The sequence below is a fragment of the Pongo abelii genome, chromosome 1, assembly GCF_028885655.2.
Source record: "Pongo abelii isolate AG06213 chromosome 1, NHGRI_mPonAbe1-v2.0_pri, whole genome shotgun sequence".
Classification (NCBI taxonomy): Eukaryota; Metazoa; Chordata; class Mammalia; order Primates; family Hominidae; genus Pongo; species Pongo abelii.
In genome coordinates, this window is record NC_071985.2 from 89440213 (window position 1) to 89511748 (window position 71536).

General features: G+C 42.4%; 2 protein-coding genes and 1 pseudogene across 2 annotated transcripts in view; 2 read left to right on the plus strand and 1 right to left on the minus strand.

Annotated features, from left to right (window-relative positions):
- Positions 1 to 21463: 21463 nt before the first annotated feature.
- Positions 21464 to 30791, plus strand: LOC100448969 (intelectin-1). Its single transcript, XM_054548520.1, has 8 exons — positions 21464 to 21481; positions 21818 to 21881; positions 23197 to 23295; positions 24531 to 24778; positions 25535 to 25693; positions 26315 to 26435; positions 27610 to 27713; positions 30515 to 30791. Exons 1-8 carry the CDS (start codon positions 21464 to 21466, stop codon positions 30665 to 30667), a joined length of 966 nt encoding a protein of 321 aa, XP_054404495.1. The 3' UTR covers positions 30668 to 30791.
- Positions 30792 to 36015: 5224 nt separating this feature from the next.
- LOC100436838 (heterogeneous nuclear ribonucleoprotein A1-like) lies at positions 36016 to 36928 on the minus strand (annotated as a pseudogene).
- A 13641-nt stretch (positions 36929 to 50569) lies between these two features.
- Positions 50570 to 71536, plus strand: part of LOC100449334 (intelectin-1) — a 24406-nt gene continuing 3439 nt past the window's right edge. The window contains 8 exon segments of the mRNA XM_054548535.1: positions 50570 to 50589; positions 65980 to 66112; positions 66580 to 66643; positions 67930 to 67983; positions 67986 to 68027; positions 69255 to 69502; positions 70260 to 70418; positions 70864 to 70984. Coding sequence (XP_054404510.1) covers positions 50570 to 50589; positions 65980 to 66112; positions 66580 to 66643; positions 67930 to 67983; positions 67986 to 68027; positions 69255 to 69502; positions 70260 to 70418; positions 70864 to 70984 — 841 coding nt within the window.

Genomic DNA, 71536 nt, shown 5'->3' on the forward strand with positions numbered 1-71536 from the left:
GGTTGTTCTGATAAAAAAAGGAATGATCAGCTTGAGCTTGCAAAAATGTAGGAGAGTCTGTAAACCACTGAACTTAATGTTAATGTGACTTTAGACAACAATGTTTTTATATTTTAGGAAGATTGAAGCTAACAATATATTAAGACAATGATCTCTTTATAATTTACAATAAAATAAAGTGAAAGTTTGTATTTTATATTGTTTAAAACATAAGAAGATTTTATTTGAAAAGACTTTTAAAAAAATATGAAAGCTTTCTTTTAGGGTAAGAATTATGTAATTATGTTGCCCAAGTAATACAGTGATGGAAATAAGACAATCTTTTATCTTTCTTTTCTTCAGTTGAATGCTAATTGGCAATAGTTTTTTGCTTGGCTAGCAGCTTAAATACTGTTTGGGAGAAGTGGGATATTTATTAGGGGTTGCAGGGAATAAATGAAATCACCTTAGTAGAGGATGCTGCTATACCTTTATCAGTGTCCACTGACATTGGTTTGAAAGTGGAAATCTTTTGTGTAAAGGCCTGGGGATTTTTTTGCCTATATCTTAAGTATATCTCTGGGCTGGCAGCCCCTTAATATACTCAGAAAAGTAAAATATAGGTTACAAGATACTTTAAAAATTTATTTTGACTAGTGAGTTTGTTTCTAGTTGATTCACCTAATTAGAGATGTTACAAATCATTTTATATGATTGAACATATGTGAATGTTGTTTTCCTGAAGAAACAACATTCTTCAGGATTCTAAGTTTCATTATAAGCATTCTAATTTGGGCCCCATTGAAGTTTTTCTTTGTCTAGCCCTTCTAAACTAAGCTCTTTAGAACTCACTCACAAGTTGTATGAATTTTGACAGACTTTTATTTTATCTTCTGATTTATTCCATGTGCAGTGGATTTGAATAGCAGATTTTTTTTTATAGGTCTGCTGATGTGATGTTGGTCACTACTTGCAGCTTGCAATTGGTTGATAAATTCAACGTATGTTTCTGTGGCACTCTGTTTAACTGTTATAAAGGAACCCTGGGATTGTCCCATGGGTATCCTTTTCTATGCCTGTATTGCTAGCTGCAAGCATTGTGGAAATAGATGGCTGTTTATTTGAGCTTGAGCCTGAGCTCAAGCAAAAGGCCCTGTTCCCAACAGCATATCAAACTGTATCAGGATATTATTATCCAAATTTTGCAAGGGCTGCTGCATGGATAGATCACTGTACTCACTCCACCACACAGTATATTCTGAAGCTGAAACCAAAACTTTTATTAAAGTTTTCCAATCATGCGGAGTCATCTTATAGCCATTTCCCAGAGCCCCAATCATCCCCTGGGTAAAGGGTGAATATACACCATTTTCACGGATACTTTTCTTTATCTCTTTAAAAACAGTAAAAGGCAAACTCTTATGCCGTCTCCTATTGTTTTGAACAATGACAGGGAATGCGCCAAAAAGTGCCTAAGAGTCTCCCTTTTTAAGTCCCTCCTGGAGGCACCCCTCTACTAGGGAAGTTTGATGAGGAGTCGTCACTGAGAATGCATTCGCTTGATCATATATGCCAGGCCTCTGAGCCCAAGCTAAGCCATCATATCCCCTGTGACCTGCACGTATACATCCAGATGGCCTGAAGCAACTGAAGATCCACAAAAGAAGTGAAAATAGGCTAAACTGATGACATTCCACCATTGTGATTTGTTCCTGCCCCACCCTAGCTGATATGATATATTCTCCCCCACCCTTAAGAAGGTACTTTGTAATATTCGCCCCGCCTTGGGAATGTACTTTGTACACCTATCCCAAACCTATAAGAACTAATGATAATCCCACCACCCTTTGCTGACTCTCTTTTCAGATTCAGCCCACCTGCACCCAGGTGATTAAAAAGCTTTATTGCTCACAAAAGCCTGTTTGGTTGTCTCTTCACACGGACGCACGTGACAATACAGATGTTCACTGACAGGGGGACTTATCCAAGAACCGTCCCTTGGGTGGCCTCCAATCTCCTCCAGAGGGATGGGAGGCACTGTTGCCTGAACAGGGCCAATAGATGCGGATTTTTTTAGGGGTGGAGGAAAGGAGGGCAATGGCTTTTCTATTGGGGGAGGAAAAAGCTCCGGTCTGTCATCATCACTAGAAAGTGTCTTCCTTATGCCCTACAGAAGGGAATGAAGTAGGGAGAGGAGCCCCTCCCTGTTGTTCTGGTTCCTGTTTTCCTTTAAATCTCCTGAATTCCCTTCAGGTGGAGCTAATGGGCAGTCTGGCTCACCACAATCTGGCATATAAAGAGGGTACAATGCAGAGCGTACCACAGCTCAGGTGGTCAAAATGGTAACCTTAGTAAAATGGCCCTGCTTAAATCCTCTTTTCAGGCAGTGATCCACCTGCTCCCATAACTCTAAGTCTAATGTTCCTTGATCAGGGAACCAAGGGCATTCCTGCTGAATAAAAAGCATAAGCTGATGCAAATCTTCAGACTCTAAGGTGCAGTGGATAGTCTTAAGTAATTGTTGCACCATTTTAAAAAATACTTTCTGCTCTTTGGTCAATTCCTGACCCATGATAACCCAACCCCTGGTATTATATGCATCAGTCCCATCCTCCTGAAATGGGTTGGGACTGTCCCTTACTGGTATTCCCTGAAGATTGATGAGTTTTCATACTCCACGTGTAATTTCAACGCAGTTATGTCAGGGTCACCACTTGCAGCTTGTAGCTACAGTGAACGCCGAGAATGAAGTACTCAGAGAATTCCAGCTGAGCAGGGCAGGGAGTAGCTCTTCTGAGAGAGTGACACTCTAAGATCTGTCTGCCAAGTATTTATTGAGAGGGCAACAAGCCCTCTCTAAATTGTAGTTCTAATTGTAATTGTAATCTAAATTGTAATTGTACAAGAACTACAATTTAGACAACCATGAGACATCCACTAGGTAACAATTTGCAGTTGGGTCATGAGGCACATACGGCCTTGTTTATTACATCTAAAATCACTCAGACCACATTCTCAGGAGGCTGTTTTTAGTGCTCCTTATCACGCAACTCGTTATCACGCAGCTCCTTGTCACACATTCTGTTCCTTGCTCTGTTTTCAGGGTCAAGGAATTTCAGTCTCATGCTCAAACAACATGCACACAGTGCTTCAGTATTTTTCCATGTCTCGACCTCAAATGCCTTGTATAGAAGCTTGAATATGTGGCCATGTATCCCCCACAAGGTGCAAAAGATTGGCAATGAACTCCTTCATCTAGACATTTTGCTACATTTGTTTTCTCTCTCTCTCTCTCTCACTACGGTTTGTTGAAGAACTTAGAAATGAGTTGCAAGTGTAACACTTTTTTTTTTTTTTTTTAGAGTCTCTCTCTGTCACCCAGGCTGGAGTGCATTGGTGCCATCTCAGCTCACTGCAACTTCTGCCTCCTGGGTTCAAGCAAGTCTTCTGCCTCAGTCTCCCAAATAGCTGGGATTACAGGAGCCCACCACCATGCCTGACTAATTTTTTGTTTTTTTAGTGGAGACAGGGTTTCACCATATTGGCCAGGCTGGTCCTGAACTCCCAACCTCAGGTGATCTGCCCACCTTGGCTTCCCAAACTGTTGGGATTACAGGCGTGAGCCACTTCGCCTGGCCTGTGACACTTTACCTTTAATTATTTCAACATTAATCTCCTACTCAATACAAATATAATTCAAGAAATTTTACATTAATAAAATACTAGTACTTAAGAGTAGCTCATATTAAATTTCACTAATTATTCCAATAATGTTCTTTATAGTTTTTTGTTTGATCCAGAATCCAACCAGGGATTATGCACTGCACTTGTTTGTCATGTGTACCTAGGCTCCTTTAATCTAGTGTAGTAACTGAGATTATTTTTGGTCTTTAATGATGTTATCATTTTTGAAGAGTCTGGGGGGGGTCAGCTATTTTGTGGAATGTTCCTTAACTTGGGTTTGTCTGGCTGCTTCCTTCAGGTTATTAGTTCCAGGCTAAACATCTCTGGCAGGAATATATGTTGTTGCTGTTATGTTCTTCTCAGAGTGTCTAGCGGATAGAAAATGTCAGCTTGTCCCAACCCTGGTATGGTAGGGCCTTACCTAGCACACGCTCTATACTAGAAGAAGAAGGGCTGCCTGGTTAAGGAGAAAAGGTGTGTGCATTATACAGAGAAGTCTTGGGGCAGTAATTGAAGTTTCAAATTCTTTGCTTTTCTTTTTTTTTAAGCAGTTCTCCCTGCCAATGGTGTCAGCAGCACAAAAAGATTGACTTAGCAATGTCATTTGAGCATCAGCAACCTTTTGTGCATCCATAGGTTTGTTTATACAAATAGTACCCCCCTATTCACAGTTTTGTTTTCTATAATTTCTTTTTTTTCTTTTTTCTTTTTTTTTTTTTTTTGAGACGGAGTCTTACTCTGTTCCCCAGGTGAGTGCAATGGCACCATCTTGGCTCACTGAAACCTCCACCTCCCGGGTTCAAGTCATTCTCCTGCCTCAGCCTCCCAAGTAGTTGGGACTAGAGGCACCTGCCACCACACCCTGCTAATTTTTGTAGTTTTAGTAGAGAGGGGGTTTCACCATGTTGGCCAGGCTGGTCTCAAACTCCTGACCTCAAGTGATATGCCCCCACTTTGGCACCCCAAAGTGCTGGGATTACAGGCATGAGCCACCATGCCTGGCCTTGTTTTCTATAATTTCAATTACCTGAGGTCAACCATGGTCTGAAAATAGGTGAGTACAGCGCAAGCAGGTAATGAGAGAGAGAGAGAGAGAAACCACATTTATATAACTTTCATTACAATATGTTGTTATAATTGATCTATTTTATTATTAGCTTTTGCTGATAATCTCTTACAGTGCCTAATTTATTTTTTATTTTTATTTTTAATTTTATTATTTTTTTTGATACAGGGTCTCACTCTGTTGCTGGAGTGCAGTGGTGTGATTTTGGCTCACTGCAACCTTTACCTACTGGGCTCAGGCAATCCTCCTGCCTCAGCCTCCTAAGTAGCTGGGACTGCAGGTGCAAGGCAGCATGTCAGGCTAATTTTGTTTAGTTTTTGTAGCAATGAGTTCTGACTGTGTTCCTCAGGTTGGTTTCAGACTCCTTGGCTCAAACAATCTGCCCACCTTGGCCTCTCAAAGTGCTGGGATTTCAGGTATAGAGTCACTGTGCCTGGCCTCCGTGCCTAATTTATAAATTAAACTTTATCATTGGTATGTGTGTATAGGAAAATCACACTACATATAGGGTTGGTACTATCACTGGTTTTGGGTATCCATTAGGGTCTTGGAACATATACCCTGAAGATAAGGGGGAATCACTGTATTTCTTCTTTTTCTAAAATAAGAGATAAGAATAAAATTATGATATTGGCTGGCATGGTGGCTCATATCTGTAATCCTAGTACTTTGGGGGACCAAGTGGGAGGACTGCTTGAGCCCAGGAGTTTGAAATGAGCCTGGGCAATATAGTGAGACCTCATCTCTACAAAAACCTAAAAACACTAGCCAGGCATGGTGGTGTGTGCCTATAGTCCCAGCTACTTGGAAGGTTGAAGTGAGAGGATTGCTTGAGCTCAGGATGTTGAGGCTGCAGTGAACTGTGATTGCACCACTGCACTCCAGCCTCAGCAACGGAGTGAGGCTCTGTCTCAAGCTCAAAAAAAATTATGATATTCACTTCAGCAGAAGATTAAGATGTATAACAATGTACAATTGCTTCACACTTTTGTCTAGTTTTTCATAAAATTTTGACTGGAAATATTGTCAATATGGGGTTCCTTTGAGATTATTTTTTCTTGTGGTCAAGAATTTTAGATCTCTCTGTCTCTCTCTCTCTCTGTCTCACACACACACACACACAAAATTCACTGAAGCAGAAAGGAATTTATTTTAGAATCTCAGAACTATTCTAGAATCAATGGAAAGTGGGAAGGTTGGCATGGCATCCTAGGCTTGGAAAATGGGCTGGAACTCAAAGGAGGGAGAACTTCAGGGAACACAACTGTGGTTGGTTGCAGCTCCAATCTTGTCAGGATGCTGCTGCTGGCTCTGTGTCTGTCAGGCTCTCTGAGGCTGCTCTGGGCTGCTGATGCTGCCACTACTGTGGTCATTACCAAACTGACTCTCTGACTTTGCTTCTCTCTCTCAAGATTTAGAATTCTGGGCTACAACACTGACTAGCCAAGCCTAGTCATCATCAGCCAAGCCTAGGTCATCAGCCTGCATCATGGACTGTCCAGAGGGGTGCAAGGGAGAATCGGGACCTTCAACTTCCTTAGTTAGAGATGGGGCTCTGCCTCCCTCCAAGTCTTACATGATACAGGGTGTGAGAGAGATTCCTCTAAAAGAAGAACAGTGTTCTGGTGTGGGGTAGCCAGAAAAAGCAAAAAGGTCCACTCTACTCAGGCTCCAAAGGAGAAGGGTGCAGGCTTTTCCATGAAAAAAGTAATTCTTCTAATTAATAGTATCTCCAGATAAAGGATCTCTGGCTCTGGGAAAACTGCAAATGAATAGTGAACATAAAACATGTGCCATCTCACTATTCTACCAGTAAGTGGGAATTAAAACGGGAAGATGCCCTGAGAGGATTTTGAGCAGGGGATGGGTGTAGCCAGAATGCTCTTTCCAAGGGAGAGCCCCTTCATTCAAAGTCAAACTTTAATGCAGCATATAACCTACTTGAAATGTCTCAACTTGTAAGTGATGTGGATTACAAAATAAGAAAATGCTGAAGTAATGGAATTTTTATTTCTAATTTAATTAATTATTTTTTTTCTGCCAAAGGTTTTATTTTTTATTTTTATTTTTAATTTTTATTTTACATTCAGGGGTACATGAGCAGATTTCATGTGTAGGTATATTGCATGTTGTGGAGGTTTGGTGTACAGATTACTTTGTTACCCAGGTAATAAGTATAGTACCGGATAGGTAGTTTTTTGATCCTCACTCTTCTCCCACCCTCCATCCTCCAGTAGGCCGTGGTGTCTTGTTTTTCCCTTCTTTGTGTCCATGTGTGCTTAGTATTTAGCTCCCATTTATAAGTGACAAAATGTGGTATTTGGTTTTCTGTTGCAGTGTTAGTTTGCTTAGGACAATGGCCTCCAGTTCCATCTATGTTGCTTCAAAGGACATGATCTTGTTCCTTTTTATGGGCTGCATAGTATTCCATGGTATGTATGAGCCACATTTTCTTTATGCAGTCTGCTGTTGATGGGCATTTAGGTTAATTCTATGTCTTTGCTATTGTGAATAGTGCTGCAATGAACATACGTGTGCATGGGTCTTTAGTAGTACCATTGATTTTCCTTTGGGCATGTACCCGATAATAGAATTGCTGGGTCGAATGGTAGTTCTGTTTTAAGTTCTTTGAGAAATTGCCAAATTGCTTTCCACAGTGGCTGAACTAATTTACATTCCCACCAGCAGCATATAAGCATTTGCTTTTCTCCACAACCTCAACCACATCTACTATTTTTTAACTTCTTAATAATAGCCATTCTGACTGGTGTGAGATGGTATCTCATCGTGGTTTTGATTTGCATTTCTTTAGTGATTAGTGATATTGAGCATTTTTTCATATGTTTGTTGGCCACATGTATGTCTTCTTTTGAAAAGTGCCTGTTTATATCCTTGCCCTTTTTTTTTTTGAAGTTAAGAGAGATTTTATTCTTTGAAAGAGAAGAACTACATTTGAATTCCAGTGTAGCTTAGTAAATATCAAGTCACTACCTTCAACTGCACCCCAGATTTCTGTTTTTTTTTTTTAATTATACTTTAAGTTCCAGGGTACGTGTGCACAATGTGCAGGTTTGTTACATATGTAAACATGTGCCATGTTGATGTGCTGCACCCATTAACTTGTCATTTACATTAGGTATTTCTTCTAATGCTATCCCTCCCACCTCCCCCCACCCCATGACAGGCCCCGGTGTGTGATGTTCCCCACCCTGTGTCCAAGTGTTCTCATTGTTCAATTCCACCTATGAGTGAGAACATGTGGTGTTTGGTTTTCTGTCCTTGTGATAGTTTGCTGAGAATGATGGTTTCCAGCTTCATCCATGTCCCTACAAATGACATGAACTCATCCTTTTTTAAGGCTGCACAGTATTTCATGGTGTATATGTGCCACATTTTCTTAATCCAGTCTATCATTGATGGACATTTGGCTTGGTTCCAAGTCTTTGCTGTTGTGAATAGTGCCACAATGAACATACATGTGCATGTGTCTTTATAGCAGCATGATTTATAATCCTTTGGGTATATATCCAGTAATGGGATGGTGGGTTCAAATGGTATTTCTAGTTCTAGATCTTTAAGGAACTGCCACACTCTCTTCCACAATGGTTGAACTAGTTTACAGTCCCACCAACAGTGTGAAAGCATTCCTGTTTCTCCACATCCTCTCCAGCACCTGTTGTTTCCCGACTTTTTAATGATCACCATTCTAACTGGTGTGTGATGGTATGTCATTGTGGTTTTGATTTGCATCCGTCTGATGGCCAGTGATGGTGAGCATTTTTTCATGTGTCTGTTGGCTGCATAAATGTCTTCTTTTGAGAAGTGTCTGTTCATATCCTTAGCCCACTTTTTGATGAGGTTGTTTGACTTTTTTTTGTAAATTTTTTAAGTTCTTTGTAGATTCTGGATATTAGCCCTTTGTCAGATGGATAGATTGTAAAAATTTTCTCCCATTCTGTAGGTTGCCTGTTCATTCTGATGGTAGTTTCTTTTGCTGTGCAGTTCTTTAGTTTAATTAGATCCCATTTGTCAATTTTGGCTTTTGTTGCCATTGCTTTTGGTGTTTTGGTCATGAAGTCCTTGCCCATGCCTATGTCCTGAATGGTATTGCCTAGGTTTTCTTCTAGGGTTTTTATGGTTTTAGGTCTAACATTTAAGTCTTTAATCCGTCTTAAATTAATTTTTGTATAAGGTGTAAGGAAGGGTTCCAGTTTCAGCTTTCTACATATGGCTAGCCAGTTTTCCCAGCACCATTTCTTAAATAGGGAATCATTTCCCCATTTCTTGTTTTTGTCAAGTTTGTCAAAGATCAGATGGTTGTAGATTTGTGATATTATTTCTGAGGGCTCTGTTCTGTTCCATTGGTCTATATCTCTGTTTTGGTACCAGTACCATGCTTTTTTGGTTACTGTAGCCTTGTAGGGCAGTTTGAAGTCAAGTAGTGTGATGTCTCCAGCTTTATTCTTTTGGCTTAGGATTGTCTTGGCAATGCAGGCTCTTTTTTGTTCCATATGAACTTTAAAGTAGTTTTTTCCAGTTCTGTGAAGAAAGTCATTTGTAGCTTGATGGGGATGGCATTGAATCTATAAATTACCTTGGGCAGTATGGCCATTTTCACAATTGATTCTTCCTATCCATGAGCATGGAATGTTCCTCCAATTTGTTTGTGTCCTCTTTTATTTCATTGAGCAGTGGTTTGTAGTTCTCCTTGAAGAGGTCCTTCACATCCCTTGTAAGTTGGATTTGTAGGTATTTTATTCTCTTTGAAGCAATTGTGAATGGGAGTTCACTCATGATTTGGCTCTCTGTTTGTCTGTTATTGATGTATAGGAATGCTTGTGATTTTTGCACATTGATGTTGTATCCTGAGATTTTGCTGAAGTTGCTTATCAGCTTAAGGAGATTTTGGGCTGAGACAGTGGGGTTTTCTAGATATACAATCATGTCATCTGTAAACAGAGACAACTTGACTTCCTCTTTTCCTAATTGAATACCCTTTATTTCTTTCTCTTGCCTGATTGCCCTGGCCAGAACTTCCAACACTATGTTGAATAGGAGTGGTGAGAGTGGGCATCCCTGTCTTGTGCCAGTTTTCAAGGGGAATGCTTCCAGTTTTTGCCCATTCAGTATGACATTGGCTGTGGTTTGTCATAGATAGCTCTGATTATTTTGAGATATGTCCCATCAATACCTAGTTTATTGATTGTTTTTAGGATGAACGGCTGTTGAATTTTGTCAAAGGCCTTTTCTTCATCTATTGAGATAATCATGTGGTTTTTGTCTTTGGTTCTATTTATATGATGGATTACATTTATTGATTTGCATATGTTTAACCTGCCTTGCATCCCAAGGATGAAGCCAGCTTGATCATGGTGGATAAGTTTTTTGATGTGCTGCTGGATTCAGTTTGCCAGTATTTTATTGAGGATTTTTGCATCAATGTTCATCAGGGATATTGGTCTAAAATTCTCTTTTTTTATTGTGTCTCTGCCAGGCTTTGGTGTCAGGATGATGCTGGCCTCATAAAATGAGTCAGGGAGGATTCCCTCTTTTTCTATTGATTAGAATAGTTTCAGAAGGAATGGTACCAGCTCCTCTTTGTGCCTCTGGTAGAATTTCGCTGTGAATCCATCTTTTCCTGGACTTTTTTTGGTTCGTAGGCTATTAATTATTGCCTCAATTTCAGAGCCTGTTATTGGTCTATTCAGGGATTCAACTTCTTCCTGGTTTAGTCTTGGGAGGGTGTATGTGTCCAGGAATTTATCCATTTCTTCTAGATTTTCTAGTTTATTTGCATAGAGGTGTTTATAGTATTCTCAGATGGTAGTTTGTATTTCTGTGGGCTCAGTGGTGATATCCCCTTTATCATTTTTTGTTGCATCTATTTGATTCTTCTCTCTTTTCTTCTTTATTCATCTTGCTAGCAGTCTATCAATTTGGTTCATCTTTTCAAAAAACCAGCTCCTGGACTCATTGATTTTTTTGAAGGGTTTTTTGTGTCTCCATCTCCTTCAGTTCTGCTGTGATCTTAGTTATTTCTTGCCTTCTGCTAGCTTTTGAATGTGTTTGCTCTCGCCTCTCTAGTCCTTTTAATTGTGATGTTAGAGTGTCAATTTTAGGTCTTTCCTGCTTTCTCTTGTGGGCATTTAGTGCTATAAATTTCCCTCTACACATTGCTTTAAATGTGTCCCAGAGATTCTGGAATGTTGTGTCTTTGTTCTTATTGGTTTCAAAGAACATCTTCATTTCTGCCTTCATTTCGTTATGTACCCAGTAGTCATTCAGGAGCAGGTTGTTCAGTTCCCATGTAGTTGAGCAGTTTTGGGTGAGTTTCTTAATCCTGAGTTCTAGTTTGATTGCACTGTGGTCTGAGAGACAGTTTGCTATAATTTCTGTTCTTTTATATTTGCTGAGGAGTGCTTTACTTCCAACTATGTGGTCAATTTTGGAATAAGTGCAATGTGGTGCTGAGAAGAATGTATATTCTGTTGATTTGTGGTGGAGAGTTCTGTAGATGTCTATTAGGTCCACTTGGTGCAAGGCTGAGTTCAATTCTTGGATATCCTTGTTAACTTTCTGTTTTGTTGATCTGTCTAATGTTGACAGTGGGATGTTAAAGTCTCCCAATATTATTGTGTGGGAGTCTAAGTCTCTTTGTAGGTCTCTAAGGGCTTGCTTTATGAATCTGGGTGCTCCTGTATTGGGTGCATATGTATTTAGGAGTTAGCTCTTCTTGTTGAATTGATCCTTTTACCATTATGTAATGGTCTTCTTTGTCTCTTTTGATCTTTGTTGGTTTAAAGTCTGTTTTACCAAAGACTAGGATTGCAACCCCTGCCTTTTTTTGTTTTCCATTTGCTTGGTAGATCTTCCTCCATCCCTTTATTTTGAGCATATGTGTGTCTCTGCACATGAGATGGGTCTCCTGAATACAGCACACTGATGGGTCTTGACTCTTTATCCAATTTGCCAGTCTGTGTGTTTTAACTGGAGCATTTAGCCCATTTACATTTAAGGTTAATATTGTTATGTGTGAATTTGCTCCTGTCATTGTGATGTTAGCTGGTTATTTTGCTTATTAGTTGATGTAGTTTCTTCCTAGCATCGATGGTCTTTACAATTTGGCATGTTTTTGCAGTGCCTGGTACCGGTTATTCCTTTCCATGGTTAGTGCTTCCTTCAGGAGTTCTTGTAAGGCAGGCCTGGTGGTGACAAAATCTCTCAGCATTTGCTTGTCTGTAAAGGATTTCATTTCTCCTTCACTTATGAAGCTTAGTTTGGCTGGACATGAAATTCTGGGTTGAAAATTCTCTTCTTTAAGAATGTTGAATATTGGCCCCCACTGTCTTCTGGCTTGTAGAGATTCTGCCAAGAGATCCGTTGTTAGTCTGATGGGCTTCCCTTTGTGGGTAACACAACCTTTCTCTCTAGCTGCCCTTAACATCTTTTCCTTCATTTCAACTTTGATGAATCTGACAATTATGTGTCTTGGAGTTGCTCTTCTCGAAGAGTATCTTTGTGGTGTTCTCTGTATTTCCTGAATTTGAATTTTGGCCTGCCTTGCTAGATTGGGGAAGTTCTCCTGGATAATATACTGAAGAGTATTTTCCAGCTTGGTTCCATTCTCCCCATCACTTTCAGGTGCACCAATCAGATGCATATTTGGTCTCTTCTCATAGTCCCATATTTCTTGGAGGCTTTGTTTATTTCTTTTTACTCTTTTTTCTCTAAACTTGTCTTCTTGGTTCATTTAATTAATTTGATCTTCAATCACTGATACCCTTTCTTCCACTTGATCAAATCAGCTACTGATGCTTGTGCATGCATTACATAGTTCTTGTGCCATGGTTTTCAGCTCCATCAGCTCATTTAATGTCTTCTCTACACTGTTTACTGTAGTTAGCCATTCATCTAATCTTTTTTCAAGGTTTTTAGCTTCTTTGCAATGGGTTTGAACATCCTCCTTTAGCTTGGAGAAGTTTGTTATTTCTGATCTTCTGAAGACTTCTTCTCTCAAGTCATCAAAGTCATTCTCCATCCAGCTTTGTTCTGTTGCTGGTGAGGAGCTGTGATCCTTTGGAGGAGAAGAGGCACTGTGATTTTTAGAATTTTCAGCTTTTCTGCTCTGGTTTCTCCCCATCTTTGTGGTTTTATCTACCTTTGGTCTTTGATGATGGTGACGTACAGATGGGGTTTTGGTGTGGATGTCCTTTCTGTTTGTTAGTTTTCCTTCTAACAGTCAGGACTCACAGCTGCAGGTCTGTTGGAGTTTCCTGGAGGTCCACTCCAGACCCTGTTTGCCTAGGTATCACCAGCAGAGGCTGCATAACAGCAAATATTGCAGAACAGCAAATGTTGCTGCCTGATCCTTCCTCTGGAAGCTTTGTCTCAGAGGGGCACCTGTCTGTATGAGGTGTCAGTTGGCCCCTACTGGGAGGTGTCTCCCAGTTAATCTACTCGGGGGTCAGGGACCCACTTGAGGAGGCAGTCTGTCTGTTCTCAGATCTCAAACTCCATCCTGGGAGAACCGCTACTCTCTTCAAAGCTGTCAGATAGGGACGTTTAAGTCTGCAGAAGTTTCTGCTGCCTTTTATTCAGCTATGCCCTGCCCCCAGAGGTGGAGTCTACAGAGGCAGGCAGGCCTCCTTGAGCTGCAGTGGGCTCCACCCAGTTCGATCTTCCAGGCTGCTTTGTTTACCTACTCAAGACTCAGCAATTGTGGACGCCCCTCCCTTAGCCTCACTGCCACCTTGCAGTTTGATATCAGACTGCTGTGCTAGCAGTGAGCAAGGCTCTGTGGGTGTGGGACCCTCTGAGCCAGGGGCAGGATATAATCTCCTGGTGTGCCATTTGCTAAGACCATTGGAAAAGCACAGTATTAGGATGGTAGTGTCCTGATTTTCCAGGTACCATCTGTCACAGCTTCCCTTGGCTAGGAAAGGAAAATACCCTACCCCTTGCGCTTCCTGGGTGAGGCAATGCTCCACCCTGCTCCATGGGCTGCACCCACTGTCCGACAAGCCCTAGTGAGATGAACCCGGTACCTCAGTTGGAAATGCAGAAATCACCGATCTTCTGCTTCACTCACACTGGGAGCTGTAGACTGGAGGTATTCCTATTCAGCTATCTTGGTGACTCCCACCCCTTGCCCACTTTTTAATGGGGTTGTTTTTTTCTCATAAAATTGTTTAAGTTCCTTATAGATTCTGGCTATTAGACCTTTGTCAGATATATAGCTTGCAAATATCTGTGGGTTGTCTGTATACTCTGTTGATAGTTTCTCTTGCTGTGCAGAAGCTCTTTATTAAATACTGTAATTAGATCCCATTTGCCAGTTTTTGTTTTTGTTGCAATTGGTTTTGGTGTCTTCATCATGAAATCTTTGCCAGGACCTATGTCTAGAATGGTATTTCCTAGGTTTCTTTCTAGGGTTTTATGGTTTTGGGTTTTACATTTAATCTTTAGATGATCCATCTTTAGTTGATTTTTGTATATGGTGTGAGAAAGTGGTCCAGTTTTAATCTTTTGCATATGGCTATCAAGTTGTCCCAGCACCATTTATTGAATAGGGAGTCCTTTACCCTTTGCTGGTTTTTGTCAACTTTGTCAAAGATTAGATGGTTGTAGGTGTGCGGCTTTATTTCTGGGCTTTCTATTCTGATCCATTTGTCTATGTGTCTGTTTTTGTATCAGTACCTGGCTGTTTTAGTTACTGTAACATTTCACTATAGTTTGAAGTCTGGTAATGTGATGGCTCCAGCTGTGTTCTTTTTGCTTAGGATTGCTTTGGCTATTTGGGCTCTTTTTTCATTCCATATGAATTAAATTAAATTAAACTAATTAATTTCTTTGAGACAGAATCTCCCTCTGTCACCTAGGCTGGAGTGCAGTGGTGTTATCTTGGCTTATTGCAACCTCCATCTTCTGGGCTCAAGTGATCCTCCTACCTGAGTAGCTGAGATTACAGGCATGTGCCACCACATCTGGCTAAGTATTTTGAGTAGAGATGGGGTTTTATCATGTTGCCCAGGCTGGTCCCAAACTCCACCTCCTGGGCTCAAGCAATCCTCCTACCTCAGTCTCTTGAGTAGCTGGGATTACAGGCATGCGCCACCACACCCAGCTAAGTTTTGTATTTTAGTATTTTGTATTCTGACCTCAAGTGATCTGCCCACCTCAGCCTCCCAGTGTCCTGGGATTACAGGCATGAGCCACTGCACCCAGCCAAGAATGTCATCAGTAGTTTGATAGGAATAGCAATGATTGTGTAAATTGCTTTGGGCAGTATGGCCATTTTAACAATATTGATTCTTCCTATCCATGAGCATGGAATGTTTTTCCATTTGTTTGTATTGTCTCTGATTTCTTTGAGCAGTGCTTTGTAATTCTCATTGTAGAAATCTTTCACCACCCTGATTGGTTATATTCTTAGGTATTTTATTCTTTTTGTGGTAATTGTGAATGGGATTGCATTCTTGATTTGGCACTTAGCTTGGACATTGTTGGTGTATAGAAATGTTACTGATTTTTGTACATTTATTTTGAATCTTGAAACCTTGCTGGAGTTGTTTATGAGATCTAGGAGATTTTGGGCAGAGACTGTGGGGTTTTCTAGGTATAGAATTATATCATTTGCAGAGACAGTTTGACTTCCTCTTTTCCTATTTGGATGCCTTTTATTTCTTTGTCTTGCCTGATTGCTCTGGCTATGACTTCCAGCACTATGTTGAATAGGAGTGGTGGGAGTGGGCATCCTTGTCTTGTTCTGGTTGTCAAGGGGAATGCTTCCAGCTTTTGCCCATTCCATATGATGTTTGCTGTGGGTTTGTCATATATGGCTGTTATTATTTTGAGGTATGTTCCTTCAATGCCTAGTTTGTTGAGAGCTTTTAACATGAAAGTGTGTTGGGATTTTGTTTTTTAAATTTGGTTCTAGCAGTCTCCTAGAATACCAAACACTTTCATTTAATCATTTAATCTCTAGTAGACCCTGGTTATAGATCCACTTGAGGTCTATTTTTGGAGTTGTAAACATTTTATCATTCTGTCTTTCAATAAATATCTTCTGAATCCTCTCATAAGCAATGCAGTATGTAAGTATACCTTAGTATGTAGCAGAAGGGCTTATGTAAAACAAGGGGGCTTTTGCACAGGCCAAATAGGAAAGTAAAAAATCCATAAAGAATGAAATATGGGTGCTACACACACCTGTTGATTGAGTTTGGGGCTTCCCAGCTGAGGTGAGCTGCTGATGGCAGTGGTAGTAAAGAGAAATCCAGGTTTTTGAGATAATCTTTCTTAATGATAATCACACCTTTCACATATTCATGTACATTCTCATTTTGCTCTTGTCAGTTCACTTCTCACAACAGTCCTGTGAGGTAGAGCTTGTTACTCACATTTTTATTATTATTATTTTTTGAGATGGAGCCTTGCTGTGTTGTCCAGGCTGGAGTGCAGTGGTGAGTTCTTGGCTTACTGCAACCTCTGCCTCCTGGTTTCAAGCAATTCTCCTGCCTCAGCCTCCCAAGTAGCTAGGATTACAGGTGCGCACCACCATGGCCAGGTAATTTTTATATTATTTGGTAGAGATGGGGTTTCACCATGTTGGCCAGGCTGGTCTTGAACTCTTGACCTCAAGTGATCTGCCTGTCTTTGCCTCCCAAAGTGCTGGGATTGCAGCACTTGTTTTCACATTTTACTGACATGAAAACTGAAGTCCAGAGGGATGAAGTGGTTTGCCCAATGTCACATGTCTAGTACATGATCTTGGATTGGAGCTCAAGTCTGTGGGCTTGCAGGAAGTTCTCATTCCAGAGTACCAACTCTATGCTAATGTCAGAGCTAGCATTTTTTCACCAAATCTAAGGTGTCATTAATAAAGTGCACCATTGTTTTATGTACCACTTGAGATGAAATACAAACTATGATATGCCATTGAATGAAGGATGCACTGAATATCAGAGCTATTAAAGTGTTAGACATAGTTTTATAGGAAGCATAAATTTAATTTGGACTGGGCACAGTGGTTCACATTTACAATCCCAGCACTTTGGGAGAATGAGGTGGGAGGATCACTTGAGCCCAGGAGTTAGAGACCAGCCTGGGCAACATAGTGAGACCCAATTTCTACAAAAACTTAGAAAATTATCCGGGTGTGGTGGCATGTGCCTGTAGTCTCAGCTACTCAGGAGGCAGAGGTGGGAGTATCGCTTGAGCCCGGGAGGTCAAGGCTGCAATTAGCCATGATTGTACCACAGCACTCCAGCCTGGGTGACAGAGCAAGACCATGTCTCAAAAAAAAAAAAAAAAAAAAAATCGAATATTTGTCTTGGACCTAGATACAGTCTATTTCCTTTTGTTAATATATTCGAAAATATACAGTTCAATATTTTCTCTCCACAAGTAAATAAAGTATTAGCTTAACAAATAGGGTGCCTCATAAATCTTTTCTTAAGAACTGCTGTGAGAAACGTGTAAACAATGAAAAGGTTATGTTATCGTGTTAAGATAATAATGGGCATAAGGGATGTGGCAACACTGAGGAGGAAGTGATCCATTCCATTATTGCGGGAGAAGAGGCATGAGTGACATTTATGCTCAGGAAATTGAGGAATGACACTGGGAGAGAAATGGCAAAGCAGGTATTGAAGCATCAGAGGAAGTTTGTCCTGGATCAGTGATTCCAAAATATAGTCTGGGGGCCAGTTCTACTCTACAATGACCCCCCACCACAAGAGTGTTTTCATTGGTTTGTAGCAAAATGAGAAAAGTAAGAAAAAATATTATTTTTCATGAAACTAAATTTATTCAAGCTGAAAATTTGTATTTATTTTGAGACTATGTCTTTCCTGTGCTGTCATTGATATATATATATATTTGTGAAATCAGTTTTATTTCTATATATAAGCATCAAGCAATTAGAAAATAAAATTTCAAAAATACAGTATTTATAATAGCATCAAAAACGTCAAACACTGCCAGCGTGGTGGCTCATGCCTGTAATCCCAGCACTTTGGAAGGCCAGGGGTGTGAGGATTGCTTGAGCCCAGGAGTTTGAGACCAGCTAGGGCAACATAGTGAGATCTGATCTCTACAAAAAATAAAACAATTAGTTGGCCATGGTGATATGTACCTGTGTTCCCAGTTACTTAGGAGGCTGAGGTTTGAGAATCACTTGCCTGGGTGACAGAGTGAGACTTTGTCTAAAAAAAAAAAAAAAAAAGTCAAATAGTAAGGAGCAAATAACAAACGATGCACAAAATCCCTATAAGGAAGCTGTAAGATATGAAAAAGAAATAAAACACAAATAAATGAAGAAACAGGCCACGCTCAATATTTTAAAGACATAAATTATTTCTAAAATGATCTATAGATTCAATGTAATTCCAATAAAATCCTGAAGGGTGTGTGTATGTATGTGTGTGTGTGTGTGTGTGTAGAGGCAAACAACCAAGAATAGCCAAAAAAGAAGAACAAAGTGAGAAGCCTTGCTCTACTGGATATCAAGACATTTTATAAATCTAAAATACTTGGGCCAAGCATGATGGCTCACGTCTGTAATCCCAGCACTTTGGAAGGCTGAGTTGGGTGGATCACAAGGTCAGGAGTTCGAGACCAATCTGACCAACACGATGAAATCCCATCTCTAATAAAAATACAAAAATTAATTGGGGTGGTAGCACACACCTGTAATCCCAGCTACTCAGGAGGCTGAGGCAGGAGAATTGCTTGAACCCGGGAGGCGGAGGTTGCAGTGAGCCGAGATCGCACCATTGCTCTCCAGCCTGGGCAACAGAGAGTGGCTCCATCTCAAAAAAAAAAAAAAAAAGAAAAAAAAGTCTAAAATATTTGGAACAATGTGGTATGGACACAAGACGTGCTGATTTCCATCTCAGGCCAGTGATTACTTTTTGGGAAGGCAGAGATCTGTTATCTGGAAGCAGCATATGGGAAGGTTCTGGGTGATGCCAAAGTTTCTTGGCTAGGATGATAATTACACATCCTATTTGGCTTTTTTGTAATTCATTAAACTGCATATTTAATGTCGTATCTTTTTCTGTATGTGTAATTTTACAATAAAGCTTCTCCAAGTCACTTGGAGATGTAGACGTGGGGCTGGAGTGAGTTGGTGGGGAGGGGCTTTCTTCCGCACTCTTCTATCTTCACACACATCCATGCTGTCATATACGTACCTATACTCTCAGCACTTTGGGAGACTGAGGCAGGAGGATTGCTTGTGCCCAGGAGTTTGAGACCAGCCTGGCCAACATGGTGAGAACCCATCTCTACAAAAAATACAAAAATTAGCAGGGTGTGGTGGTGTGTGCCTGTAGTCCCAGGTACTTGGGAGGCTGAGGTGGGAGGATCACCTGAGCCTGGGAGGTTGAGGCTGCAGTAAGCTGAGATTGTGCCACTGCACTCCATCCAGCCTGGGCAACAGAGTGAGACCCTGTCTCAACATAAATAAATAAATAAAATAAAATAAAATAAAGAGAAGCTGCTGTCAAGCAAGCCTGGATCTTGCCCTCTTTCTTGATTTTCTGTTTCATGAGGTAATAGATTTACTTTTTAGAAAAGCCACTTTGAGATGGGGTTTCTATTAGTTACAGCTAAAAAGAACCAGACTAAACTAAATGAATGTCCAGGGCAGTGGGGTTTGGAGGAAGTTGTGTGGGGAACAGATTCAAGAGAAAGTAAGGGTAGAATCAATGGGATGCAATCACTGATTGGATGACGATGGTTAGAAGCGGTAATGTCCCTAAAATAGATGTACCGTTTTCCCAGTCTGTTAGATGGCATCATGTACCACTAATGATGATGCATAATGATATTAAAGATGTTAAAATACAAAAAAAAGTCTTAGAATCAACTAAAGACATTACAAGAACTATAAATTTTCTTTTTTTTTATTTTTGCAAATATGTTACTGTTTTATTAAGCCATTAAGTTTTCAGGTGGTTAGTTACACACAGTAATGAACAACTGAGGGGATGTTTAATTTTTTTCACTAGATCTTGAGCCCTTGTTGTTAACTTTACATACACGTATTTACTATTGTAAACTGTAAACTTAGAGACCTCTTTTTCATTTTTATTTATTTATTTTAGATGGAGTTTTGCTCTTATTTCCCAGGCTGGAGTGTAATGGTGTGATCTCAGCTCACTGCAACCTCTGCCTCCTGGGTTCAAGAAATTCTCCTGCCTCAGTCTCCCAAGTAGCTGGGATTACAGGTGCCTGCCACCATGCCCAGATAATTTAATATTTTTAGTAGGGACAGGGTTTCGCCATGTTGATGAGTCTGGTCTTGAACTCCTGACCTCAAGTTATCCACCTGCCTCGGCCTCCCAAAGTGCGGGGGTTACAGTTGTAAGCCATCGTGCCTGGTGAGACCTCTATTTCTGAGAGGTTGTTGTTTGGAAATATGAAAGCTGAGTATGTTCATTTTGTTACCTATACTGATGAGTTAATTCAGTTTCTAATAGATTTAATTTTATTTAATTAATTATTTTCTGCATACACAGGGCAAATAGCTTCTAACAGATTTTAAATTTACAAAAGTATAACTTTTTTTGCAGGTTTTCTTCTTGGGTGCTATTTTATTTTCTTCTATCAATATGTGAGTATTTTGTGGAAATCAGTACTTTGAACCAACAAATAGGAAATATTAGCTTAACAAAAAAGATATTCACAATCTTTGTAAGAAAAGGTTGCAGTATTATTAATGCTATAATGACATTATGTATTAGGTGTATGATATCACTGGGGAAGAACTGAGTAATTCTATTATAGCTGCAGGGTAGCATTTGAGAACTTCATGACATAGGAGCAGGAATAAGACAGGAGGTTCGAAGCATCAGAGAGGTTTTGTATTGATTCAGTTTCAAATGAAGTCTGTAGTAAATTTTCCCTCGTTTGTGGCAAAATGACAAAATTAAAGACAAAGTAGTGAGTCTTTGTGTGAAACTAAATTATTCAAACTAAAGATTTATATATTTTTTAAAATTTTTTTATTCATTTTTTGTGTGTTTTATATCTCTTTCCCCTCCATTCCTTTTTATCACATTATTCAGAAATGATCACTTTCCCATCTTGTTAAAATTTTCTTTTTCTATTTCTGTGAATTGATAATTATGGCCAATGTTCGATTTAATTTTATTTATTTATTTATTTAGAGATACAGTCTTGCCCTGTTACCTAAGCTGGAGTACAGTGGTATGATCATAATTCACTGAATCCTCTATCTCCGGGGCTCAAGCAATCATCCCGCCTTGCCTCAGTGCCAGCTGAGACTACAGGCAAGTGCCACCATGCCATGCTCATTTTTTTATTTTTATTTGTATTTTTAGTAGAGAAGAGGTTGCCCTATGTTGCCCAGGCTGGTCTCAAATGCCTGTGTTCGAAGTGATCTTCCTGCCTTGGCCTCCCAAAGTATTGGGATTTGAGCCAGCGTGCCAAGCCAACAGATGCTTAATTTAGAGAAAGTTTTTATTTTACAAGAAAGAAAGGCACAAAACTCCAAAATCAACGCCAACTCTTGTTAGTCTCTTCGTTTACTTGTTTTGTTTTCATGGACCTTGACACAGGTTCATGAAACCCCCAGATCTGGGAACAACGCTAGCAGGTGTTATTTAGGATTGGTTTTTTCTTTAGAACCTGTTAATTCCACTGTATAAATAACCTCCCTGAGATAACCAGAAGCCTCCCCTGCACTGGGCATTGTGCCAGGGGAGGATGAGGCTGGAAACCTGGGTTTGTCCCTGATAGGCTTTCTCCATAAAGCTTTCAGCCTCTCATCCCACATCAGGAGTGTTTTTGGAGAAAGCTGCACTCTGTTGAGCTCCAGGTTGCAGTGGAGGGAGTGAAGGAGCTCTCTGTACCCAAGGAAAGTGCAGCTGAGACTCAGACAAGGTCTGTGAGTTGAGGGAACCCTGTTTTCAGCTTAGGTCTGCTTTTGGTCTCAGAGATGTGTGAAGTTTAAACAAAAGGCAAGGGGTTTTGGAGTCTTTGTAGGACTGCACAGGGGTGGGGCAGGGATGTAGAGAAAAATGATGGCCAAGATGGTGACCTTCATCTTGCTTGCTTTAGATTGCAGTGAACCAAGTCAGCTTCCTACTGTTTCTCATTGCGGCCACCAGAGGGTGGAGTACAGGTGAGTCACGCTGCTAGGGAGAGCAGTTCCTTCAGCTGGATGGCTTCCAGGATCCTGGTCTCTCCCAGGACACAGAGCATGTCTTTGAGATGCACAGAGGCTGGCTTGCATGTAGACTGAGTGCTGATTTCTGGTCTCTGGTGGGATCTGGTCTGTGGCAGTGAGGGTGTTGCTTGAGGCATGTCCTGGGTCCAGGATCTAAGCTTTTGTGTGGCCCTGAGGGGGCTGTGGTAAGAACTGTGTCACCTCCCAGCCACTGCCCACTCCTGTGGCCTTGGCTGTGGGATTTCCACGGGAACTACATGGTCTGCTTTGTGCCTGGAGAATGTTCTCTCCACAGTCTTCCTCTCTACAACAAGAATAACAATGACATTTTAAAATTTGTATTTTTCTTCACTGTTTTAATTTTTTTTTTTTTAAAAGAAAAGGCTGTTTCAAAATATCTTCTTACTTCATCCTGGCAAAAGCACTGTTTATTAACTGTGTTTTAGGTATGAGGAAACTGAGGTCAGTCACCTCTGACCTCAAAGCTTTCCCCTAGACTGTTCGAATAGTTTGCAGACTTTTTGGAGTAGAGATTAGTCTCACCACTCCCTACTTCAAACCCCATGTTTCAGCCATATTAAGCAGCTTGTAGTTCTACAGCTGGACTATGCTGTATTTTTTTTTTTCTCTAGGCCTTTGGATATGCTGTTTTCCCTGCCTTGGATTCTCTTCCTACTGATAAATCATGTTTATTCTCTCAGAATAAGCTAAGATGTCACCCGGAGTGGAAGGTCTTCTGTGACTAAGACATGAGACAACCCCTCTTGCCTCCTTCTGCCAGGCAACTGCCCTGTTCGCTGTCTGGCCTTTCCATTCTCCATTCTTACCTCAGAGTCTTTCTTTTGTTCTCTTGAGTTTGTCTTTCTTCTACCATTTATTCTCAATACAATTTTCTGTTGAATTGTCAGCAATTCCCTCTAGAGCCAAGCTCTTGCTGGGGAAGTTTAATGTCTTTGATTACTCAGTGCTTAGGGCAGGACCCAGCACAAGGACAGGTCTTGTGGCGGGAGGCATGCTTTAAGCCTGTGCTGGCTGTCGGGTCGGATGGGCTGAATGGATATGATGCTGATGGGCTGAGTGGATGTGACACTGATGGGCAGAGTGGATGTGACACTGATGGGCTGAGTGGATATGACACTGGCTGTCTCAGGCCTTACCACCTGGGCAGCAAGGTTCTGCTATAGTGGTGGAATGAGTGTGGGACTGGCGATAGGAGAGGGTAGGTTTTGTGTCAAACCAGGAATGAGAATAAATCCTGTGTATTCCCTAGATGAGGCTAATACTTACTCCAAGGAATGGACCTGTTCTTCATCTTCATCTCTGCCCAGAAGCTGCAAGGAAATCAAAGAAAAGTGCCCTAGTGCATTTGGTGAGTGATGAAACATTCAAACAGAGCTCAGTCAGGGTATCAGGATTATGTCTTCTGGGAGTCTTTTTGTCTTTTAGTTAAAAAAAATTATAGTAAAGTATATGTATACATATTACAATTTGCATAAGATTTGCCATTTTAAGCACATTTAATAAATGTGCAATCCAGTGGCATTAATTACCTTCAAGGTTGTGCAACCATCACTGCTATCCATATGCAGAACTTTTTCATTACCCCAAACAGAAACTCTGTACTTAATAACATGGAGGGGCCAGGTGCGGTGGCTCACACCTGTAAAGTGCTCACCCGGCACTTTACGAGGCTGAGGCAGGTGTATCACTTGAGGCCAGGAGTTCAAGACCATCCTGGCCAACATGGTGAGACCTTGTCTTTACTGAAATACAAAAATTAGTCAGGTGTGGAGTGCACATTTGTAATTCCAGCTACTTGGGAGGCTGAGGTGGGAGGATCGCTTGAACTCAGGAGGCAGAGGTTGCAATGAGCCGAGATGGTGCCACTGCACTGCAGCCTGGGCAACAGAGTTTGGCTCCATCTCAAACACAAAAACAAAACAAAACAAAACAAAAAATAACAGAGTTATTAAGCAATAACTCCCTTCCCTTAGTCTCTGGTAGCTGCACTCTACTTTCTGTCTCTATGAATTTGCCTAGTGTAGTTACCTCATGTAATTGGAGTCATATGGTATTTGTCCTTTGGTGTCTGGCTTATTTCACTTAGCACAGTGTTTTGAGGGTTTGTCCATGTTGTAGCATGGGTATTTCATTCCCTTTTATCCACTGTAGATACATATATGCACACACACCATTTTTGTTTATTCATTCACCTGTTGGTGAATATTTGAATTGTTTCTTCTATTTGGCTCTTGTGACTAATGCTGCAATAAACACTGGTTTAAAGGCATCAGCTTGAGGCCCTGTTTTCAATTCTTTTGGGGATAGACCTGCAGTGGAATTGCTGGGTCATACAATAATTCCATGTTTAACTTTATGAAAAATGTCACTGGGATTTTATACAATTCTATGTTCTGCCTCAGTTATAGGAGCATGATCTTCTGAACTCAGGGAGGCCCCAGTACCCCTGGGAGCACTTAGTGATGTGACTCAGGACAGGAGCCTTTAGGCCATGTTTCTGGTTCCTAGGGCCTTTGTTGTCATGGGGCTGAGATGAACCCTCAGCTCTCAGACAGGGAGGCTCTGGGCTGGTTCTCTCTACAGATGGCCTGTATTTTCTCCGTACTGAGAATGGTGTTATCTACCAGACCTTCTGTGACATGATCTCTGGGGGTGGCGGCTGGACCCTGGTGGCCAGCGTGCACGAGAATGACATGCGTGGGAAGTGCACAGTGGGCGATCGCTGGTCCAGTCAGCAGGGCAGCAAAGCAGACTACCCAGAGGGGGATGGCAACTGGGCCAACTACAACACCTTTGGATCTGCAGAGGCGGCCACAAGTGATGACTACAAGGTTGGTGCCACTTCTTAACCACTTGGGTGAGGGTGAGGAGTGGAGTGTGGCTGGCCACCAGCCTGCAGGAGGGAGGGTTGGAAGGTGGGGATGTAGGGAAGTGCTGGAGAAGAAGAGACAAATATTTGCACCTTTTTTTTTTTCTTGAGATGAAGTCTCACTCTGTTGCCCAGGTTGGAGTGCAGTGGTATGATCTTGGCTCACAGCAACCACTGCCTCCTGGGTTCAAGTGGTCCTCTGCCTCAAAAGTAGCTGGGATTACAAGCATCCACTACCACAGTCGGCTAATTTTTGTACTTTTAGTAGAGACGGGGTTTCACCATGTTGGCCAGGCTCGTCTCGAACTCCTGACCTCAAATGATCTGCCCACCTCGGTCTCCCAAAGTGCTGGGATTACAGGCATGAACCACCACACCCAGCCAACTTACACTTTGAATCACAACTTCCTCCTAACAAGGCTGTTAGGGCCCTGGGTGTGGTGGGATCATCTGCTGGGAGTGGGGTGTCTGAGTATTGTTGACCATCTGCTCACCTGGAGTCCAGAGCTCTCAGTCCAGCTGATGTTGCATGTGTGGACCTTCTGTCTCCTGCCCTGGGTGTGGTGGGATCATCTGCTGGGAGTGGGGTGTCTGAGTATTGTTGGCCATCTGCTCACCTGGAGTCCAGAGCTCTCAGTCCAGCTGAGGCTGCATGTGTGGACCTCCTGTCTCCTTAGACCTCCTGGCCCAGTCAGGCTCAGTGTCTGTTGCTTTCCAGAACCCCGGCTACTACGACATCCGGGCCAAGGACCTGGGCATCTGGCACGTGCCCAACAAGTCCCCTATGCAGCATTGGAGAAACAGCTCCCTTCTGAGGTACCGCACGGACACTGGCTTCCTCCAGACACTGGGACATAATCTGTTTGGCATCTACCAGGTACAGAGGGCTGCTGGCTGGGACTGGTTTTCATGGGTGTACAGAGAAGCAGGTGTTAGAGGTTGGGCAGGAATCATTTTCTAATGGGCCTGTCTCCCATGTTCTTCTAACCTAGATTTGCTGATGGCTTCTGTTGCTTCTCTTAGGAATTCTGAGCCAGGCAAGAGAAAAGACCTATGGGAGGGGTGGGGGGCTGGGGGAGGGATAGCATTCAGAGAAATACTTAATGTAAATGATGAGTTAATGGGTGCAGCAAACCAACATGGCACATGTATACCTATGTAACAAATCTGCACATTGTGCACATCTACCCTAGAACTTAGAGTATAATAATAACAATAAAAAAAGAAAGACCCATGGGAGAGGACAGCTGGGGCAGGAACAGTGTGGATGGGTCAGGGAGAAGGAGACAGAGAATGAAGTGGTCTAGGCTGCCGCAGAAGCACACTCCTGAGTAACTGGCAGCTGTAACAGGGAAAGATTCTTATTTTGACTGGTTTTGAAGTAATCTCAGTTACTGAGAAAGCATTGTTTCCCCTCTATGAATGGCAGCATCCCAGGAGATGCTGGTAATGGCAAGTCTAGTGTCTTTACTTCATGACCTTTTTTTGTTCTTTGTAGAAATTCCCAGTGAAATATGGAGCAGGACAGTGTATTACTGACAATGGCCCGGCAATCCCTTTGGTCTATGATTTTGGCGATGCCCAGAAAACAGCATCTTATTACTCACCCTATGGCCAGCGTGAGTCTTTAATGATCCTCTGAACTCCTAGTAGGAAAGGAAATACATTCAACTATGCTAGGTAACAGTTGCGCATCCGACTGAAGCCTGGTTTTCTTCTGTAATGTTCCCTATATTGCCCCACTTGATTTGCGTGGCTGCCTTTGAGATCTGAACTTTATTAACCTCATTTTAGGAAACTGAAGCACTGAGAGGTTTAGAAACTTGCAAAGAGCACAAGGCATATGTGGAAGAATCAGCAATTGGGGTGAGGAAATTTGGCTCCAGACTTTTTTTTTTTTGAGACGGCGTTTCACTCTTGTTGCCCAGGCTGGAATGCAATGGTGCAGTCTCAGCTCACTGCAACCTGTGCCTCCCAGGTTCAAATGATTCTCCTGTCTCAGCCTACCAAGTAGCTGGGATTACAGGTGCCCACCACCATGCCCAGCTGATTTTTGTATTTTTAGTAGAGATGTGATTTCACCATGTTGGCCAGTCTGGTCTCCAACTCCTGATTTTTGGCGATCTGCCCGCTTTGGCCTCCCAAAGTGCTGGGATTACAGGCATGAGCTACCGTGCCTGGTTAGGCTCCAGACTCCAGACTCTTTATTCCTAACAACTCACTCTCAGCCCTGCAGAAGCTTGTTAGGACCAGGCCAGGTCCATGTGCACAGAACAACCAATAAAATGGAGGAACTTTTTTTTTCTATTGTGAGTTTATTTTGTGTGAAGCCAAAGTTGGTAGCATAGTATGCTTCGCAGAGGCTGAGCATATATTATAGAACTCAAAGCTGTTATTATTTACATTTGGGAGTTGAGATTTTAAAATAAAGGAGAAAAGAAAAATGTAAACAGGAACAGAGTGAATACATCTGTTAATTTCTGCAACTCAGTCTTTGGAAATGTTTAGTGGTGATCTTCCTGCAGAGTTGAATTTCTCTTCACAAGCCTCTGGCAGATGAGGAACCCTCTCTGAGGACCAGCTCTTCATCTCTGGGGTTGGGAAAAGGTCCCTCTTAGCTAAGTTTGAGGCCAGGATGTACCAGCAATTGGCCACAGTGGTGCTGGGCTCCACCAGTACAGCTGGAGTGTTGGGCTGTAGCCTAAGATTTGGCATCGAGAATCTCAGGGCTGGCCTAACGGAAGCAATTTCTAGCATCTTCCTTGAATGCTGTTTTCTGCCTCTTGTTTTCAGGGGAATTCACTGCGGGATTTGTTCAGTTCAGGGTATTTAATAACGAGAGAGCAGCCAACGCCTTGTGTGCTGGAATGAGGGTCACCGGATGTAACACTGAGCACGTGAGTCTCTGTGGGGACCACAAGGACCTGTGAGTAAGGTCGAGTTTGTCAGTGTGTGTTGGTATGTGTGTGTGTGTTGAGTGTGGTATGACTGGGGTGTGTGTGTATGTGTGTGGGAGTGTGACCTTCTCTTGCTCGTTGCTGGGCTTCAGGGGCCAGTGCTGTGGGACCCTTTGTCCAGGGATACACATCCTGTCCCTTTGAGGACCAAAATCAAGGGGTGAGGCTTCAAAAGAACCATTGCTCGGTGCTCAGCCTTTGTGAGAAAGCACTCAATCACTTGGAGCTGGGGTGAGGCTTGTGTGCTGAAACATTCAGTAGGAGTCTTTAGAGCTGAGATTCCTTGAGAAACACAGGTGTTGTTTTCCTTCATCTGAGGTTTATATTTCAGAGAAAACCTGGGCCTCCCCAACCCTAACCATGGTTTGCCTAGATATACACTGCACTGGGGAGCTGCTGGGACAGTCCTGGACATCATCTTCTAGAAACTTCACTCAGGCCATCCCTCGTGTGGTTGAAATGTTAAGGCTCAGGAATCCCGAATGGTGGGATTGATAAATTCCAAAGATTATAAATGGAATACCAGTTGTATTAATCCATTCTCTCACTGTTATAAAGAAATATCGGCCAGACATGGTGGCTCACACCTGTAATCCCAGTACTCTGGGAGGCAAGGCAGGTGGATCTTTTGAGTTCAGGAGTTTGAGACCAGCCTGGGAAACATGGCGAAGCCTTATCTCTACAAAAAATACAAAAATTAGCTGAGTGTGCTGGCGCATGCCTGTGGTCTCAGCTACTTGGGAGGCTGATGTGGGAGGATCTGCTTAAGCCTGGGAGGTGGAGATTATAATGAGCCAAGATCACACCACTGCACTCCACTCCAGCCTGGGTGACAGAGCGAGACCCTGTCTCAAAAAAAAAGAAAAAGAAATATCTGAGACTGGGTAATTTATAGAGAAATGAGGTTTAGTTGGCTCATGGTTCTGCAGGCTGTAGTATACGTATAGTGGCTTCTGCTTCTAGGGAAGCCTCAGGAACCTTCCAATCATGGCAGAAGGCAAAGATGGAGTGAGGTGTCTCCCATGGCAGGAGCAGGAGCAAAGGCAGGGGAGGTGCTACACACTTTTTTTTTTTTTCTTGAGACAGAGTTTTGCTCTTGTTGCCCACGCTGAAGTGCAGTAGCATGATCTAGGCTCGCCGCAACCTCTGCCTCCCAGATTCAAGCGATTCTCCTGCCTCAGCCTCCCAAGTAGCTGGGTTTACAGGCATGAGCCACCACACTGGGCTAATTTTGTACTTTTAGTAGAGATGGGGTTTCTCCATTTTGGTCAGGCTGGTCTCGAACTCCTGACCTCAAGTGATCTGCCTGCCTCAGCCTCCCATAATGCTAGGATTACAGGCATGAACCTCCATGCCCAGCTGGTGCTACACACTTTTACATGTCCAGATCTCATGAGAAGTCACTCACTATCATGAGGACAGCATCAAGGGGCTGGTGCTAAAATCATTCATGTGAAACCACCCCCATGATCCAATCAGCTCCCACAAGGCCCCACCCCCAACACTGGGGATTACAATTCGACATGAGATTTTTTGGGGACCCAGGTCCAAAACATGTCACCAGGTAATACAGAGGGTGGGCAGGGAAGTCTAGAATAACATGGTTCTCAATTTGGGTGAGTGAGTGTCATTTATAAAGTCAGAGTGTCTGGATGATGAATAGGTTCTGGGTCAATGAGGGATTTACTTAACCCTGTTTTGGTCATTTGGAGCTTGAGGTTCCTGTGTAGAGATCCAAGCTGGATTTTGAGGTCTTCAGCACAAGAAGCATCTCGACAGGAGATGGAGATTTTGGGGCCATCAGTGAATTTTTAGTAATTGAGGCCACAGTGGTCATGCACTTTATAAGGGAGAGGGAGATGGGTCCTCCACTAGGGAGCAGCACTTAGAGGATTTATGAAAGAAGAGAACAGGCAGGGGCTCTGAGCATGAATATTCAGAAAAGTTGAAAGAAAGTCAAGAGAATAATGTCATTAAAGCTAAAAGAAGAGAGTTTTTTTTTTTTCTTTTGAGACAGGGTCTTACTCTGTTGCCCAGGTTGTAGTGCAATGGCACGATCTAGGCTCATTGCAACCTCCACCTCCCAGGTTCAAGCAATTCTCCTGCCTCAGCTTCCTGAGTAGTCAGACTACAGGTGCCTGCCATCACGCCCTGCTAAGTTTTTTTTTGAGACGGAGTCTCATTCTGTCACCCAGGCTGGAGTGCAGTGGCACAATCTCAGCTCACAGCAAGCTCTGCCTCCCAGGTTGATGTCATTCTCCTGTCTCAGCCTCCTGAGTAGCTGGGACTACAGGTACCCGCCACCACACCCGGCTAATTTTCTTTTGTATTTTCAGTAGAGACGGGGCTTCACTGTGTTAGCCAGGATGGTCTCGATCTCCTGACCTTGTGATCCGCCCACCTTGGCCTCCCAAAATGCTGGGATTACAGGTGTGAGCCACCGCACCTGGCCCACACCCGGCTAATTTTTGTATTTTTTGTGGAGATGGGGTTTTGCCATGTTGGCCAGGATGGTCTTGAACTCCTGGCCTTAAGTGATCCACCTTCTTCAGCCTCCCAAACTGCTGGGATTATAGGTGTGAGCCAAGGAAGAGAGAGAGGTTTTTACGGGAAGGATAGATCAACCTTGTCAATGGAGAGACTGATGAGGACCAAAGAAATCACTGGATTCAGCTGTTAAGATGGCATTGGCCTCACTGGCAGATCTCTCATTACCACCTCTTCCTCTCTTTGTTTCCCAGCACTGCATTGGTGGAGGAGGATGCTTTCCAGAGTCTAGTCCCCGGCAGTGTGGAGATTTTTCTGGTTTTGATTGGAGTGGATATGGAACTCATGTTGGTTACAGCAGCAGCCGTGAGATAACGGAGGCAGCTGTGCTTCTATTCTATCGTTGAGAGCTTTGTGGGAGGGAACCCAGAACTCTCCTCCCAACCATGAGATCCCAAGGATGGAGAACAACTTACCCAGTAGCTAGAATGTTAATGGCAGAAGAGAAAATAATAAATCATATTGACTCAAGTCTTGGTGTTTCTGTAAATTCCTTTCGTGTAGGGGTGAAGCACTATAGGAAATTTCAAAAGCATGTGTATTGTTTGGCTGACTGTACTTCAACTGTGTGTGTGCTTGGACTGTTAGGGCTCAGGAATCCTGATAGAGAAACATGCCATCTCTACTTCCCTTTCAGATAGCCCTTAAAATAGCCAGAGGCATACAGGGCAAGGGGAAAGGAAGCATTTTATCCTAACCCTTCCTAACTCACCCACATGGACTGATCAATTTGTATCCTCAACCTGAAGACCCGAAAGGAGAAAAGAGTCCATTTTTTTGGGGGGTGCCCCAAAGAAGAAGGAGATATACTCAATATCTATATCTAGTATGTTCTAACCTTAGTGACTGGGCGCTCTCCTTAGGGAAGAATGGGCTGGCATGTTATGATGATGGTGACTATCCTTGTGTAGTGGCTTAACCATTCCTGGGCTCCCATCTGCAGGTGCTCATTCAGAAGGAGACATGTGGCCAAATCATCCCCAGTGGGTTATTGGTACAGATAGGATGGGGATGCATCAGTTCTTACCCATGACTAAATATTAGGCATTATATTGTGTTTCCTCTACAATGCAAATTGGTTTATGACAAGCCCTTCCAATTCTTCGCCACTCTAAGTGTCAATTACTTCTCACTGGCTAGAAAATGAAGTTTAAAGTTCTTAGGCCTTAGAGGAATTAGAAGAGGAAGGGGAAGAGGGGAAAGAGGAAGGGGAAGAAGAAGGGAAAGGGGAAGGGGAAGAAGAAGGGAAAGAAGAAGGGGAAGAAGTTTGCTTAGAAAATGTTTGGGAGGGGCGGGGTGCAGTGGCTCATGCCTATAATCCCAGCATTTTGGGAGGCTGAGGTGGGCAGATCATGAGGTCAGGAGATCAAGACCATCCTGGCCAACATGGTGAAACCCCATCTCTACTAAAAATACAAAAATTAGCTGTGCATGGGGGCATGTGCCTGTAATCCCAGCCATTCGGGAGGCTGAGGCAGGAGAATGGCTTGAACCTGGGAGGCGGAGGTTGCAGTGAGCCGAGATCACATCACTGCACTCCAGCCCGGCAATAGAGCTAGACTCCATCTCAAAAAAAAAAAAAAAAAAAAAAAAAAAAAAAAAAAAAAAATCTGGGATGGTTATGTTTGTTGTTTAAACTAGATCTATTTGGACGTGTGTTAGAAATTGTTAGTATTCTCTCTACAGCCTTTCTTTCTTTAGTTCTTTCTACCTTCTTAATAACTCATTTTCTGTCATCTGTTCTTTCCTGCCTTCTGTCTTACCCCTTGTCCCCATTCTCTATCCTGAAACACAGATATCTCTGTCCCTCTTCACTCTCAGATGTCCTTCTTCCAACTAGAGGAGACAAACCTGAGTACGTTTTTATCTCTGGTTGGAGTTCCCCTGTATGTGACTCATCTTTTGTGTGCCAGACACTGTTGGCTGGGAGTGCACAGACCAGTGGTGAGAGAGAGAGGTGAATAGTTTTTCTCTTTTATATATTCCTTTATGAATTAATTCCAACAATATTCATTGAGTGTGTACTAGTTCCTGGGCTAAGTGCTGGGGATACGGTGATAGAGAAGTGATAGAGAAGACAGATGAACCCAATTCTAAAGCTGCAGGTGGTGGAGCCCAGGGGCCCTTCAGGTGCAAGGTGATAAAGTCTCCCATGAGAGCTTCCTGGGAAGCTGTGGAAACAGGACAGCGATCCCCAATCCAGAAAGGAATGTTAGGGAAGACCTCTCAGAGAAGGTGGCTTTCCCTTAATTCTCCCTGCCACCACGGCGTGACCACAGAGATCTCTGAGCCGGGAAAGTTTTCAGCTGTCATTGTTTTCATTGTGCCCCACATCCGGAGAGTGAGGTTGTTAAACCTCTATGCTCTGGAAATAGATGGAATTAGTCCAAATCCTAGCTTTCTAAATGGATCTGACCCTTGAAAAATTTTTCATGTATCAAAGTTTCAGTTTCCTTATCTGTAAACTACAGATAAGAGTAGTAAAGTCCTCACATGTGGTTTTCATAAAAATTAAATGAAATAACACGTACAGCCTTTAAAAGAGTACCTGGCTTATAGTTACTGCTTGATATATATTAGTTATTGTTATTATCTTTTGAGACATGGTCTTGTTCTGTTGCCCAGGCTGGAGTGCAGTAGTGCGATCTCAGCTCACTGCAACCTCTGCCTCCCAGGTTCAAGCGATTCTGCTTGATCTCGAACTCCTGGCCTCAGGTGATCCACCTACCTCAGCCTCCCAAAGTGCTGGGATTATAGACATGAGCACCATGCCCAGCCTCTCTTTTCTTAAAATTTTATTTTATTTATTTTTTCATTTTTTGAGACAGGGTCTCGCTCTGTCACCCAGGCTGGAGTGCAGTGATGCAGTCTCAGCTCATTGCAACCCCCATCTCCTGGGTTCAAGTGAGTCTCCTGCCTCCACCTCCCAAGACTACAGGCACATGCCACTATGCCAAGCTAATTTTTGTATTTTTATTAGAGACAGGATTTCTCCATATTGGCCAGGCTGATCTCAAACTCCTGACCTTGTGATCTGCCCACCTTCGCCTCCCAAAGTGCTGGGATTACAGGCATAAGCCACTGCGCCTGGCCTTATTTATTTATTTTTGAGATGGAGTCTCCCTCTGTTGCCCAGGCTGGAGTACAATGGCATGATCTCGGCTCACTGCAACCTCTGCCTCCTGGGTTCAAGCGATTCTCCTGCCTCAGCCTCCTGAGTAGCTAGGATTACAGGCACCCACCACCACACCTGGCTAATTTTTGTATTTTTAGTAGAGATGGTGTTTCACCATGTTGGCCAGGCTGGTCTTGAACTCCTGACCTTATGTGGTCTGCCCACCTTGGCGCCACTGCGCCTGGCCTAACATTTTATTAATTTTTTTTTTTTTGTAGCGATTGGGTCTCCCTATGTTGCCCAGACTCATCTCAAACTCCTGGGCTCAAGCGGTCCTCCTGCCTTGGCCTCCCAGAGTGTTGGGACTACGGGTGCCCAGGCCCTTCTTTCTCTTTGATGTAGTCTTAAATTTTCTCCATTGTTAAATCAAGCTTAGTCTACAGCTGCCTCCTTACATATTTTAAGTTTGGCCTAAAGGTTTCTCTGTACATCACAAACTATGGCGTAAATGTAAGTATAAATAAATTATAGTCTGCTCTTGTGCCAATCACCAAGTTTTGGCCAATCAAATGTGGCTAAATGTTCAAACTAGGCAAATGCCAAGCTATAACCAATGCAGCTGTTTCTGCATCTCACTTTCATTTTCCATATGTCACTTTCCTTTTTCTGTCCATAAATCTTCTGGCCCTGCTAGAGTCTCTGAGTCTACCCTGGCTCAGAAGGCTGCCCGACTCATGAATCATTCACTGCTCATTAAACTCTTTTAAATTTAATTTGGCTGAAGTTTTTCTGATGGTGTCAGAAGTGGGATCTGAAGTGGAGCTTCTCACAACCCCCAGGAGGGCTGAGTGACCAAGCAGGGATCATGGGTAAGTTCTCTCTTGAATTCTGAAGCTCCATAGATTAGTGTTTTGAGCTCTCTGAGTTTCTTTGAGCAAATTTCTGATTCAAACTTGGTTTGGAAGTTGTGATGGAAATCATACTGGGTCTAGGACCAGATTGGATTCAGTAATTAACTGATTAACTGGCTTGGATCTAGTTAGAAGCCTCTGACTGGGTCAGAAAGAAACAGGTAGTAACTGGCAATATTGCAGGCGGTGTAAAATTTGGCTTTTGGAAATTTGCATGGATTTTTGTGTTCCACCCCTTTGCTTTTCTTGTCCGGCTCTGTCACCCAGGCTGGAGTGCAGTGGTGCACACTCCAGTGGCATGAAGTGAACCTGCCTCCCGGGTTCAAGTGATTCTCCTGCCTCAGCCTCTGGAGTAGCTGGGATTACAGGCATATGCCAACATGCTCGGCTAATTTTTGTATTTTTAGTAGAGATGGGGTTTCACTATGTCAGTGAGGCTGGTCTCAAACTCCCGACTTCTGGTAATCCGCCCACCTTGGCCTCCCAAAGTGCCAATGAGCCACTGTGCCTGACCTGTAAAGTTTTAATTAGTGAGTAAAAGGATTCATGAGGCTAGACTTAAGCTGTAGCAAATCTGGTGTACTTTGTGCTATGAATTTGTCTTTCTGCATTGTTCTGTCATAAAAAGGGGTACAATAAAATAGAATGTGGGCCTAGGACCCCCATAAGCTCACTGTTTAGGCCATTATGGCAAACTGGTCAGTTAGAAACTTTGCTGAAGATCCCTGAAACAAAAAAAGCTGGATGAGGTTTCCCTCTCTTCTTGTTTAATGTTATTGGGAGCTTGATCTTGTAACCACATAGTAATACTCTCTCTTGGTCTCCCCTATCCAGGGAACAGGAATTTTGGAGTCCATGTCACAGTTAGCTCTGCGTATTATTTTGAGCAGTTAAAAGCCATTTGAAGTTCAAAATTGACTGCTCTAGGTGCTTTCTAGGAAGAACAATGGAAACTGCCCAATGCTGTGGCTCAGTGGATAAGGTTCTGTCTTTTCACAGTGGTGGCCGGGGTTCAATTCCTGGCTTAGGGAATGAGTGCTTTTGTTACCAGTGGTAGTTATTCATATGGGTCTGCAGCAACCTCAGTTCTTGCCTCCTGAGAAGAAAAAATTCAACTGAGGGGCATAAGGCAGAAGGAGAGACTGAGGCAAGTTTTAGCACAGGAATGAACATTTATAAAAAGCTTTATAGCAGTAAGGAAAGTACACTTTGAAGTACAAGCCAAGTGGGTGACTTAAGAGACCAAGTGAGCAGCTTGACCTCTTGACTCAGGGTTTTAAATTTTATTTTATTTTAAAAAAGACATTTATTTAGCCTCAGGATCAGACTATTACATTTAGCAATCAACAGCATGGGTGGAAAAAAAATTACATTAAAACCCTTTATTGGAATGCTTTACACTTTCCACAGAACAGAAACTAAAATAGCCTGTGACAATTAGTCACAAATACAGTCTTCGAGTTTTTTGCCCATACACATGAGTATTTGTCTAAAACATGTCTTCTTTGTAGCAGCTAGGCCCTGCCACCACTGTGCTTGGCTGAGTTCACAAACCTGTTGTAACCTGTAGCTTCCCTGTCACTTGTCTGGCTCTCCTCTCCCGCTAAGCTTTGTTTCCTAATTAAAATCTTCTACCACTGCCATAGCTACTGCTGCTACTGGAACCACCATAGTCACCTTGATTTCATGGTTTGGGAAAGTATTGGCCTCCACCACCATAGGGGCCAGAGCTTCTGCCTCCAAAGTTTCCTCCCTTCATGGGTCCAAAATTTGAAGACTGATTGTTGTAATTGCCAAAATCATTGTAGCTTCCACCACCTCCAAAATTGCTTCCATCCTTACCAAATCCATTATAGCCATCCCCACTGCTACTATATCCTCCACCACCATGGCTGCCACCAAAGCCACCACGACCACTGAAGTTTCTTCCATGACCAAAGTTGTCATTCCCACCGAAACCACTTCCACGACCACCACCAAAGTTTCCAGAACCACTTCGACCTCTTTGTCTGGATGAAGCACTAGCCATCTCTTGCTTTGACAGGGCTTTCCTAACTTCACAGTTATGGCCATTCACAGTACAGTATTTCTGAATGACAGTCTTATCCATGGAGTCATGATTGTCAAAGCTCACAGAGGCAAAGCCCCTTTTTTTGCCATTGCCTTGGTCAGTCATGATTTCAGTCACTTCAATTTTTCCATACTGTTCAAAATAATCTCTTAGAGGATGTTCTTCAGTGTCTTCTTTAATGCCACCAACAAATATCTTTTTCACAGTTAAGTGGGCACCTGGTCTTTGAGAATCTTCTCTTGAGACAGCTCTTTGGTTCCACAACTCTTCCATCCACCTTGTGTGGCCTTGCATTCATGGCTGCATCCACTTCCTCCACAGTGGCCTATATAAGAAACCCAAAGCCCCCGGAGCGCTTGGTGTTTGGATCTCTCATTACCACACAGTCTGTGAGCATTCCCCATTGTTCAAAATGGTTCCTCAGGCTCTCATCGGTTATTTCAAAGCTCAACCCTCCAATGAAGAGCTTCCTCAGCTGTTTGGACTCTTTAGGAGATTCTGACTTAGACATGACGGCAGGGAGAAGTGAGGGTTTAACAATACTTCTTCGATGGTGTTCATGGGCAGAAACGACTCAGGGTTTTATATGTTGGCATACTTCCAGGATCTTGTGTTACTTATCCGCACTCCCGAGATCTTATTGGGAAGCTGCTGATGGTGTTTTCTATCTATTATGAGACAGCCGTTCCCTGGCACCAGCTGTGACCAATTACTACTTTATTTTTTTTGAGACAGAGTCTCACTCTGTCGCCAGGCTGGAGTGTGGTGGCCTGACCTCGGCTCACTGCAACCTGGTTCAAGTGATTCTCCTGCCTCAGCCTCCCAAGTAGCTGGGATTACAGGCACCCGCTACCACGCCCAGCTAATTTTTGTATTTTTAGTGGAGATGAGGTTTCATCATGTTGGCTAGGATGATCTCGATCTCCTGACCTCATGATCCACCCACCTCGGCCTCCCAAAGTGTTGGGATTACAGGCGTGAGCCACCATGTCTGGCAGACCAATTACTACTTTAAAAAAAACAGTTAACTGCCTGACCATCACCTGATGGTCACCCAACACTCCTAGTGTGTGTGTGTGTGTGTGTGTGTGTGTGTGTGTGTCTGAGTGTGGGGAGCCCTCTCCTGCTCTGCTCATTCCCAACTAGCTACCCACTGTAACACTTTCTGGTTTGATATCTGTGTGACTTTTGCCATTTATTGGTTCTCTTTGCCCTCATGAACAACTTCTGACTTCCTGTCTTGAATTTTCTTTTCCCTAAGCACTTGGGAGGTTGCCTTTGGTAAAGTTCAAAGGTAAGAAATATTTGCTGCTTGTTCTGGCTAGAGTCTTGTAATATTTGGTTAAAAGTCAACTTAATTAGAAGCAGATGTTCAAGCTATAGGTATTGACAAGGCCTTTATTTTTTATTTTCCTTTTTATTTTTTTCGAGATGGAGTCTTGCTCTGTCGCCCAGGCTGGAGTGCAGTGGCACCATCTCGGCTCACTGCAAGCTCTGCCTCCCAGGTTCACACCATTCTCCCACCTCAGCCTCCCAAGTAGCTGGGACTACAAGTGCCCACCACCACACCTGGCTGATTTTTTGTATTTTTAGTAGAGAAGGCGTTTCACTGTGTTAGCCAGGATGGTCTCCATCTACTGACCTCGTGATCCACCCGCCTCAGCCTCCCAAAGTGCTGGGATTACAGGCACCTTTATGTTTTTTTTCTCTTTTTGGATCTTGTTTCTCTGGGAAAAAAATATTTTTTTCTTTTCAGTCAACTGAACTGTTTTTCTCCATTTTGTCTTCTTGCCACTCTTGGTGCACACATGAGAGAACCTAAGATAATTTCTTTCTTTTTGTTTTGAGATGCAGTTTCACTCCTGATGTCCAGACTGGAGTGCAATGGTGTGATCTCAGCTCACTGCAACCTCTGCCTCCCAAGTTCAAGCGATTCTCTTGCCTCAGCCTCCCAAGTAGCTGGGATTACAGGCATACACCACCATGGCCGGCTAATTCTTGTATTTAGTAGAGACGGGGTTTCACTATGTTGGTCAGGCTGGTCTCGAGCTCCTGACCTCAGATGATAACACCTGCCTTGGCCTCTCAAAGTGCTGGGATTACAGGCATGTGCCACCATGCCCAGCTAGACCTAAGATAATTTCTAACAGCCCAGACTTCTTGGGAAAAACAGAGGAAGTGCCACAGACCCCATTTTGGGAAAAATCTGTTTTCCTCATGAAAACCCAGGAATTGAAAGCAGATATATCCCTTGTATTACTCCATTTTCATGCTGCTGATAAAGACATACCCGAGACTGGGCAATTTACAAAAGAAAGAGGTTTATTGGACTTACAGTTCCACATGGCTGGGGAGGCCTCACAATCATGGCAGAAGGCAAGGAGAAACAAGTCACATCTTGTGCGGATGGCAGCAGGCAAAGACAGAATGAGAGCCAAGCATAAACGGCTTTTCCCTTATCAAACCATCAGATCTCATGGGACTTATTCACTATCATGAGAACAGCACGGGAAAGACCTGTCCCCATGATTCAATTACCTCCCACCAGGTCCCTCCCACAACACGTGGGAATTCAAGATGATATTTGGGTGGGGAGGTGGCCAAACCATACCATCCCTCTCAAAATCTAAGACTGGATGTACTTTTGGATATCCTATATATCCAGATACACTAGCCTAGGAGCTTGGTGTCCTAGGCTCCACACCTAGTTGGGTGTCCTCCTACCCCCCACTGAGAGATAAGACTCCCATGGGGGATGGACTGATCAAAAATGGGTTGATTGGCTTTGGGTTGCTTTACAATGAAATGTACAGTAAAATCATTGCACTATCTTGTTCTGTAGCATTTCTGTTTTGGGGATCTAGAATCTGGTATAAAAATGGGACCCTGAGTTTTTGGAGATCTGTTTGCTTTCCAGCTGTGCCTGCTTATTAGGCCCTAGAAACTGCATGTTTTCCTAGCCTTGTTCCTCGAAGTTCTCCACCCTGAATCCAGTAATCCAATTAAGAATCTTAAAAACTGTCAAATGAAAAATCTTACAACTACTGGATCTTCTTCTGTCTATATATTTATGTGTTGTGTGTGATGTTTATATGAAAAAGTTCTGATTAATTGGCTTATTAATAATAAGCACTTAAATATTTTGTCAGAAAAATTGTATTAGTCCATTTTCATTCTGCTGATAAAGACATACCCTAGACTGGATAATTTATAAAGAAAGGCTGGATGCAGTGGCTCATGCCTGTCATCCTAGCACTTTGGAAGGCTGAGGCAGGTGGATCACCTGAGGTCAGGAGTTCGAAACCAGCCTAGCCAACATGGTAAAGCTCCGTCTCTTCTAAAAATACAAAAATTAGCTGGGCATGGTGGTGCATGCCTGTAATCCCAGCTACTTGGGAGGCTGAGACAGGAGAATTGCTTGAACCCAGGAGGTGGAGGTGAGCTGAGATCACACCACTGCACTCCAGCCTGAGTGAAAGAGATGAGACTTTGTCTCAAAAAAAAAAAATTTATAAAGAAAAAGAGGTTTAAGGGACTCACAGTTCCACTTGGCTGGAGAGGCCTCACAATCGTGGCAGAAGGTGAAAGGCACATCTTACATGGTAGTGGGCAAGAGAGAATGAGAATAAAGTGACAGGGTTTCCCGTTATACAACCATCAGATCTTGTGAGACATAGTCACTACCATGAGAACAGCGTGGGAGAAACTGCCCCAATAATTCAATTATCTCCCACTGAGTCCCTCTCACAACACATAGGAATTATGGGAGCTACAATTCAGATAAGATTTGGGTGGGGACACAGCCAAACCATATCATTCCACCCCTGACCCCTTCCAAATCTCATGTCTTCACATTTCAAAACCTAGCATGCCTTCCCAACAGTCCCCCGAAGTCTTAAGTCATTTCAGCATTAACTCAAAAGTCCACAGCCCAAAGTCTCATCTGAGACAAGGCATGTCCCTTCCACCTATGAGCCTGTAAAATCAAAACAAATTTAGTTACTTCCTAGCTACAATGGAGGTACAGGAATTGGATAGGTACACCCATTCCAAATGGGAGAAATTGGCTAAAATGAAGGGGCTAAAGGCCCCATTGAATTCCAAAATCTGGCAGGGCAGTCAAATCTTAAAAGTGCCAAATGATCTCCTTTGACTTTGTGTCTCAAATCCAGGTCACGCTGATGCAAAAGGTGAGTTCCTATGGTCTTGGGCAGCTATGCCCTTGTGGCTTTACAGGGTACAGCCTCCCTCCTGGCTGTTTTCACAGGCTGGCATTGAGTGCCTGTGGGTTTTCCAGTTGCATAGTGAAAGCTGTTGGTGGATCTACCATTCTGCGGTCTGGAGGATGGTGGCTCTCTTCTCACAGCTCTGCTAGTCAGTGCACCAGTGAGGACTCTGTGTGGGGGCTTCAACCCCACATTTCCCTTCCTCACTGCCCTAACAGAATTTCTCCATAAGGGTCCCACCCTGGCAGCAAACTTTTGCCTGGACATCCAGGTGTTTTTGTACATCCTCTGAAATCTAGACGGAGGTTCCCAAACCTCAATTCCCGACTTCTGTGCACCCGCAGGCTCAACACCATGTGGAAGCTGCCAAGGCTTGGAGCTTACACCATCTGAAGCCATGGCCTGTGCTGTACCTAGGTGCTTTTAGCCATGGCTCGAGTAGCTGGGATGCAGGGCACCAAGTCCCTAGGATACACATGGCAGGGGGGCCCTGTGCTGTGCCCACAGAACCATTGTTTCCTCCTAGGCCTTAGGGCCTGTGATGGGAAGGGCTGCTTCAAAGGTCTCTGACATGGCCTGGAGACATTTTCCCCATTGTTTTGGTGATTAACATTTGGCTCCTTATTAATTATGCAAATTTCTGCAGCTGGCTTGAATTTCTACTCAGAAAATGGGTATTTCTTTTTCTGTTGCATCATCAGGCTGCAAATTGTCTGAACTTTTAGGCTGTTTCCCTTTTAAAATTGAATGCTTTTAACAGCACCAAAGTCACCTCTTGAATGCTTCCCTTCTTAGAAATTTCTTCCACCAGATACCCTAAATCATCTCCCTCAAGTTCAAAGTTTCACAGATCTCTAGGGCAGGGGTAAAATGCTGGAAGCCTTTTTGCTAAACATAACAAGAGTCACCTTCACTCTAGTTCCCAAAAAGTTCTTCATCTCCTTCTGAGACTATCTCAGCCTGGATTTCATTGTCCATGTCATTACCAGCATTTTGGTCAAAGCCATTCAACAGGTCTCTAGGAAATTCCAAACTTTCTCACATTTTTCTGTCTTCTTCTGAGCCCTCCTAACTGTTCCAACCTCTGCCTGCTACCCAGTTCCAAAGTTGTTTCCACATTTTTGGGTATCTTTACACCAGTGCTCCACTTGTCATACAAATTTACTGCAGTAGTTTGTTTTTACATTGCTGATAAAGACATACCCAAGATGGGGTAATTTGTAAAGAAAAAGAGGTTTAATAGATTCACAGTTCCACGTGGCTGGGGAGGCCTCACAATCATGGAAGAAGGTAAAAGGCACGTTTTACATGGTGGTGGACAAAACAGAATGAGAACAAAGTGAAAGGGGTTTCCCCTCATAAAACCATCAGATCTCATGAGATATAGTCACTAGCATGAGAACAGTATGGGGGAAACCACCCCCATGATTCAAGTATTTCCCACCTAGTCCCTCCCCCAACACATGGGAATTATGGCAGCTGCAATTCAAGATGAGATTTGGGTGGGGACATAGCTAAACCATATCAAAAATAAAAACTGTAATCAATGCCTTTTAGTTCATGTGACTTCAGTAAGCCTTAGAAAATGAAGAGTTTTAGATTATTGGTTAAACAAAGCCCTTTAGTTTAAATTAGGCAGGTCAGATATTAGGTTTGCTAAATGCTTTAAGGTCATAAACTGCTTCTTTGACTTTTGAAAATTGTTCAACTTACCTGCTTTGGAGACTTGGAGACATGTGGTGTTAGCCACACCCTCTGGCTATGCTGGAATAAATCAGATTTTATCTGCATTTGTTTCTGGTGTCCTAGGCTCCACACCTAGTACATAATTAAAATCACTTACTTATCAGGTTTTTCACCAAAAATAAAAATTGCTAAGAGTTAACATTGTACCATGTAATTGAGACTACTGAAAAAGCAGTTTTACATGCAAGATGTGTGAGGAAAGTAAAATGTGATTTTGGCAGAAGATTATAAGCAGGCATGGGAACGTGGGTTTTTGTGTGTGCCTAGATTAAAGGGTTAAAGGATTGTTTTAAGGTAGATAGGATAAAGCTGGAGGTTTGAGCAAGTTGTGAAAGGTTTATAAAAAATTAATATCATAAAAGAAATTCTGTGTGTGAACATATCAGCTAAATTTAAAGGGGTATTATTTGATTTTTCCATTAATTGAACATTGGAATAAGCACAACAGAGTTATCTTAGCACACTGATCTGCTCTTTAACAAAAGTTTGTAAAGGATTTTAAGAGGTTTATGAGACTGTTACCTTATGGTCAAACTGATTAAGATTAGATAGATTTGCCTATAAGGTTTTATTAAAAATTGGTGTTGACATTAATAGTACACTAATGCAAGGGTGAAATTTGGCTTTCTCACACATGCACATGTATGTTTATTGCAGCACTATTTGCAATAGCAGAGACTTGGAACCAATCCAAATGTCCATCAATGATAGATTGGATAAAGGAAATGTGGTACATATACACCATGGAATACTATGCAGCCATAAAAAAGAATGAGTTCGTGTCCTTTGCAGAGACATGGATAAGCTAGAAACCATTATCCTCAGCAAACTAACACAGGAACAGAAAACCAAACACTGCATGTTCTCACTCATAAGTGGGAGCGGAAGGATGAGAATACATGGGCACAGAGATGGGAACATCACACACTGGGGCCTCTTGGGAGTGGGGGAAAAGGGGAGGGAGAGCATTAGGACAAATACCTAATGCATGCAGGGCTTAAAACCTAGATGACACATTGATAGGTGCAGCAAACCACCATGGCACCTGTATATCTATGTAGCAAACATGCATGTTCAGCACATGTATCCCAGAACTTAAAGTAAAATAAAAAAAAAAGAAAGAAATTTGGCTTTCTCAGCTGAATAAGGTTTTCATGTATATTAAAGAATAATGTAAGTTTTAAAAATTTACTTTAAGTTCTAGGGTACATGTGAACAACATGCAGGTTTGTTACATAGGTGTATACATGTGCCATGTTGGTTTGTTGCACCCATTAACTCATCATTTACATTAGGTATTTCTCCTAATGCTATCCCTCCCCGCTCCCCCAACCCCACCACAGGCCCTGGTGTGTGATGTTCCCCACCCTGTGTCCAAGTGTTCTCATTGTTCAAGTACCACCTATGAGTGAGAATGTGTGGTGTTTGGTTGTCTGTCCTTGCGATAGTTTGCTCAGAATGATGGTTTCCAGCTTCATCCATGTCCCTATAAAGGACATGAGCCCATCATTTTTTATGGCTGCATAGTATTCCATGGTGTATATGTGCCACATTTTCTTAATCCAATCTATCATTGATGGACATTTGGGTTGGTTCCAAGTCTTTGCTATTGTGAATAGTGCCACAGTAAACATACGTGTGCGTGTGTCTTTATAGCAGCATGATTTATAATCCTTTGGGTTTATACCCAGTAATGGGATGGCTGGGTCAAATGATATTTCTAGTTTTAAATCCTTGAGGAATCGCTACACTGTCTTCCACAATGGTTGAACTAGTTTACAGTCCCACCAACAGTGTAAAAGCATTCTTATTTCTCCACATCCTCTCCAGCACCTGTTGTTTCCTGACTTTTTAATGATTGCCATTCTAACTGGTGTGAGATACTGTCTCATTGTGGTTTTGATTTCCATTTCTCTGATGGCCAGTGATGATGAACATTTTTTCATATGTCTGTTGGCTGCATAAATGTCTTCTTTTGAGAAGTGTCTGTTCATATTCTTCACCCACTTTTTGATGGGGTTGTTTGATTTTTATTGTAAATTTGTTTAAGTTCTTTGTAGATTCTGGATATTAGCCCTTTGTCAGATGGGTAGATTGTAAAAATTTTTTCCCATTCTGTAAGTTGCCTGTTCACTCTGATGGTAGTTTCTTTTGCTGTACAGAAACTCTTTAGTTTAATTAGATCCCGTTTGTCAATTTTGGCTTTTGTTGCCATTGCTTTTGTTGTTTTGGTCATGAAGTTGTTGCCCATGCCTATGTCCTGAATGGTATTGCCTAGGTTTTCTTCTAGGGATTTTATAGTTTTAGGTCTAACATTTAAGTCTTTAATCCATCTTGAATTAATTTTTGTATAAGGTGTAAGGAAGGGATCCAATTTCAGCTTTCTACATACAGCTAGTCAGTTTTCCGAGCACCATTTCTTAAATAGGGAATCCTTTCTCCATTTCTTGTTTTTGTCAGGTTTGCCAAAGATCAGATGGTTGTAGATGTGTGGTATTATTTCTGAGGGCTCTGTTCTGTTCCATTGGTCTGTATCTCTGTTTTGGTACCAGTACCATGCTGTTTTGGTTATTGTAGCCTTGTAGTATAGTTTGAAGTCAGGTAGTGTGATGCCTCCAGCTTTGTTCTTTTGGCTTAGGATTGTCTTGGGAATGCGGTCTCTTTTTTGGTTGCATATGAACTTTAAAGTAGTTTTTTTCCAATTCTGTGAAGAAAGTCATTGGTAGCTTGATGGGGATGGCATTGAATCTATAAATTACCTTGGGTAGTATGGCCATTTTCACGATATTGATTCTTCCAATCCATGAGCATGGAATGTTCCTCCATTTTTTTGTGTCCTCTTTTATTTCATTGAGCAGTGGTTTGTAGTTCTTAAAGAGGTCCTTCACATCCCTTGTAAGTTGGATTCGTAGGTATTTTATTTCTTTGAAGCAACTGTGAATGGGAGTTCACTCATGATTTGGCTCTCTGTTTGTCTGTTACTGGTGTATAGGAATGCTTGTGATTTTTGCACTTTGATTTTGTATCCTGAGACTTTGCTGAAGTTGCTTATCAGCTTAAGGAGATTTTGGGCTGAGATGATGGGGTTTTCTAAATATACAACCATATCATCTGCAAACAGGGACAATTTGACTTCCTCTTTTCCTAATTGAATGCCCTTTATTTCTTTCTCTTGCCTGATTGCCCTGGCCAGAACTTCCAACACTGCATTGAATAGGAGTGGTGAGAGAGTGCATCCCTGTCTTGTGCCAGTTTTCAAAGGGAATGCTTCCAGTTTTTGCCCATTCAGTATGATATTGGCTGTGGTTTGTTATAAATAGCTCTTATTATTTTGAGATACATCCCATTAATACTTAATTTATTGAGAGTTTTTAGGACGAAGGCTGTTGAATTTTGTCAAAGGCCTTTTCTTCATCTATTGAGATAATCATGTGGTTTTTGTCTTTGGCTCTGTTTATATGCTGGATTACGTTTATTGATTTGTGTATGTTGAACCAGCCTTGCATACCAGGGATGAAGCCCACTTGGTTGTGGTGGATAAGCTTTTTGATGTGCTGCCGGATTTGTTTTGCCAGTATTTTATTAAGGATTTTTGCATCGAAGTTCATCAGGGATATTGGTCTAAAATTATCTTTTTTTGTTATGTCTCTGCCAGGCTTTGGTGTCAGGATGATGCTGGCCTCATAAAATGAGTTAAAGAGGATTCCCTCTTTTTCTATTGATTGGAATAATTTCAGAAGGAATGATACCAGCTCCTCTTTGTACCTCTGGTAGAATTTGGCTGTGAATCCATCTGGGCCTGGACTTTTTTTGGTTGGTAACCTATTAATTATTGCCTCAATTTCAGAGCCTGTTATTTTTCTATTCAGGGATTCAACTTAAATCTTGGGAAGGTGTATGTGTCCAGGAATTTATCCATTTCTCCTAGATTTTCTAGTTTATTTGTGTAGAGGTGTTTATTATATTCTCTGATGGTAGTTTGTATTTCTGTGGGATCAGTGATGATATCCCTTTTATCATTTTTTATTGCATCTATTTGATTCTTCTCTCATTTCTTCTTTATTAGTCTTGCTAGCAGTCTATCAGTTTTTTGATCTTTTCAAAAAACCAGCTCCTGGATTCATTGATTTTTTGAAGGGTTTTTTGTGTCTCTATCTCCTTCAGTTCTGCTCTGAGCTTAGTTGTTTCTTGCCTTCTGCTGGCTTTTGAATGTGTTTGCTGTTGCTTCTCTAGTTCTTTTAATTGTGATGTTAGGGTGTCAACCTTATATCTTTCCTGCTTTCTCTTTTGGGCATTTAGTGCTATAAATTTTCCTCTACATGCTGCTTTAAATGTGTCCCAGAGGTTCTGGTATATTGTGTCTTTGTTCTGATTGGTTTCAAAGAACCTCTTTATTTCTGCCTTCATTTCCTTATTTACTCAGTAGTCATTCAGGAACAGGTTGTTCAGTTTCCATGTAGTTCGGCAGTTTTGAGTGAGTTTCTTAATCCTGAGTTCTAGTTTGATTGCACTGTGGTCTGACAGACAGTTTGTTATGATTTCCATTTTTTTCCATTTGCTGAGGAGTGCTTTACTTCCAACTATGTGGTCAATTTTGCAATAAGTGTGATGTGGTGCTGAGAAAAATGTATATTCTGTTTTTTTGGGGTGGAGAGTTCTGTAGATGTCTATTAGGTCTGCTTGGTGCAGATCTGAGTTGAACTCCTGGATATCATTTTTAACTTTGTGTCTCATGGATCTGTCTAATGTTGACTGTGGGGTGTTAAAGTCTCCCCTTATTATTGTGTGGGAGTCTAAGTCTCTTTGTAGGTCTCTAAGGACTTGCTTTATGAATCTGGGTGCTCCTGTATTGGGTGCATATATATTTAGGATAGTTAGCTCTTCTTGTTGAATTGGTCCCTTTACCATTATGTAATGGACTTCTTTGTCTCTTGATCTTTGTTGGTTTAAAGTCTGTTTTGTTGGAGACTAGGATTGCAACCCCTGCTTTTTTTTGTCTTCCATTTGCTTGGTAGATCTTCCTCCATCCCTTTATTTTGAGCCTATGTGTGTCTCCACACGTGAGATGGGTCTCCTGAATACAGCACACTGATGGGTCTTGACTCTTTATCCAGTTTGCCAGTCTGTGTCTTTTAATAGGAACATTTAGCCCATTTACATTTAAGGTTAATATTGTTATGTGTGAATTTGCTCCTGTCATTATGATGTTAGCTGGTTATTTTGCTCATTAGTTGATGCAGTTTCTTCCTAGCATTGATGGTCTTTACAATTTGGCACATTTTTGCAGTAGCTGGTATCAGTTGTTCCTTTCAATGTTTAGTGATTCCTTCAGGAGCTCTTTTAGGGCAGGCCTGGTGGTGACAAAATCTCTCAGCATTTGCTTGTCTGTAAAGGATTTTATTTCTCCTTCACTTATGAAGCTTAGTTTGGCTGGATATGAAATTCTGGGTTGAAAATTCTTTTCTTTAAGAATATTTAATATTGGCCCCCACTCTCTTCTGGCTTGTAGAGTTTCTGCCAAGAGATCCGCTGTTAGTCTGATGGGCTTCCCTTTGTGGGTAACCCGACCTTTCTCTCTGGCTGCCCTTAGCATTTTTTCCTTCATTTCAACTTTGATGAATCTGACAATTATGTGTCTTGGAGTTGCTCTTCTTGAGGAGTATCTTTGTGGCCTTCTCTGTATTTCCTGAATCTGAATTTTGGCCTGCCTTGCTAGATTGGGGAAGTTCTCCTGGATAATATCCTGCAGAGTGTTTTCCAACTTGCTTCCATTCTCCCCATCACTTTCAGGTACACCAATCAGGCATAGATTTGGTCTTTTCACATAGTCCCATATTTCTTGGAGGCTTTGTTCATTTATTTTTATTCTTTTTTCTCTTAACTTCTCTTCTTGCTTCATTTCATTCATTTGATCTGCCATCACTGATACCCTTTCTTCCAGTTCATCGAATCAGCTACTGAGGGTTGTGCATTGGTTACGTAGTTCTCATGCCATGGTTTTCAGCTCCATCAGGTCCTTTAAGGACTTCTCTGCATTGGTTATTCTAGTTAGCCATTCATCTAATCTTTTTTCAAGGTTTTTAACTTCTTTGCAATAGGTTCAAACTTCCTCCTTTAGCTTGGAGTAGTTTGATCTTCTGAAACCTTCTTCTCTCAGCTCGTCAAAGTCATTCTCCATCCAGCTTTGTTCCATTGCTGGTGAAGAGCTGCATTCCTTGGAGGAGGAGAGGCACTCTGATTTTTAAAATTTTCAGTTTTTCTGCTCTGTTTTTTCCCCATCTTTGTGGTTTTATCTATCTTTGGTCTTTGATGATGGTGACATACAGATGGGGTTTTGGTGTGGATGTCCTTTCTGTTTGTTAGTTTTCCTTCTAACAGTCAGGGCCCTCAGCTGAAGGTCTGTTGGAGTTTCCTGGAGGTCCACTCCAGACCCTGTTTGCCTGGGTATCAGCAGCGGAGGTTGCAGAACAGCAGATATTGGTGAACAGCAAATGTTGCTGCCTGATCGTTCCTCTGGAAGTTTTGTCTCAGAGGAGTACCTGGCTGTGTGAGGTGTCAGTCTGCCCCTACTAGGGGTTGCCTCCCAGTTAGGCTACTCGGGGATCAGGGACTCACTTGAGGAGGCAGTCTGTCTGTTCTCAGATCACAAGCTGCATGCTGGGAGAACCACTACTCTCTTCAAAGCTGTCAGACAGGGACATTTAAGTCTGCAGAGGTTTCTGCTGCCTTTTGTTTGGCTATACCCTGCCCCCAGAGGTGGAGTCTACAGAGGCAGGCAGGCCTCCTTGAGCTGCAGTGGGCTCTGCCCAGTTCGATCTTCCAGGCTGCTTTGTTTATCTACTCAAGCCTCGGCAATTGTGGGCACCCCTCCTCCAGCCTTGCTGCCGCCTTGCAGTTTGATCTCAGACTGGTGTGCTAGAAATCAGTGAGGCTCCGTGGGCATAGGACCCTCCAAGCCAGGCACAGGATACAATCTCTTTGTGTGCTGTTTTCTAAGACCACTGGAAAAGTGCAGTATTAGGGTGGGAGTGACCTGATTTTCCAGGTGCCATCTGTCACCCCTTTCCTTGGCTAGGAAACAGAATTCCCTGACCCCTTGCACTTCCCAGGTGAGGCAATGCTTCACCCTGCTTCAGCTCATGCTCGGTGCACTGCACCAACTATCCTGCACCCACTTTCCAACAATCCCCAGTGAGATGAAGCTGGTACCTTAGTTGGAAGTGCAGAAATCATTCGTCTTCTGTGTCGCTCATGCTGGGAGCTGTAGACTGGAGCTGTTCCTATTTGGCCATCTTGGCTCCACCAACAATCTCAATTTTCATTTTCAGTGCATGTTTCCTCATTGTGTAAGAGCTTTCCCATGGAAGAGGGCTGATGACATAACAGCAGATTATCATGCCACAGGTAAAGAAAGCTTTTTATGAGGACAATCAACCCCTTCGCCATCTAAAACCCAAAGATCAGATCTTCTGAGAACATCAGAGAAAGACTGCCGTTGCCATCCACACTGCAGCAAAACTTCGGGACTTCGAATCTTTATTTCATAATCTCACAACTGAGAAGTGTCCCTCCACACTCTTGGAACTGTACAGCCATTGGAAGTCAATCAGGGAAGTTTCTTCCCAGAAGAAGATGGCCTCCTTGATGTGAACAGCTTTTCCCTAGATCACGGATTCAGAATTCTTTACTATCATGAGACTCTTTGAATATTTTTTCCCCTTGCTAATGCCTCTATGAACAACAGAAGTGAAAAGAGCAGCTGGGCACGGTCACTCATGCCTGTAATCCCAGCACTTTAGGAGGCTGAGGCAGGCAGATCACTTGAGGTCAGGAGTTCAAGACTAGCCTTGCCAACATGATGAAACCCCCATCTCTACTAAAAATACAAAAATTAGCTAGGTGTGGTGACACATGCCTGTAGTCTCAGCTACTCAGGAGGCTGAGGCAGGAGAATCACTTGAACTCAGGAGACAGAGGTTGCAGTGAGCTGAGATCAAACCACTGCATTCCAGTCTGGGTGACAGAATGAGACTCTGTCTCAAAAAAAAAAAAAAAAAAGAAAGAAAGAAAAAGAAAAAGAAAAGAAAAGAGGGTCTGTTGTGTACACTCATGGGGTATACTTTTATTTGTGAAGGATTTTGTAGCAAGCCTTATACATGGATGACCTTATACCTTGATAGATGGAAGATGAAGGCCCAATGTAGGTGAGAAATTTTAATGGTACATTTGTTGCTTCATAATCAGTCAGAAAGAGAACACTCATTCATCCCTCTTAACCTACATCATGGGTTAAAGAGAACATTGCCAGGAGGTCTGCATTCTTCTAGAAGGGCATCATTCATTGCATCTTTTTTTCCATTGTTTGGAGTAAAAGAGGCATTAATTAGAAATGTATCCCTCATGATAGGCTCTACAGCAGATTCTACTGTAATGGATATGGTTATGCAATAGACTTTAAATTATCTTGTGAAAGTTATGCTAAATAATAGAATCACTCTAGATTACTTACTGGCTAAACAGAAATATCTATGCAGCTGCTGACACATGTAGCCTATGGAGAAATACCTTGCCTTGGGTGTGATAGAGATTCAGTTGTAGGGGATTAATGAAGAGACTGCTTAATTAAGCAAGTAACTGTATATCTAGCTCATTCTTTGATCTACTTGATTTTAGGTGTTGGTTTATGTGGACCCTGAGTAAAGAATATATTCCAAACTCTTGGTATTATCCTCATGATTGTCATAATAGTAGCCTCCCTGGTGTGCTGTGCTCTTTCAAAAGTTTTAAATGTTTGCATGCAGCCATCACTAAAATGTCAAATGGTCTTGCTTCAACTGGAATGACAAGGGCTGAAAGAAATGTGTGACCATAGGCCAGGCATGGTGGCTCATGCTTGTAATCCCACCACTTTGGGAGGCCAAGGTGGGCAGATAGCTTGAATCCAGGAGTTTGAGACCAGCCTGGACAACACGGCAAAACCCCATCTCTACAAAAAGTACAAAAATTAGCTAGGTGTGGTGGTGCACACCTGTAGTCCCAGCTACTCAGGAGGCAGAAATGGGAGGATCCCTTGAGCCCAGGAGGTGGAGGTTGAAATGAGCCGAGACCACTCCACTCCAGCCTGGGTGACAGAGTGAGACCCTGTCTAAAAAAAAAAAAGAAAAGAAATGTGTCACTATGAGGGCACCATGACCTGTGAATGACATGCTGATACTGGAAATCCAAAATGATGGCAACTGAGAGTGATACTAAGTTTTGGTCACACTCTCACCTAATTGAGGACCGAAATGGGGGAATTTTTAAACAAATTTATGGGAGGCCATTGTTTTGGACTGAGCTCATGTACTAGGCCCAAACAGACCAGACCAAACCAAAATGGAGTCACTTGTGCTAAATGTGACATAATCAAATTAAGATTTTAAGGAAACACATCGATCCTAGAACAAACCAGGTTTTTTTTCTCCTGTAAACAGGAGATCCCAGCATAAGGAAGTATCCTCTACCCTAATCCTTAAAAAAAAAATAACCCGAAGTCCCACCTTGCAAAACCCACTGTTCTACTGTTTCCCAGTGGGTTTCAAGACCAAATAAATACTTTTATGATGGTGATTGTGACATCAATGACTAAAGTTCAGTAAATCTCTCAAAATTGAGAGGATGACCAAAAGGGGGGAATTGTTAAATCAAGTTTAGCCTAAAGTGGCTTCCTTACATATTTTAAGTTCAGCCTAAAGGTTTCATCATGAACTACAGCCTAAGTGGAAGTGTAAACAAACTGTAGTCTACTCTCGTGCCAATCACTAAGTTTTGACCAATCAAATGTGGCTAAATGTTCAAACCATGTTCCAATAAGTCAAACGCCAAGCTATAAACAATGCAGCTGTTTCTGTACCTCACTTCCATTTTCTGTATTTCACTTTTATTTTCCTGTCAGTAAATCTTCTTCCACTGCATGTCTGCGCTGGAGCCTCTAAGCCTACTCTGGCTCGGGAGGCTGCCCGTTTTGGGAACCATTCATTGCTTAATTAAACTTTAAAAAATTTAATTCAGGCTGGGGATGCTGCCTCATGCCTGTAATCCCAACACTTTGGGAGGCTGAGGTGGGTGGATCATTTGAGGTCAGGAGTTCAAGACCAGCCTGGCCAACATGGTGAAACCCCGTCTCTACTAAAAATACAAAAATTAGCCGGGCATGGTGGCACGTGCCTGTAATCCCAGCTATTTGGGAGGCTGAGGCAGGAGAATTGCTTGAACCCAGGAGGCAGAGGTTGCAGTGAGCCAAGATAGTGCCACTGCACTCCAGCCTAGGCAATGGAGTGAGACTACATCTAAAAAGAAAAAAAAGTAATTCGGCTGAAGTTTTTAAAAATCACCCTTCTGCCCATAATTCTTGATTTTTTTAAAAAAGCAGTTTACTCACCAAAGTAGAGTCCATATGTCCATTTCAATCAATGATAGCAACACATTTATGGTGAGAAAGGCCTGCATTTATGCTGGAGTGGTTATTTTCTGAGGATGATTATTATTGGCCATTTTGTGCAGTTGTTGCTTTATGCACATCATATCAGTTTAACTAAAGAGCTTGAAACAAATTCACTATTTTCCCATCCTGTCCTGACTTTCATTTTTATTGGCTGATTAATGTCAGCTTCCTTAATGCCATCAAAATAAAGTCTCTGAATTTTCTTTTGGCAGCAGTGGGCTTTAAAAACATTTTTAGGCTGGGCGCGGTGGCTCACACCTGTAATCCCAGCACTTTGGGAGGCTGAGGCGGGTGGATCACCTGAGGTCAGGAGTTCAAGATAAGTCTGGCCAACATGGTGAAACCCCATCTCTACTAAAAAAATACAAAAATTAGCTGGTCATGGTGGTGCACGCCCGTAATCCCAGCTGCTGCGATTACAGGCATGTACCACCATGCCCGGCTAATTTTTGTATTTTAGTAGAGACAGGGTTTCACCATGTTGGGAGGCTGAGGCAGGAGAATCGCTTGAACCTGGGAGGTGGAGGTTGCAGTGAGCTGATATTGCACCACTGCACTTTAGCCTGGGTGACAGGGCAAGACTCTGTCTCAAAAAAAAAATTTTAAAAAAAATTTATTAAAAACATTGAGATGGAGTCTTGCTATTTTGCCCAGGCTGGACTCAAACTCCTGGACTCAAGCGATCTTCCCACCTCAGCCTTCAGAGTAGCTGGGATTACAGTTTTGAGCCAACATGCCTGGCTCAGCAATGGGCTTTTGAAGGAAGAGTTGTGCTTTTTCTTTCATTAACCGTGCTGGACTGCATGATTGGAGGATGTATTCCTGGTTTCAGGAGTCCTCTGTGAACCTCTGTTTAGCCTTTGGTTCCCGTGCAAGACTTCCTGGACTCCAAGGTTAGCTCCTAAGAAGGGCCTTCACAAGCTTCACAAAGATTTACAGGCCTACATTTATTTTGATGGCTCTAATTTTCTAGACATTTTCCTTATTTTTCTTCCTCTTTATTTTGAAAATGTTCAAATCTACAGTAAAGGGTATGGAAGGCAGAATAATGGTCCCCCAAAGATGTCCACATTCTAATTTCTGGAACCTGTGGATATGTTATCTTAGATGGCAAAAGGGACTTTGCAGATGTGATTAAGTTAAGGATTTTGAGATGGGAAGAGTGTTCTGGATTATCCAGTCGGGCCCAATATAATCATATGAGTCCTTTAAATGCCGGTAAAGGGTCAGACAAGGGTACAGAAGGCAGGCAGAGGATACAGAAAAGGAAATGTGATGATCAGAGCAGAGGTTAGAGTGATATGTTCTGAAGATAGAGGAAGGAGCCACGAGCTAAGGAGTGTGGGTGGTGTTTGAATCTGGAAAAGGAAACATTCTTTCCTGAGCACTGAGAAGAAACACAGCTCTGCCAACACCTTTCAGCTCCATAAGGCTCATTTTGAATTTCTGACTTCTAGAACTTTAAGACAATAAATTTGTGTTGTTCTGGTAATTTGTTAAGAGCAGAAATAAGAAACAAGGTGCAAAAGATTGGCAATGAACTCCTTCATCTAGACATTTTGCTACATTTGTTTTCTTTCTCTCTCACTGTGGTTTGTCAAAGAATTTAGAAATAAGTTGCAAGTGTGACACTTTTTTTTTCTGAGAAGGAGTCTTGCTCTGTCACCCAGGCTAGAATGCAGTGGCACCATCTTGGTTCACTGCAACTCTGCCTCGCGAGTTCAAGCAATTCTTCCACTTCAGTCTCCCAAGTAGCTGGGATTACAGACACCTGCCACCATGCTTGACTAATTTTTTGTATTTTTAGTGGGGAGGGGGTTTCACCATATTGGCCAGGCTGGTCTTGAACTTCTGACCTCAGGTGATCCACCCACCTTGGCCTCCCAAAGCGTTGGGATTACAGGTGTGAGCCACTGTGTCTGCCCTATGATACTTTACCTTTAATTATTTCAATATTAATCTCCTACACACTACAAATATAACTAAGGACATTTTACATTAATAAAATACTAGTACTTAATAGTAGCTCATATTAAATTTCACTAATTATTCCAATAATGTTCTTTATAGCTTTTTGTTTGATCCAGAATCCAACCAGGGATTATTCATTGCACTTATTTGTCATGTGTACCTAGGCTCCTTTAATCTAGACTAGTAACTGAGTTATTTTTGATCTTTAATGATATTATCATTTTTGAAGAGTCCAGGGGTCAACTATTTTGCAGAATGTTCCTTAATTTAGGCTTGTCTGGCTGCTTCCTTCAGGTTATTAGTTCCAGGCTAAACATCTCTGGCAGGAATATATGTTGTTGCTGTTTTGTCCTTCTCAGAGCATCTAGGGGACAGACAATGTTGGCTTGTCCCACCCCTGGTAATTGATATAGGACCTTACCTAGCACATGCTCTATACTGGAAGAAAGAGGGCAGCCTGCTTCAGGAGAAAAGGTGTGTGCATTATACAGAGAAGTCTTGGGACAGTAACTGGAATTTCAAATTCTTCTTTGATTTTCTTTTTTTAAAGCTGTTCTCCCTGACAGTAGCACAAAAAGATTGACTTAGCAATGTCATTTGAGCATCATCAGCAACTTTTTGTGCATCCACAGGTTTGTTTATACAAATAGTACCCCCTTATTTACAGTTTTGTTTTCTATAATTTCTTTCCTTTCTTGTTTCTTTCTTTTTTGAGATGGAGTCTTGCTCTGTTCCCCAGACTGGAGTGCAATGGTATGATCTCGGCTCACTGAAACCTCCGCCTCTGGGGCTCAAGTCATTGTCCTGCCTCAGCCTCCCAAGTAGCTGGGACTACAGGCAACCACCACCATCCCCAGCTAATTTTTGTATTTTTAGTAGAGACGGGGTTTCACCATGTTGGCCAGGCTGGTCTTGAACTCCTGACCTCAAGTGATCTGCCACTCTTGGCCTCCCAGAGTGCTGGGATTACAGGCGTGAGCCACCGTGCCTGACCTTGTTTTCTACAATTGCAATTACCTGAGGTCAACCATAGTCCAAAAATAGGTGAGTACAGTGCAATAAGGTAATTTGAGAGAGAGAGATAGAGATAGAGAAACCACATTTATATAACTTTTGTTACAATATATTGGTATAATTGTTCTATTTTATTATTAGTTTTTGCTAATAATCTCTTACTGTGCCTAATTTATTTTTATTTTTAATTTTATTTTTTTTTTGATACAGAGTCTCGCTCTGTTGCCCTGGCTGAAGTGCAGTGGTATGATTTCGGCTCACTGCAACCTTTATCTACTGGGCTCAGGCAATCCTCCTGCCTCAGCCTCCTGAGTAGCTGGGACTGCAGGTGCAAGCCACCATGTCTGGCTAATTTTGTTTAGTTTTTGTAGCAACGAGTTCTGGCTGTGTTGCTCAGGTTGGTCTTGAACTCCTGAGCTCAAGCAATCTGCCCGCCTTGGCCTCTCAAAGTGCTGGGATTTCAGGTGTAGAGCTACTGCGCCTGGCCTCTGTGCCTAATTTATAAATTAAACTTTATCATTGGTATGTGCGTATAGGAAAAACACACTACATATACGGTTGGTACTATCATTGGTTTTGGGTATCCATTGGGGTCTTGGAACATATACCCTGAAGATAAGAGGGAATGACTGTATTTCTTCCTTTTCTAAAATAAGAAATAAGAATACAATTATGATATTGGCTGGCATGGTGGCTCATATCTGTAATCCTAGCACTTTGCGGGACCAAGTGGGAGAACTGCTTGAGCCCAGGAGTTTGAGACAAGACTGGGCAATATAGTGAGACCTCATCTCTACAAAAACCTAAAAACACTAGCCAGGCATGGTGGTGTGTGCCTGTAGTCCCAGCTACTTGGAAGGTTGAGGTGAGAGGATCGCTTGAGCCCAGGATGTTGAAGCTGCAGTGAATCGTGATTGCACCACTGCACTCCAGCCTGGGCAACAGAGTGAGGCTCTGTCTCAAGAACAACAACAACAAAATAATGATATTCACTTTGGCAGAAGATTAAGATGTATAACAAAGTACAATAGCTTCATACTTTTGTCTAGTTTTTCATAAAATTTTGACTGGAAATATTGTCAATATGGGGTTCCTTTGAGATTATTTTTTCTTGTGGCCAGGAATTTTAGGTCTCTCTCTCTCTGTCTCTCTCTCACACACACACACACTCACACACACACTTCACTGAAGCAGAAAGGAATTTATTTTAGAATCTCAGAACTATTCTAGAATCAGTGGAAAGTGGGAAGGCTGGCATGGCATCCTAGGCTTGGAAAATGGGCTGGAACTCAAAGGAGGGTGAATTTCAGGGAACACAACTGTGGTTGGTCACAGCTCCAATCTTGTCAGGATGCTGCTGCTGGCTCCGTGTCTGTCAGGCTCTCTGAGGCTGCTCTGGGCTGCTGATGCTGCCACTACTGTGGTCATTACCAAACTGACTCTCTGACTTTGCTTCTCTGTCTCAAGATTTAGAATTCTGGGCTGCAACACCAACTGACAAAGCCTAGGTCATCAGCCTGCATCATGGACTGTACAGAGGGTTACGAAGGAGAATCAGGACCTTCAGCTTCCTTAGTTAGAGGTGGGGCTCTGCCTCCCTCCAAGTCTTACATGATACAGGGTGTGAGAGAGATTCCTCCAAAAGAAGAATGGTGTTCTGGTGTGGGGTAGCCAGAAAAGGCACAAATGTCCACTCTACTCAGCCCGCAGAAGAGAAGGGTGCAGGCTTTTCCATAAATAAAGTAATTCTTCTAATTAATAGTATCTCCAAATAAAGGATCTGTGGCTCTGGGAAAACTGCAAATGAATAGTGAACATAGAACATGTGCCATCTCTCTATTCTACCAGTAATTGGGAATTAAAACAGGAAGATGCCCTGAGAGGATTTTGAACAGGGGACAGATGTAGCCAGAATGCTCGCTTTCCAAGGGAGAGCCCCTTCATTCAAAGTGAAACTTTAATGGAGCATGTAACCCATTTGAAATGTCTCAACTTGTAAGTGATGTGGATTACAAAATAAGAAAATGCTGAAGTAGGAGATCGAGACCATCCTGGCTAACACGGTGAAACCCCGTCTCTACTAAAAATACAAAAAATTAGCAGGGTGTGGTGGCGGGCGCCTGTAGTCCCAGGTACTTGGGAGGCTGAGGCAGGAGAATGGTGTGAACCCAGGAGGCGGAGCTTGCAGTGAGCCGAGATTGAGCCACTGCACTCCAGCCTGGGCGACAGAGCAAAACTCCGTCTCAAAAAAAAAAAAAAAAAAATCCTGAAATAATGAAATTTTTATTTTTAATTTAATTAATTAATTTTTTATTTTTTTCAGCCAATTTTAGTGTTTATTTTTATTTTTATTTTTTAATTTTTATTTTAGGTTCAGGGGTACATGTGCAGATTTCATGTGTAGGTAAGTTGCATGTTGTGGGGGTTTGGTGTACAGATTATTTCGTTACCCAGGTAATAAGTATAGTACCAGATAGGTAGTTTTTTGATGCTCGCCCTTCTCCCACCCTCCACCCTCCAGTAGGCCCTGGTGTCTGTTGCTTTCTTTGTGTCCATGTATACTTAATGTTTAGCTCCCATTTATAAGTGAGAAAATGCGGTTTATGGTTTTCTGTTCCAGTGTAGTTTGCTTAGGATAATGGCCTCCAGTTCCATTTATGTTGCTGCAAAGGCTCTTGTTCCTTTTTATGGGCTGCATAGTATTCCATGGTATGTATGGGCCACATTTTCTTTATCCAGTCTACTGTTGATGGGCATTTAGGTTAATTCTATGTCTTTGCTATTGTGAATAGTGCTGCAATGAACATACGTGTGCATGTGTCTTTAGCAGCACCATGGATTTTCCTTTGGCTATGTACCCAATAGTAGGATTGCTGGGTCGAATGGTAGTTTTAAGTTCTTTGAGAAATTGCCAAATTGCTTTCCACAGTGGCTGAACTAATTTACATTCCTACCAGCAGCATATAAGCATTCCCTTTTCTCCACAATCCCAACCACATCTATTATTTTTTGACTTCTTAATAATAGCCATTCTGACTGGTGTGAGATGGTATCTCATTGTAGTTTTGATTTGCATTTTTTTAATGATTAGTGATATTGAGCATTTTTTCATATGTTTGTTGACCACATGTATGTCTTCTTTTGAAAAGTGCCTGTTTATATCCTTTGCCCACTTTTTAATAGGGTTTTTTTTTCTCGTAACTTTGTTTATGTTCCGTAGAGATTCTGGATATTAGACCTCTGTCAGATACATAGCTTGCAAGTATCTTCTCCAATTCTGTGGGTTGTCTATTTACTCTGTTGACAGTTTCTTTTGCTGGGCAGAAGCCCTTTATTGAATACTGTAATTAGGTCCCATTTGTCAATTTTTGTTTTTGTTGCAATTGCTTTTGGTTTCTTCATCATGAAATCTTTGCCAAGGCCTATGTCCAGAATGGTATTTCTTAGGTTTTCTTCTAGGGTTTTTATAGTTTTGGGTTTTACATTTAATCTTTAATCCATCTTTAGTAGACTTTTGTATATGGTGTGAGAAAGGCATCCAGTTTCAATCTTTTGCATATGGCTATCTAGTTATCCCAGCACCATTTATTGAATAGGGAGTCCTTTACCCTTTGCTGATTTTTGCCAACTTTGTCAAAGATTAGATGGTTTAAGGTGTGTGGCTTTACTTCTGGGCTTTCAATTCTGTTCCATTTGTCTATGTGTCTGTTTCTGTACCAGTACCCTGTGGTTTTGGTTACTGTAGCATTTCAGTACAGTTTGCAATCTGGTAATGTGACGCCTCCAGCTTTGTTTTTTTTTTTTTTTTTGCTCAGGATTGCTTTGGCTATTTGGGCTCTTTTTTGGTTCCATATGAATTAAATTAATAAATAAATTAATTTTTTTGAGATAGAATCTCCCTCTGTTGCCCAGGCTGGAGTGCAGCGGTGTGATCTTGACTCACTGCAACCTCTGTCTCCTGGGCTCAAGTGATCCTCCTACCTCAGTCTCTCGAGTAGCTGGGATTACAGGCATGTGCCACCACACCCAGCTAAGTTTTGTATTTTTGGTAGAGACGGGGTTTTACCATGTTGCCCAGGCTGGTCTCAAACTCCTGACCTCAGGTGATCTGCCCACCTCAGCCTCCCAAAGTCCTGGGATTACAGGCGTGAGCCACTGCACTCGGCCAAGAATGTCATCAGTAGTTTGATAGGAACAGCATTGATTGTGTAAATTGCTTTGGGCAGTATGGCCATTTTAACAATATTGATTCTTCCTATCCATGAGCATGGAATGTTTTTCCATTTGTTTGTATTGTCTCTGATTTCTTTGAGCAGTGCTTTGTAATTCTCATTGTAGAGATCTTTCACCTCCCTGGTTAGCTATATTCTTAGGTATTTTATTCTTTTTGTGTTTATTGTGAATGGGATTGCATTCTTGATTTGGCACTTAGCTTGGACGTTGTTGGTGTATAGAAACGTTACTGATTTTTGTACATTTATTTTGAATCTTGAAACCTTGCTGGAGTTGCTTATGAGATCTAGGAGATTTTGGGCAGAGACTGTGGGGTTTTCTAGGTATAGAATTATATCATTTGCAGAGACAGTTTGACTTCCTCTTTTCCTATTTGGATGCCTTTTATTTCTTTGCCTTGCCTGATTGCTCTGGCTATGACTTCCAGCACTATGTTGAATAGGAGTGGTGGGAGTGGGCATCCTTGTCTTGTTCTGGTTGTCAAGGGGAATGCTTCCAGCTTTTGCCCATTCCATATGATGTTTGCTGTGGGTTTGTCATATATGGCTGTTATTATTTTGAGGTATGTTCCTTCAATGCCTAGTTTGTTGAGGGCTTTTAACATGAAAGCGTGTTGGGATTTTGTTTTTTAAATTTGGTTGTAGCAGTCTCCTAGAATACCAGACACTTTCATTTAATCATTTAATCTCTAGCAGACCCTGATTATAGATCCACTTGAGGTCTATTCTTGGAGTTGTAAACATTTTATCATTCTGTCTTTCAATAAATATCTTCTGAATCCTCTCATAAGCAATGCGGTGTGTAAGTATACCTTAGTATGTAGCAGAAGGGCTTATGTAAAACAAGGGGGCTTTTGCACAGGCCAAATAGGAAAGTAAAAAATCCATAAAGAATGAAATATGGGTGCTACACACACCTGTTGATTGAGTTTGGGGCTTCCCAGCTGAGGTGAGCTGCTGATGGCAGTGGTAGTAAAGAGAAATCCAGGTTTTTGAGATAATCTTTCTTAATGATAATCACACCTTTCACATATTCATGTACATTCTCATTTTGCTCTTGTCAGTTCACTTCTCACAACAGTCCTGTGAGGTAGAGCTCGTTACTCACATTTTTATTTTTATTTTTTGAGATGGAATCTTGCTGCATTGTCCAGGCTGGATCGCAGTGGCAAGATCTCAGCTCACTGTAAACTCCACTTCCTGGGTTCAAGCAATTCTCCTGCCTCAGCCTCCTGAGTAGCTGGCATTACAGGTGTGCACCACCACGGCCACCTACTTTTTATATTATTTGGTAGAAATGGGGTTTCACCATGTTGGCCAGGCTGGTCTCGAACTCCTGACCTCAAGTGACTTGCCTGCCTTTGCTTCTCAAAGTGCTGGGATTACAGGCATGAGCCACCGCACCCGGCCTTGTTATTCATATTTTACTGCATGAAAACTGAAGTCCAGAGGGATGAAGTGGTTTGCCCAACGTCACATGTCTAGTACATGATCTTGGATTGGAGCTCAAGTCTGTGGGCTTGCAGGAAGTTCTCATTCCAGAGTACCAACTCTATGCTAATGTCAGAGCTAGCATTTTTTCACCAAATCTAAGGTGTCATTAATAAAGTGCACCATTGTTTTATGTACCACTCGAGATGAAATACAAACTATGATATGCCATTGAATGAAGGATGCACTGAATATCAGAGCTATTAAAGTGTTAGACATAGTTTTATAGGAAGCATAAATTTAATTTGGACTGGGCACAGTGGTTCACATTTACAATCCCAGCACTTTGGGAGAATGAGGTGGGAGGATCACTTGAGCCCAGGAGTTAGAGACCAACCTGGGCAACATAGTGACACCCCATCTCTACAAAAACTTAGAAAATTATCCGGGTGTGATGGCATGTGCCTGTAGTCTCAGCTACTCAGGAGGCAGAGGTGGGAATATCGCTTGAGCCCGGGAGGTCAAGGCTGCAATTAGCCATGATTGTACCACAGCACTCCAGCCTGGGTGACAGAGCAAGACCATGTCTCAAAAAAAAAAAAAAAAAATCGAATATTTGTCTTGGACCTAGATACAGTCTATTTCCTTTTGTTAATATATCTGAAAATATATAGTTCAATATTTTCTCTCCACAAGTAAATAAAGTATTAGCTTAACAAATATGGTGCCTCATAAACCTTTTCTTAAGAACTGCTGTGAGAAACGTGTAAACAGTGAAAAGGTTATGTTATTGTGTTAAGATAATAATGGGCATAAGGGATGTGGCAACACCGAGGAGGAAGTGATCCATTCCATTATTGTGGGAGAAGAGGCATGAGTGACATTTATGCTCAGGAAATTGAGGAATGACACTGGGAGAGAAATGGCAAAGCAGGTATTGAAGCATCAGAGGAAGTTTGTCCTGGATCAGTGATTCCAAAATATAGTCTGGGGGCCAGTTCTACTCTACAATGACCCCCCCACCACAAGAGTGTTTTCATTGGTTTGTAGCAAAATGAGAAAAGTAAGAAAAAATATTATTTTTCATAAAACTAAATTTATTCAAGCTGAAAATTTGTATTTATTTTGAGACTATGTCTTTCCTGTGCTGTCATTGATATATATATATGTATATATATATACGTATATATATATACGTATATATATATATACGTATATATATTTGTGAAATCAGTTTTATTTCTACATATAAGCATCAAACAATTAGAAAACAAAATTTCAAAAATACAGCATTTATAATAGCATCAAAAAGTCAAACACTGCCAGCGTGGTGGCTCATGCCTGTAATCCCAGCACTTTGGAAGGCCAAGGGTGTGAGGATTGCTTGAGCCAAGGAGTTTGAGACCAGCTAGGGCAACATAGTGAGATCCCATCTCTGCAAAAAATAAAACAATTAGTTGGCTGTGGCCCTGTTGAGTTGAGACCCTGTCTAAAAAAAGAAAAAAAAAGTCAAGTACTAAGGAACAAATAACAAATCATACACAAAATCCCTATAAGGAAGCTATAAGATATGAAAAAGCAATAAAAACACAAATAAATGAAGAAACAGGCCACACTCAATATTTTAAAGACATAAATTATTTCTAAATGATCTATAGTTCAGTGTAATTCCAATAAAATCCTAAAGGTTGTGTGCATGTATGTGTGTGTGTGTGTGTGTGTGCGTGTGTATGTGTAGAGGCAAACGACCAAGAATAACCAAAAAAGAAGGGCAAAGTGAGAAGCCTTGCTCTGCTGGATATCAAGACATTTTATCAATCTAAAATATTTGGAACAATGTGGTATGGGCACAAGGAAGTGCTGATTTCCATCAAAATTAGGCCAGTGATTACCTTTTGGGAAGGGGGAGGTCTGTTATCTGGAAGCAGCATATGGGAAGCTTCTGGGTGCTGCTAAAGTTTCATTTCTTAGCTAGGATGATAATTACATAGGTATTTGCCTTTTTGTAATTTATTAAACTGCATATTTAATGTCTTGTATCTTTTTCTGTATGTGTAATTTTACAACAAAGCTTCTCCAAGTCACTTGGAGATGCAGATGTGGGGCTGGACTGAGTTGGTGGGGAGGGGCTTTCTTCCACACTCTTCTATCTTCATGCACATCCATACTGTCACATATGTACCTATACTCTCAGCACTTTGGGAGGCTGAGGCAGGAGGATTGCTTGTGCCTAGGAGTTGGAGACTAGCCTGGCCAACATGGTGAGAACTCGTCTCTACCAAAAATACAAAAGTTAGCAGGGTGTGGTGGTGTGTGCCTGTAGTCCCAGGTACTTGGGAGGCTGAGGTGGGAGGATCACCTGAGCCTGGGAGGTTGAGGCTGCAGTAAGCTGAGATTGTGCCACTGCACTCCATCCAGCCTGGGCAACAGAGTGAGACCCTGTCTCAACATAAATAAATAAATAAAATAAAATAAAGAGAAGCTGCTGTCAAGCAAGCCTGGATCTTGCCCTCTCTCTCGATTTTCTATTTCATGAGGTAATAGATTTGCTTTTTAGAAAAGCCACTTTGAGATGGGGTTTCTATTAGTTACAGCTAAAAGGAACCAGACTAAACTAAATGAATGTCCAGGGCAGTGGGGTTTGGAGGAAGTTGTATGGGGAACAGATTCAAGAGAAAGTAGGGGTAGACTCAATGGGACGCAATCACTGATTGGATGATGATGGTTAGAAGGGGTAATGTCCCTAAAATGGATGTACTGTTTTCCCAGTCTATTAGATGGCATCATGTACCATTAAGGATGAGATGCATAATGATATGAAAGATGTGAAAATACAAAAAAAAGTGTCTTAGAATCAACTAAAGAAAGTAGTATAAGTATAAATTTTCTTTTTTTTATTTTTGCAAATATGTTACTGTTTTATTAAGCCATTAAGTTTTCAGGTGGTTAGTTACACACAGTAATGAACAACTGAGGGGATGTTTAATTTTTTTCTCTAGATCTTGGGCCCTTGGTGTTAACTTTACATACATGTATTTACTATTGTGAACTGTAAACTTACAGACCTCTATTTTTTTTTTTTTTTTTGAGATGGAATTTCACTCTTGTTGCCCAGGCTGGAGTGCAATGGTGTGATCTCAGCTCACTGCAACCTCTGCCTCCCAGGTTCAAGTGGTTCTCCTGCCCAGCCTCCCAAGTAGCTGGGATTACAGGCGCCTGCCACTGTGCCCGGCTAATTTTATATTCTTAGTAGAGACAGGGTTTCACTGTGTTGATCAGGCTGGTCTTGAACTCCTGACCTCAAGTGATTGGCCACCCTCGTCCCACCAAAGTGTTGGGATTACAGGCGTAAGCCACAGCGCCTGGCTGAGACCTCTATTTCTAAGAGGTTGTTGTTTGTAAATATGAAAGCTGAGTATGTTCATTTTGTTACTTATACTGATGAGTTAATTTAGTTTCTAATAGATTTACTTTTGTTTAATTAATTATTTTCCACATACACAGAGCAAATAGCTTCTAATAGATTTTAAATTTACAAAAGTATGACTTTTTTTGCAGGTTTTCTTCTTGGGTGCTATTTTATTTTCTTCTATCAATATGTAAGTATTTTGTGCAAATCGGTACTTTGAACCAACAAATAGGAAATATTAGCTTAACAAAAAAGATATTCACAATCTTTGTAAGAAAAGGTTGCAGTATTATTAATGCTATAATGACATTATGTATTAGGTGTATGATATCACTGGGGAAGAACTGAGTAATTCTATTATAGCTGCAGGGTAGCATTTGAGAACTTCATGACATAGGAGCAGGAATAAGACAGGAGGTTCGAAGCATCAGAGAGGTTTTGTATTGATTCAGTTTCAAATGAAGTCTGTAGTAAATTTTCCCTCGTTTGTGGCAAAATGACAAAATTAAAGACAAAGTAGTGAGTCTTTGTGTGAAACTAAATTATTCAAACTAAAGATTTATATATTTTTAAAAAATTTTTTATTCGTTTTTTGTATGTTTTGTATCTCTTTCCCCTCCATTCCTTTTTACCAATTTATTCAGAAATGATCACTTTCCCATCTTGTTAAAATTTTCTTTTTCTATTTCTGTGAATTGATAATTATGGCCAATGTTCGATTTAATTTTATTTATTTATTTATTTAGAGATACAGTCTTGCCCTGTTACCTAAGCTGGAGTACAGTGGTATGATCATAATTCACTGAATCCTCTATCTCCGGGGCTCAAGCAATCATCCCGCCTTGCCTCAGTGCCAGCTGAGACTACAGGCAAGTGCCACCATGCCATGCTAATTTTTTTATTTTTATTTGTATTTTTAGTAGAGAAGAGGTTGCCCTATGTTGCCCAGGCTGGTCTCAAATGCCTGCGTTCGAAGTGATCTTCCTGCCTTGGCCTCCCAAAGTATTGGGATTTGAGCCAGCGTGCCAAGCCAACAGATGCTTAATTTAGAGAAAGTTTTTATTTTGCAAGAAAAAAAGGCACAGAAACCCAAAACCAACACCAACTCTTGTTAGTCTCTTCGTCTACTTCCTACTTGATACAGGTCCATGAAACCCCCAGATCCGGGAACAACGCTAAGCAGGTGATTCTTAGGATTGGTTTTTTCTTTAGAGCCTGTTAATTCCACTGTATAAATAACCTCCCTGAGACAAACAGAAGCCTCCCCTACACTGGGCATTGTGCCAGGGGAGGGTGAGGCTGGAAACCCGGGTTGGCCCCACTGGGCTTCCTCCATAAAGCTTTTAGCGCCTCATTCCACATCAGGAGCGTTTTTGGAGAAAGCTGCACTCTGTTCAGCTCCAGGGTGCAGTGGAGGGAGGGAGTGAAGGAGCTCTCTGTACCCAAGGAAAGTGCAGCTGAGACTCAGACAAGGTCTGTGAGTTGGGGGAACCCTGTTTTCAGCTTAGGTCTGCTTTTGGTCTCAGAGATACGTGAAGTTTAAACAAAAGGCAAGGGGTTTTGGAGTCTTTGTAGGACTGCACAGGGGTGGGGCAGGGATGTAGAGAAAAATGATGGCCAAGATGGTGACCTTCATCTTGCTTGCTTTAGATTGCAGTGAACCAAGTCAGCTTCCTACTGTTTCTCATTGCGGCCACCAGAGGGTGGAGTACAGGTGAGTCACGCTGCTAGGGAGAGCAGTTCTTTCAGCTGGATGGCTTCCGGGATCCTGGTCTCTCCCAGGACACAGAGCATGTCTTTGAGATGCACAGAGGCTGGCTTGCATGTAGACTGAGTGCTGATTTCTGGTCTCTGGCGGGATCTGGCCTGTTGCAGTGAGGGTATTGCTTGAGGCATGTCCTGGGTCCAGGCTCTGTGCTTTTGTGTGGCCCTGAGGGGGCTGTGGTAAGAACTGCCCCAGCCACTGCCCACTCCTGTGGCCTTGGCTGTGGGATTTCCACGGGAACTACATGGTCTGCTTTGTGCCTGGAGAATGTTCTCTCCACAGTCTTCCTCTCTACAACAAGAATAACAATGACATTTTAAAATTTGTATTTTTCTTCACTGTTTTAATTTTTTTTTTTTTTTAAGAAAAGGCTGTTTCAAAATATCTTCTTACTTCATCTTGGCAAAAGCACTGTTTATTAACTGTGTTTTAGGTATGAGGAAACTGAGGTCAGTCACCTCTGACCTCAAAGCTTTCCCCTAGACTGTTCGAACAGTTTGCAGACTTTTTGGAGTAGAGATTAGTCTCATCACTCCCTACTTCAAACTCCATGTTTCAACCATATTAAGCAGCTTGTAGTTCTACAGCTGGACTACGCTGTATTTTTTTTTTTTCTCTAGGCCTTTGGATAGGCTGTTTTCCCTGCCTTGGATTCTCTTCCTACTGATAAATCATGTTTATTCTCTCAGAATAAGCTAAGATGTCACCCGGAGTGGAAGGTCTTCTGTGACTAAGACATGAGACAACCCCTCTTGCCTCCTTCTGCCAGGCAACTGCCCTGTTCGCTGTCTGGCCTTTCCATTCTCCATTCTTACCTCAGAGTCTTTCTTTTGTTCTCTTGAGTTTGTCTTTCTTCTACCATTTATTCTCAATACAATTTTCTGTTGAATTGTCAGCAATTCCCTCTAGAGCCAAGCTCTTGCTGGGGAAGTTTAATGTCTTTGATTACTCAGTGCTTAGGGCAGGACCCAGCACAAGGACAGGTCTTGTGGCGGGAGGCATGCTTTAAGCCTGTGCTGGCTGTCGGGTCGGATGGGCTGAATGGATATGATGCTGATGGGCTGAGTGGATGTGACACTGATGGGCTGAGTGGATATGACACTGGCTGTCTCAGGCCTTACCACCTGGGCAGCAGGGTTCTGCTATAGTGGTGGAATGAGTGTGGGACTGGCGATAGGAGAGGGTAGGTTTTTTCTCAGACCAGGAAAGAGAGTAAAACTCTGCGTATTCTCTAGATGAGGTTAAAACTTACTCTGAGGAATGGACCTGTTCTTCGTCTCCATCTCTGCCCGGAGCTGCAAGGAAATCAAAGACGAATGTCCTAGTGTATTTGGTGAGTGATGAAACATTCAAACAGAGCTCAGTCAGGGTATCAGGATTGTGTCTTCTGGGAGTCTTTTTGTCTTTTAGTTAAAAAATTATGGTAAAGTGTATGTATATTATAATTTACATAAGATTTGCCATTTTAAGCAATATTAAGTGTGCAATTCAGTGGCATTAATTACCTTCAAGGTTGTGCAACCATCACAGCTATCCATATGCAGAACTTTTTCAGTGCCCCAAACAGAAACTCTGTACTTAATAACATGGAGGGCCCGGGTGCAATGGCTCAGGCCTGTAATCCCAGCACTTTAGGAGGCTGAGACGGGTGGATCAGTTGAGGCCAGGAGTTTGAAACCAGCTTGGCCAACATGGTGAGGCCCTGTCTCTACTAAAATACAAAAATCAATCGGGTGTGGAGTGCACGTTTGTAATTCCAGCTACTTGGGAGGCTGAGGTGGGAGGATCGCTTGAACTCAGGAGGTAGAGGTTGCAGTGGGCCAAGATAGTGCCACTTCACTCCAGCCTGGGCAACAGAGTGAGACTCCATCTCAAAAACAAAAACAAAAACAAAACGAAACAAAACAAAAAATAACATAGAGTTATTAAGCAATAACTCCCTTCCCTTTGTCTCTGGTAGCTGCATTCAACTTTCTGTCTCTATGAATTTGCCTAGTATAGTTACCTCATGTAATTGGAGTCATATGGTATTTGTCCTTTGGTGTCTGGCTTATTTCACTTAGCACAGTGTTTTGAGGGTTTGTCCATGTTGTAGCATGGGTATTTCATTCCCTTTTATCCACTGTAGATACATATATGCACACACACCATTTTTGTTTATTCATTCACCTGTTGGTGAATATTTGAATTGTTTCTTCTATTTGGCTCTTGTGACTAATGCTGCAATAAACACTGGTTTAAAGGCATCAGCTTGAGGCCCTGTTTTCAATTCTTTTGGGGATAGACCTGCAGTGGAATTGCTGGGTCATACAATAATTCCATGTTTAACTTTATGAAAAATGTCACTGGGATTTTATACAATTCTATGTTCTGCCTCAGTTATAGGAGCATGATCTTCTGAACTCAGGGAGGCCCCAGTACCCCTGGGAGCACTTAGTGATGTGACTCAGGACAGGAGCCTTTAGGCCATATTTCTGGTTCCTAGGGCCTTTCTTGTCATGGGGCTGAGATGAACCCTCAGCTCTCAGACAGGGAGGCTCTGGGCTGGTTCTCTCTACAGATGGCCTGTATTTTCTCTGTACTGAGAATGGTGTTATCTACCAGACCTTCTGTGACATGATCTCTGGGGGTGGCGGCTGGACCCTGGTGGCCAGCGTGCACGAGAATGACATGCGTGGGAAGTGCACAGTGGGCGATCGCTGGTCCAGTCAGCAGGGCAGCAAAGCAGACTACCCAGAGGGGGACGGCAACTGGGCCAACTACAACACCTTTGGATCTGCAGAGGCGGCCACGAGCGATGACTACAAGGTTGGTGCCACTTCTTAACCACTCGGGTGAGGGTGAGGAGTGGAGTGTGGCTGGCCACAATCCTGCAGGAGGGATGGCTGGAAGGTAGGGATGTGGGATGGGATGGAGAAGAAGAGAGAAATACTTACATCTTTTTTTTTTTTTCTTGAGATGAAGTCTCACTCTGTTGCCCAGGTTGGAGTGCAGTGGTGTGATCTTGGCTCATAGCAGCCACTGCCTCCTGGGTTCACGTGATCCTCTGCCTCAAAAGTAGCTGGGATTGCAAGCGCCCACTACCATACTCGGCTAATTTTTGTACTTTTAGTAGAGACGGGGTTTCACCATGTTGGCCAGGCTCGTCTTGAACTCCTGACCTCAAGTGATCTGCCCGCCTTGGTCTCCCAAAGTGCTGGGATTATAGGCATGAGAAACCACGCCCCGCCAACTTACACTTTGAATCACAGCTTCCTCCTAACAAGGCTGTTAGGGCCCTGGGTGTGGTGGGTTCATCGGCTGGGAGTGGGGTGTCTGAGTATTGTTGGCCATCTGCTCACCTGGAGTCCAGAGCTCTCAGTCCAGCTGAGGCTGCATATGTGGACCTTCTGTCTCCTGCCCTGGGTGTGGTGGGTTCATCGGCTGGGAGTGGGGTGTCTGAGTATTGTTGGCCATCTGCTCACCTGGAGTCCAGAGCTCTCAGTCCAGCTGAGGCTGCATGTGTGGACCTTCTGCCTCCTGGGACCTCCTGGCCCAGTCAGGCTCAGTGTCTGTTGCTTTCCAGAACCCCGGCTACTACGACACCCAGGCCAAGGACCTGGGCATCTGGCACGTGCCCAATAAGTCCCCCATGCAGCACTAGAGAAACAGCTCCCTGCTGAGGTACCGCACGGACACTGGCTTCCTCCAGACACTGGGACATAATCTGTTTGGCATCTACCAGGTACAGAGGGCTGCTGGCTGGGACTGGTTTTCATGGATGTACAGAGAAGCAAGTGTTAGAGGTTGGGCAGGAGTCATTTTTTAATGGACCTGTCTCCCATGTTCTTCTAACCCAGATTTGCTGATGGCTTCTGTTGCTTCTCTTGGGAATTCTAAGCCAGGCAAGAGAAAAGACCTATTGGAGAGGACAGCTGGGGCAGGAAGAGTGTGGATGCGTCAGGGAGAAGGAGAGAGAGATAATGAAGTGGTCTAGGCTGCCGCAGAAGCACAGCTCCTGCCTAACTGGCAGCAGTGCCAGGGAAAGATTCTTATTTTGACTGGTTTTGAAGTAATCTCAGTTACTGAGAAAGCACTGTTTCCCCTCTATGAATGGCAGCATCCCAGGAGATGCTGGTAATGACAAAGCTATTGTCTTTACTCCATGACTTTTTCTGTGTTCTTTGTAGAAATATCCAGTGAAATATGGAGAAGGAAAGTGTTGGACTGACAACGGCCTGGCGATCCCTGTGGTCTATGATTTTGGAGATGCCCAGAAAACAGCATCTTATTACTCACCCTATGGCCAGCGTGAGTCTTTAATGATCCTCTGAACTCCTAGTAGGAAAGGGAATACATTCAACTATGCTAGGTAACAGTTACGCATCCGACTGAAGCCTGGTTTTCTTCTGTAATGTTCCCTATATTGCCCCACTTGATTTGCGTGGCTGCCTTTGAGATCTGAACTTTATTAACTTCATTTTAGGAAACTGAAGCACTGAGAGGTTTAGAAACTTGCGAAGATCACAAGGCATATGTGGAAGAATCAGCAATTGGGGTGAGGAAATTTGGCTCCAGACTTTTTTTTTTTGAGACGGAGTTTCACTCTTGTTGCCCAGGCTGGAGTGCAATGGCGCAGTCTCAGCTCACTGCAACCTGTGCCTCCCAGGTTCAAATGATTCTCCTGTCTCAGCCTACCAAGTAGCTGGGATTACAGGTGCCCACCACCATGCCCAGCTGATTTTTGTATTTTTAGTAGAGATGTGATTTCACCATGTTGGCCAGGCTGGTCTCCAACTCCTGACCTCAGGCGATCCGCCCCCTTCGGCTCCCAAAGTGTTGGGATTACAGGTGTGAGCCACC

What these genes read in the sequence shown, in the direction of transcription:
- LOC100448969 (XM_054548520.1), top strand. An exon ending in AAAGTGCCCTAGTGCATTTG is followed by an intron (nt 23,296 to 24,530) that starts GTGAGTGATGAA and finishes TTCTCTCTACAG; the next exon opens with ATGGCCTGTATTTTCTCCGT. An exon ending in CCGGATGTAACACTGAGCAC is followed by an intron (nt 27,714 to 30,514) that starts GTGAGTCTCTGT and finishes TTTGTTTCCCAG; the next exon opens with CACTGCATTGGTGGAGGAGG.